The sequence below is a fragment of the Lutra lutra genome, chromosome 5 (genome assembly GCF_902655055.1).
Source record: "Lutra lutra chromosome 5, mLutLut1.2, whole genome shotgun sequence".
In the NCBI taxonomy this organism is placed as follows: Eukaryota; Metazoa; Chordata; class Mammalia; order Carnivora; family Mustelidae; genus Lutra; species Lutra lutra.
Genome location: NC_062282.1, coordinates 147,834,010 through 147,894,933, shown reverse-complemented (window position 1 = coordinate 147,894,933; position 60,924 = coordinate 147,834,010). Strand labels below are relative to the sequence as shown.

Genomic DNA, 60,924 nt, shown 5'->3' with positions numbered 1-60,924 from the left:
TTCACTGGCCTCAGCTCCAGTCCCGAGGACGAGTCTAGCAATTATCCGCCCTGAACATTTATCCATCTCACCTCTTTTTTCTTTTCCAGATGTCAGCCTTTTAATTCCTTTTGAATATCTGAATACGTCCCTTTTTGCAAGCTAGGAAGCAGAATTAAACTAAGGCATTCTGGTCCTCTAGGGATTCCGACAGAGTCTTGCGATCTTCAGCAAAATGACATCATAATACAAGGTGCTAACAACGGGCTTCTAAACTCTAAATAATAACCACCTTCCTACATTGTTTTCCTTAGGAAGCAGCCCAAAGTCCAGTCCTTAAAGGCAGGATATACAGAACATCTTGATTTACAAAGTACGGGATGACCAAATGATAGGCTGGCTAATTTACGGGTAGACCAGATGCACGCTGACCAAGGACTGGTGAACAGGGAAAGTGTTTACCTTTCGGAAACGTGCTCTGAGGATGAGTCTTGGCTCCTGTGAATAAGGGAGCAGGTAGAAAAATATTACAGATGCACCCACACGGACTTTTGATTTTGCTGAGGTCTTCCACTAGAACGCAGAGTCAAGGATGAGGGTAGAGGGACGATGCTTAGATTGTTTTCAAAATAAATGACGAGTAATAGGAAATTTGACCCACTGGATTCTTCCATTTGCCACAAGACATACTGCCCAGGTGGATGATGTTAAAAAAAAAAAAAAAATTGGTGAACTCTGAGGGACGTCTGCGGGGGAACAGTTGGTTGCGCCCCTGACTCTTGATTTTGGCTCAAGTCTGAAGACCACCTCTCTCTCAGACACCTTACAACAGCATCAAGGCCATCGTGACTGAGCCAAACGGGGTGGGGGGGGTGGGAGGGGGATTTCATACAGTCCTCATAAGATGAAAATCCATCTCTACTTCCTGCAGCAAAATGGGCCTCCACATCATTGTTTCCTAGAGAATGGGACAAAGATCTTAAGAATATGGACCACCTAGGAAAGTTATTTAAGGGCCAGAGTCCTGGAATCCATTCTTGGAAATTCAGATTCACTAGCTTCAATGTGAAACACAAGAGGCTGCGTTTTTAACAAATCCAGGAGATGATTCTTCTATCCTCTAAGGTGGAGAACATGGTCTTATGGCTTCTTGTCCTCCAACTTTGTGAAGAGAATATGACATCACCAGTGTGCATCCCAGCCCTGTTTCTTTCCAATTACCTTAGCATCTACTCAGTAGGACTCACTGGACAGAAAACCCAAGATAGCCATTAGCCAAGAGGAAATTCAGCCCAGGCCCAAGGATGTTGGCTACATGACTGACAGATGACCCCACCGATGCCAATAAGAATTGCTTATGGGGCAATTTACCAACCTGGTTTACACCCCGGTTTACACAATTTAAGTGAGAAGTCCTGGCACTGAATTCTGTAGCTGCCCAGACTGATGTCACATAGGCTGGGTTCTTGTCAGTTTCGAACACATGAGATTCCACCCAATGTCTTAGGAGCCACACTTTTACGGAGAGGGAGGAGTCAGAACACTTCTAATCCGGTAGCATGCCCCACCCCGCCCTGGGTCCTGGGCAGTCCTCCCTGCTCCCCCAGCCCTGGGAACAGAGCTACCACACCTGTCCCTCGGCCCCCGAATGATCTTCTGGTGCCTCAGTTCGTGCAGAACCCTGGAAATGAATTTGGCTCTCACAACCCTCACCCCTTTGGTGTTTTCACATCCTGTCTCAGTTCCAGAATCTACTTCAAAGCTGCCTTCTCTCACACCCGCTGATGCACCCTGATACAGAAGCTCCCAGTTGCCTCCTTGGACACTCAGCTGGAAGGTCCCCTTCCCCCCATGCATTAGGTTGAATCATTAGTGATGATTCTCTCTCTGCCAAGGGGACAACCCGATTTCTAGAGTGGCTGCAACATCTTCCAGATGCTCACGGCTCTAGAAACCACAGGCCACCCTATGTCCTGCTGGTGGAATCTGCTATGCCCTAGTGTAGAATTCTGTAAGACGATTCTCCCTGAAGCTCTGCCCCACCTCATTTCTCATCCCTGTGACTTCCTGAGCATCTAGGGACCCTGTCCACGGATTCTGGGTCAGCCACCCCATCTTTTGGTCCTTCCTGTGAGCGCTTGCATTGGTTCAACGCTGACCTCTCTCTGAAGAGGCCTGTGCTACAACAGAGTCACTTTCTCTGACACCTCCCACTTACTTCCTACTTCTTTCTCCTGCCACCAACTGGTAGATCCACCATGACCTTGTGCCAACCCCAAATCTGAACTCAACCCTGACACTGAGGATTCTGTTCCTTTGACACTTGCTGAAGCCACTCATGGACACGCCTTCGAACTCCCCATTCTTCTGATTAGAAACCCTCTGGCCACAGGCTGCCTGAGTCCTTAACCAAAGCTGCTGTGTTGCCTTGTAAGAGTGGGTCCCGTCTGGCTCTTTGAACCACCATCATTCTCTGCAGTGAAGTTGTTAGATCTTCAAAGCCTGGCCCATGCTGGTCGGTAGGCGCCATGCGAAGTCTCAGCCTCTCTTCCTGCCCGCGCATGGCCAGGATAGCCCACTATAGTTATAGTCCAATTTTGGGTGATGCTCCTGGTCAGAAGGGGAGAAGGCCCTAAGTGTCAGTTTTGTGAGCTCAGCGCTCTACCAGAGCTCCCTTGGAGAACTGTCTGAAGACGACATTGGTGGTAGATCTGTGTTCTAGATGGAACTTCCCCTTGAGAAGTATGGACCGAATCCTCGGGAGCAGGCTAGCAGAAGCGTCCTTGAAGCTGAGGGCCACTCATGACAATCAGTCACTTTCCTAGGATTTATTGTATTTTGGCTAAATCAGTCTGCTATTTTATTTTACTTTATTATTTGACCTAAGAGTTCTCCCAGGCCTTTTGGACAATTTTCAGTTCCTTAGTCTAGAGTACCCAGCCCAACAACACCCACACACACTGACCTTCTAGGTCCCACCCCCACTGAAAGCAACCCGCAGATTAGTCATTCATGGAGCATAGGTATATTTCGCCCATCCATTCATTCATGGCTTCCCTCAGTCTCTTCGTCTCTCCACATGCATCTCTTTGCTGATATGCGCTATGCCCAGCAATGAGACCTGGGACACAGTGCGCATGAGTGAGTTCACCTCCCACGTGTCCACCTCCCACGTGTCCTCCTGGAGCATCGGAAGCAGCTCACATGGGTTCGGGGGAGAGCTCTCTGGAGGCAGGGTTGGTTGAAGTTGTCACAGAGGAAGAGGTGAAAAAAGTTCCAGGAAGAGTAAATGACCGAGAGGCAAGAGGGGGGCTGGGTGCTGAGGAACAGACAGAAGTTCCGTGTGGCTGGGAAACGACCCAGACAGAGGAGTGGTGAGGTGTGAAGGTGGAGTTCGGAAGGAGTGAGGGTGTGAAGCAGCTTAGGAAACCACGCAAGAGAAGCTGAACTTGAATGGTACGGCCATGCAGCTTTCCTGCGCAAGCTGGGCAGGGCCGCGGTTAGCCTCTGCTGGCTGAGGGCTGCCCAGTAACCGTGGACTTCTGTTTCTACTGAGAGCCAGCAGCAGGGGATGCTAAGAATGACCGGCTAAGTCCCTGGCCCCACAGCCCGGGGGCTATCCCGAATACAAGTCTTTCATCCAGGTCTCGAGCTCTGCCTTGTGGATCAGAGAGTCAAAAGCCTGATTTGTCCATATTCCACTTTCCTCTCTAACGACAACATGCCGCTAAGCAAACCCACACCCTACCTCTAATCCAAGGCATCGATCTCTTCAGTAGGTTCTGGGGCTAGAGTCCCATATTATTCCTTCCCACAAGAGCCCTTCCCCATCAAAATTCTGCCTCTTCTGCCCTTAGAATAAACAACAATATCCAGGGTGTGGGTTTTTTGGGGGGTAAAACCACCAGACTGGGTCCCCTAGTTAGGATCATGTAACTCACCGCTGAGTCTGAGTCTGTTTCTACATCAGGCCCCACGCGGAACCATGGGCAGGAAGACTCAGCCTCTGCCCTAGTTCCCAGACCAAACCCGATGTGGGGGCTGGCAGATCCCCACCTCTTCACCTACTCCTCAGAAGGGAAACCCCAACCTCGAGGAAGGGGAGTGAGAGCCAAGACCCGAAAGGAGGCTGGGAGGTTGTAGCCTCTGAAGAGATGGGAGAAGATGTTCCAGAAATATGGAACCAGGTATTCGTTCCTCAGTTTCCTTCCTCATTAATGAGTACTAGGACATGCTGTCACTGATGAAAACAGTGAGCATTTTTTTTAAGAATTTTTTTTAAGATTTTATTTATTTATTTGACAGACAGAGATCACAAGTAGGCAGAGAGGCAGGCAGAGAGAAAGAGGGGAAGCAGGCTCCCCGCTGAGCAGAGAGCCTGACGCGGGGCTCGATCCCAGGACCCTGGGATCATGACCTGAGCCGAAGGCAGAGGCTTAACCCACTGAGCCACCCAGGAGCCCCGACAGTGAGCATTTATCTCTTGTTTCTCTGTGTAAGGGGCTGTGCAGAAAAGCTCGAGGCTGGTTGCTTTATTGATTTTCCTAACACTGGACGCCCTGGGACACGGAGGGGGAAACTGAGGGATGGAGAGGTGGAGTAACTTGGACGAGACCACACGGGCAGTCGGCCAGTGGCAGGTGGAGTCGGTATCCAGACAGTCTCAGCGCAGAACCCAAGCTCTGGGCCATGGACCATGATGCTCCCAGTCATGCTGTCCCTGTCCCAGCCTCCCCGTGCTGTGAACCAGTGCCTCCCTCCTGCTACCTCTTTTATGTTGGCCTTCAGCCCATTTGAGTAAGATTTCATTCATTCACTACTCAAAGATTTTTGAACAGCAGGAACAATTAAACATAATGTATATGAACAGCGATATGCACCTAGGAAGGAGAAACACGGGATGTCTGTGAGCGAGCATGACAGGGACCGGACGTGTTCTTGGGCATCAGGGTGGGTTGACCTGAGGAAAAGACATCTGAGGAGAAAGCTGGAGGAACGAGGGTTAACTGGTGGGAAGGAGCAGAGCAGAGAGAAAGAGTGGGGGTGGGGGTAAGCAAACATCATTGATCAAGGGCCTATTGCAAAATTAAAAACAAAAAGAAAAGCTGAGAAGAGCCCTGGGTGTTGTACGCAACTGATGAATTACTGAACACTACGTCTGAGACTAAGTATGTGCTGTACATTGGCTAATTGAATTTAAATTTAAAAAAAAAAAAAAAAGAAAAAGAGCTCAAGGCACTCAGGAAAGTCAAAGAATGCCAACGTGAGTGGAACATAGTGGAGGAGAGAGTCTGGACGGGACAAGCGCAGGAGTAGGCAAAGCCAGCCCGCCACCCACCTCACTCTAACCTCAGGAAGTGTCCAGACAGACTCATGATGGATGCAAAGTAGGTCTTGCCAGGCAGAGAATCAACCGGGTGATGAATGCAGTCCTAGGGCTTCCCAGGGCAGTCCTATTAATCTTCACAGAGGGAGGCTTTCCTCCCCTAACTCCCTACATGCTCTCTTGTGTCCTTCAGCTCATGCTTCCCTCCGCTGCCCAGAGAGGAAGGCACGTAGATCAGGCTGTTCCTCGGGGGCTTCTCGCTGATCTTAGGGAGAAAGCTACAAGGAGTAATGTGGTTGACAAGGCACTCCAGAATCTGGCCTCCATCTGCCCCCGTCCTTGGTTCTTAACCGTATTCCTCCTCCAAGCCTTCGGACCTGCCATCTTGGTATCCTGACCCTGCCTCCCTGGCACACTCTTGCTCTGAACTTGGCTTCAGGCCTCACACACCACCCTTTCCGAGGGAATGCCTACTTCACCGTGCTGCCTGGAGGCCTCTGAATTTTCCTCTGTACTTTATCTACCTTGAAAGACTAATTTGGAGCGCTCCTGGCTGCTGTCAGGCCTTCATTACTGTCTGCTCATCTGCGCGTTCCCTGGGCCTGCATCCCATCCCCTTCTGCTACCTGATGACAAGCAGGAATGCCAGAACACAGGACACATGAAACAACTATTTGCCCAATTTCTCTTGTGATTCTGTGTGCTCTTGGGAGGTAGAGGGAAGAGGATGTTAGAAGAACAAAGAACCTCTGTAACAGTATCTCTATAATAATAGTGTTGTTCATGGAGTCCAGTTTCTCCTCATTATCAAGAATTCGCATGAACGGGGACACCTGGGTGTCTCAGTAGGTTAAGAGTCTGCCTTTGGCTCAGGTCATGATCCCAGGGTCCTGGGATCGAGTCCTGCACTGAGCTTCTTGCTCAGCAGGGAGCCTGCTTCTCCCTCTGCTTGCCACTCCCCCTGCTTGTGCTCTCTGACAGATAAATAACATCTTTAAAAAAATAAAAAGAGGGGCGCCTGGGTGGCTCAGTGGGTTAAGCCGCTGCCTTCGGCTCGGGTCATGATCCCAGCGTCCTGAGATTGAGCCCCGCATCGGGCTCTCTGCTCAGCAGGGAGCCTGCTCCCTCCTCTCTCTCTGCCTGCCTCTCTGCCTACTTGTGATCGATCTCTGTCAAATAAATAAATAAAATCTTTTTTAAAAAATTTAAAAAATAAAAAATAAATAAAAAGAATTTTCGTGAATGAAGGATTTCAAGAATGACTTCCTCTGAAGAGCACATAGGTCATTTCTAGCTGGCGTTCTAAAACTATGCACTCTCCTTGCCTCCAGTCCTGAAAATTGTGTCCCTGCCACACTTTTACAACATTCCTAAGGCTACTAAGTTTGGGGAGTTAGCACACCTGCCGGATGACAAGAACACAGGCCTCAAAGGCAGAGAGTTCAGGTCAACACCCGCGTATGGCGGGTACTAGGTGCAAAATAAGACAGAGTCCCTCTCCTCGGGCCCGACAGTCTGGTGTGAGTGACAGACATGTAACAGATCATTTGGATTTAATGGACAAGCTATGAAGAAAAGTATACAGAGAGCTACAGAGCCAACCACGCTCAACTAATCCTGTGTCCTCGGGCCAAACAGCGGTAGCTCTTGGAGCTTCAGTTTCCTGAACTGTTCAATGGGCTGAAAGTTCCTACTGCCAAGGGATTGCTTTGAGAACTGAATGAGCTAACATTTGCAAAACACTCAATGTAGTGTTTTGTACCCAGGAGGGATTCAATAAAGAGTATCCATTTGATTATCTAAGAAGGACAAACCCAGAGTTCTTGTCCTGTCCGTGCTGGCTAAATGTGTGTGTGTCTCCAACCACAAGCTGAATCCTCACAGAGCCTGACACACGGTCGTAGCTGCAACAATGACCCACTGTCATGCTTGCCCCCCTTTCACAGGAGAGACTGGACCAGAAAATATGGTTATATTAGCACCAGTCCACGACTGCTACTGGAGAAGTGCCCCAGAGAATATTCTGTGCTGACAGGGGACCCAGACCATTGTTTTATGAAGAACGAAATGTCCACATTATCACTGTCACATCCCCTCTCTGTCCTCTCCTCCTTCTGTCCACTAGTCTGTTTTCTGCTCTGTTGCGAACGTGATCTCTGGCCTGCTGTTCCAACACCATTATCCCCTCTACTCTATTCAGAAATCTCAAAGATTCCCTCTGAATCAGAATCGTGATTATGCTCTAGGTTTCACTTGCTGGGTGGTCCTTCCCTTTACTCTGTCTTCTTTAGATACTTAAAGATCTCTCTTTTTGGCCTGTATCAGTCTTCTCACGACTTTGTCCAAGGGTCCCACCCAAGATGCTCTGCATGGAAGTGCTCTCCAACGTTCTAGGATTAAACTAATGCCACTGCCCAAATTCCCCTCTAAAGAGCCTTCCACGTGGGGACACTGTGCCTAGTGTAGGTCTTGGTGATTTCTTATTTTATATTAGGAAGTTAACGACCCAGACGCAAATGAGATTCAGTTGGCTTTTTCTTATTGATGAGATTTGACTATTCTAGAGAATCCCTGGCTGAAGGAAATGGGAGTGGACTTTGTTTAAGGCATTGATTGTAAACTTCTCTTTAAGTGCTTTGATTTCCTCATGTTTCGTCGTTCTTGAGATAATCACCTATAAGATGACCGTTCCTGGTGGAAGTTCCTTACTTCAAGAAGTTATCGTCTTATGAGTATGAGCTCACTGCTGGTCGGGGAGTGACTCATAATCTGACATGTGGTGGTTAATATCACTGTGCTTGAAAACTGGGGGACCATTTTATCAGCTTTACAAACATTTGGGTTGTGTTATGCTTATCACTGTATCACGTGTTCCTATGTATCTGCCATAAATTCCTTAAGGTAGCTGAAGTGTGGGCTACACAGAAAATCATATCATTGCTATGGGAGGCTGCATTCTAAGAATGACCTTCAGTGACCTGCCCCCAGAGGGCAGAACCAAGGGCTAAGAGGAAAAAACCAAGAACCTGGAGAGTGAAACAAAGAATCGGGGATGATTACTTCCAACCCTTGAAACCCAATGAAATTGGCCCATTTGGATATCAAAACTGCCTTAGACTGGGGCACTTGGGTGGCTCAGTCAGTTAACTGTCTGCCTTCAGCTCAGGTCACGATGTCAGGGTCCTGGGACCGAGTCCTGCTGTAGGGATCCCTGCTCAGTGGGGATCCTGCTTCTCCCTCTACTTTGCCTGTCTCTCTGCCTACTTGTGCTTGGTATCTGTCAAATACATAAATAAAATCTTGAAAAAAAAAACTCACAAAACTGCTTTAGACAGATAGTTCGTACATGCCTTCATTTACCCCCTTGTTGAACAGAAATGCCCATAACTGTCATCTCTGGGGCATGTGGGGGTCAGAAAACTTATCTCTTTAATTTCACAGATCCACAGATAAAAGGAATTACACTCAGAATTGTTTATATCCAGGAGGTTCATCAGCATCTGACTCAGATGGTGATATTTTGGACTTCTGAGCTGACCATTTTTGGACGAGATTTGGGACTCGACTCTGAACTAACACTGTAAAGGAATAAAACCCCTGGAAATCTTTGGAGGAGGTGTGTGTATTTTGCACGTGGGACAGACATGAATGATTTGGGCTTGGAGGGTAGACAGAATCCCTCCACCCCAATCCCTGGCCAGTGTCCCTCAACCTTGCAAAATCATCTCACTTCTGAGTGTGTATGAGACATGTAAGCGCTACAAGATGTTGCTCCCATGATTAAGGGACATTAAATATCCACCGGGAGATGATGTGACCAGGCTTTATCTCATTACATGAGCCCTTTCCAAGCAGAGAGTTTCCTCTGGCTAGTGGAAATCAGAGAGGGTTGAAGTCGGAGAGTCAGACCAAGAGAGGGTGTGACTCGAGGGAGCATCTCACTGGCCTCGAAGGATCCCTTTGCTGCCGTGTTCCCAGATTGCCTGTGAGAGGGAAGGCCTGTGGTCTCTGGGAGTGGACAGTGGCACCCAGCTGCTAGCAAGAAAATGAGGACCACAGTCCTCTGGCCAAAGGGAACTGACTTCTGCTGACACTCTGAGTGAGCTTGGAAGCAGATTCCTCCTCCAGGGGAGGGAGCCACAGCCAGCGAAAACTCTGAGTTCAGCCCTCTGGGGTTGAGCAGGGGACCCTGCTCTGCTCTCTGGACCTCGGACCCACAGACCTGGAAGCTGACAGGTGGGTGTTACTTTACAACAGTCATTGTGACAATTCAGTATGCAGCAAGAAAAAACTAACACCATTTTTTAAAAAAGATTTTATTAGAGAGAGAGCGAGCAAATGAGCAGCAGGGGAGTGGTAGAGGGAGAGGGAGAAGGAGACTTCCCACTGAGCAGGGTGCCCAACGCAGGACTCAATCCCAGGACTCCGGTATCATGACCTGAGCCAAAGGCAGACGCTTGAGGCACCCAGACGCCACAAAACTAACACAATTCTTAAATCCACATTGATTCTGCTCTATCTAAGCTTGCCTTTGTAGAACTCAAGCCATTTATTACTCAAATCATCCACTGCTCATTGTCCTGAAGTTATGATGACTCAACAGCTAATCATCACTTATCCCCACTTCCAAACTCAATCAAAGCACACAGTCCCATGTGCCTGAAATCCCTCGGGGAAATTCTAATTTGTTATAATCATCCCAGCCATGGAACTGAATGAAGTCAGCATTCTATAGGTGAGAAGTTTTCTGAAGGACTTGAGTGACAGCAGAACATGGCGGGCCACCAATTGTTCATGCCAACAGAAGGGGGGGCGGTGGACAGGCACCACAAATCATGTAGGTGCAGGAGGCAGGTTGGAGGGAGGGCCAAGAGAAGACGTTTCAAGGATCCAGAGCCCCAGGTGAGATATTGGAGAAAGAAAGGCCCAGGGACATGAGCAAAGAGCCTGCGAAACTGGTCAGGAACCAGCCTAGGAAGACTGGGCTTCAAGACTCAGGTTCTAGCCAGGAGGTCCAAGAAGCCCACCTGGGGACTAGCCACAGGAGGAGACCTCACACTGGGTGCCCCCCGAAGTCATCTCATCATGGTGAAAGGCTAGACCTGAAAGGAGGAACATACAGCCCACGGAGGTGGGGGTTTCAAGAGATAGAAAGTTATCAAGAGAGTGAAGGTTTTTGAAGCGTGGCCCCTGGATCCGCAGTGCCAGCAGGCCTTGGGAGCTTGCTGCGACCTAAGGAATCAGAAACTCTTGGGTGCCGGGCTCAGCAACTGGCATTTTAACACACCCACTGGGGCACTCCGGGGTGCAGTAAAGTGTGAGAACCACACAACGGTGTGTTCACCCTTATTGTCCACTGACAAGCAACTTGAGGTCCGCAGAGCCAAGCCATGGGCCTTGCTTCCTCTGTTTTCCCACGAAAGCCTTTCTATCGGGACACACGGAAGGGCAAGGCAGCAGTCAGATGCTGTTCATTTTTCTTTTCATCTTGAGCATATCCTAAAGCAGACCATCACTGAGGTGAATATGAATGCGTATGAATTCCAGACAGGTTTATAGGGGAACATAAACGATTACTGCAGGAACATGTCTAAGCGGAATTATGATCCAGAAGGCAAAGGGGCGGGGGGGGGGGGGGGGGGGGAGGAACAATTAGCAACTTGCTATGGCCAGGCACAAAACAAAAAAGCAAAGCCATGAGAAAGCTCGAAGGTAATCCTCACCCTTGAGATCTCCCGCATGAAAAACAAAAAGATATTATAATGCGCTGTTTAGTTTCTCTGAATGAAGAAAATGGTCTTTGCCACAAAAATGAAGTAAGAAATAAAATCCTGCCGGGGCGCCTGGGTGGCTCAGTCGTTAGGCGTCTGCCTTTGGCTCGGATGATCCTGGAGTCCTGGGATCAACCCCAGCATCGGGCTCCCTGCTAGGCAGGAAGCCTGCTTCTCCCTCTCCCATTCCTCCTGCTTGTGTTTCCTCTCTCTCTGTGTCTCTCTCTGTCAAATAAATAAATAAATAATAAAATCTTAAAAAAAAAAAAAGAAAGAAAGGAAATCACGCCTAAGTTAAAATCACATAGATTAGTGTTGCTGTATGCGTGTGAGAGACAGTTTGATGCCCATTTCGTACACATTTATTCAGCAATCCTCTATTCCCTTTATTATCCAAGTACTATCTTAAAAAAATGTTTTTTTCAGAAATGACATTTGCCAACATACTTTTATTAAGGGTCTCCTTGAATAGTTCCTACACGATGTATTTCCCAACTTGCAAACCAGGATCGAACTGCTGCTTTTATTGTAATGATTACTGCTATGTCTTCAGAGTTTACCATTCGTTTGCAAGTAGACATGTGGCTCTAGAATATTTCTAGAACCTGGCACCTGGGTGGCTAAGTCGGTTAAGCATCTGCGTTCAGCTCAGGTCATGATCCTGGGATCCTGGGATCCGGGGATCAGTTCGCATAGGGCTCCCTGCTCAGCAGGGAGTCTGCTCCCCCCTCTCCCTCTGCTGCTCCCCCTGCTTGTGCGCTCTCTCTCTCTGACAAATAAATAAATAAAATCTTCAAAAAATAAAATATTTCTAGGACTGAGAAGTGAATTGACAACGACTGAGGCTCATCCTTGATATAGAATACCAGTCCCCATGTGTTAATTAACAAGTTAGTACCATGGTTTTTTTGTCATCTCTTGTCAAATATATAAACAAGAATAAATACCAAGAGAAACCAGACAGTCAAAGCATTTTCCAAAAGGTAACCCTGGATTTTTTTTTTTTTTTAACCAGGAATGACAAAGGAGATTTGACTGCCAAAAACTAAGCGTAGATGAATAGCATACGTAGTGGGAATTCCTTTTTAATCTTTGGTACCAGGAAGAAGGAGATGGCCAGTCTATACTCTTCCAAGGAAAAAGTTTCATGCTCTTGGTGGGGTATCCCCAGGCTACCTCCTTAAACCAGCCAAAGACAATTCCAGAATTTCCCCAGCATGGACCATTAATAGAAATCACAGCATTCCCCTCTCCTTATATATTTTTTAAGATTTTATTTATTTATTTGACAGACAGAGATCACAAGTAGGCAGAGAGGCAGGCAGAGAGAGAGGGGGAAGCAGGCTCCCTGCTGAGCAGAGAGCCCGATTCGGGGCCTCGATCCCAGGACCCTGGGATCATGACCTGAGCCAAAGGCAGAGGCTTTAACCCACTGAGCCACCCAGGCGCCCCTCCCTCTCGCGGGGCCTCGATCCCAGGACCCTGGGATTATGACCTGAGCCAAAGGCAGAGGCTTTAACCCACTGAGCCACCCAGGCGCCCCTCCCTCTCTTTATATTAAAGCACCATCCCCTTACTGCCTTTCATTCTGAATTTTCAAAGCCAGCATTACACAGAGAATGGCATGTCTTCTATTGTTGCACTTGGCACTGAGAAGGAACAGAAATGACAGCCCCTGACAGTCAGAAGCTTGCCTTACACTCATAATGGGTCTGGGCTACTCCCCTACGAGACATAAATCACCTCACAGAACATCTACCTCAGCCAGTGTCACTCTAGGACCATGATAGAGTGGAAACAAAATAAGGCCCCTCCGTAATTTTGTTTTCTCTCCGTAATTTTGTCTAAGTAGAAATAAAAATAAAGTCACTGTGTCATCTGAAAATACCAAACATTGGTTAAGATGGACTGACTGCCGGTTATTAGCCAAGGGCAACTTTATCCTTGTTTTAAGCTCCCCTCACTACAGGTAAGATTTATTGATTCCCAATTATGGAATAGGCCCTGCTTTCTTAGAGCATCTGACCCAGAGCAAAGCCCTGCCTTCTTTTAGAGTCCCCCTGAAAATTGCCCATTCCAAATCCCAATCCTATAACATATTCTTTTCTTTTAAAAGATTTTTATTTATTTATTTGAGAGAGAGTGAGCCAGCGAGAAAGAGCATGAGCGGCGGGCAGTGGGTGGGGATGGGGGGCGGGGGGCGCGGAGGGAGAAGCAGGCTCTACTGAGCAGGGAGCCCCATGCGGGGCTTGATCCCAGGTCCCTGAGATCGTGAATGACCTCAACCAAAAGCAGACGTTTGACTGACTGAGCCACCCAGGTGCCCCTAACAGGTTCTTTCAAATACGCTTTTACAGAATGAAATGTTCCATCACTCCCTAAAATGTATGTTCTCCCTGTCTGCAGCAGGCAATAAGTCCAACCTGTCTAATTAACTATAGGAGCGTTTGCTTCCCTCATAAACAACAGATACATATTTCTTACAGTTCTGGGGGCTAGAAGTGTGAGCTGGGGTATCAGCACAGTGGAACTTGGGGGACAGCCCTCTTCTGAGTTGTAGACTGCTGACCTCTCACTATATCCTAACATGGCAGAGAGTGGAGCTACAGGTGCATTCCTGATGATCAGTTAGGATGTCCATAATCCTTTAATGCCAACCATAGAATGAGTCTGGAAAGCAATGAATGATAGATTTGGGTCCTCATCTAATTCACCTAGTTGTTATTTTGCACTGTTTAATCCCTTAAGAAGTCAGATGGATTGATTATTTGCTTTATACATTATACACATGCTTAGATTTGGTCAATTTAGTTACGAAAAAATAAAGAATAGGGGTGCTGGGGGCTCAGTCAGTTAAGTGTCCGCCTTCAGCTCAGGTCATGATCTCAGCGTCCTGGGATCGAGTCCCACATCGGGCTCCCTGCTCAGCGGGGAGACTTCTTCTCCTCCTGCCTCCCATTCCCCCTGCTTGAGCTCTCTCCCTCCCCGACAAACAAATAAATCTTAAAAAAAAAAAAAAGAAAAGAAAGAGAATTCCATATTATACTAATAATCAAATGCTACAAAATAAAAGTCATGAGAAGATAATTTTGACCAAAAAAGGCTACTGCTGAGCACTTACTACATGCAAATATTATACTAAGTGCCTTGTACAATTTAGCTCATCTAAAACTCAATAAATAGGCTGTATCTAGGAGTAACAAGTAAAAGTGGTTTAAAAAATGTAGGAAATGTATCATTCACGGTGTCCTCAGTGCTCAGTGACATTATTGGCTCAAGGATGTCAACAAGGATGGATGGCTTTGCTTCCTGTGCTTTCTGAAGCTTTCCTCAGTGTGTCGATGGCATCCTTCTTTTTGCCCACAAGCCGGCTAGAATAGTACTGGGCTTCATGCCACATGAAAGGGGAGAGACAGAAGAAGAGGGAGAGAGAGAATCCCAAGCAGGCTCCAAAACCAACATGGATCCCATTGTGGGGCTCGATCCCATGACCCTGAGATCATGACCTGAGCTTAAATCAAGAGTCAGATGCTTGACCGACTGAGCCACCCAGGTGGTCCTCTAGCTTTAATTTGTATCAGAGAAGAACTGTTGCTCTCATTAAGTGGCACTGCTCAGGACTTGGTCATGTGTCCAGACACCAGCGGCAAGGGGGCAACCAAGAACAGGAGTATGTAGAGTTTTCCGCCTCAGTAATCGGAGGTGGGCTCCATCAGCGAGGGAGGGAGAGGCAGCAGCTGTCAGAAAGGGGCAGCATTGTTCCCAGGTGTTACAATTATCTCCATTTTATAGGGGAGTCACGTTCAAGCTCAAAGAGGTGAAGTAATGGACCCACAGCTACCTGGGTAGATGGTACGTTGCTAAAATTCGAATCGAGCTCTGTAGCATCCCAAAGCCCTCCCTCTTTACGGGCTGGGACGCCATGTCAGATGGACCCAGGTTTGTAGCTCAACTTTGCTTCTTTTCATCGGTGGCTTCAATCATTAATTATTTGATTAATTAATAAATTAATTAAAATTAATTAATTAAAAATAAGTTATTAATTATTTGATTATTAATAAATTATTATTATTGTCCTAACCTACTCCATTGGCTGTGGTGAAGAGTAAGTAGATGATATACAAAGTACTGAGCACAGTGCCTGGCCCTGTCATCATCACCGTCTTCATCATCAGTCATCAGCATTATTACCACAGTACACTAAGGATGCCACTCTCTAGCTGAAACTTCCAGGTGGTTGTTCAGTCCAAGAGCTCCTCTTCCATCCTCCCCAGTACCTGGTACATGGCATTTCCTCTGTTACTGTGGCCATACTTCTCCTTGACTTATGTCTTCCACTCATAGGAATGGTCCTTGAGAACAGAGACCACATCTTCCTTATCTTTCTATTTTCAGCCTCTTGCACAATGTTTGGCATGTGGTATGTGCTCAGTAAAAGATTCTGAATGGCGGTAAGGGTAGGAATAGCCCTCTATGACAGTTCGGAAGGAGGAGTCCTATTTCTCAATCTGAGAAAAATCAGCACTTCCCAGAAAAATATGTGATCACAAATATCCGGGGACATCTAAATGAGAGGCTCAGCACTGAATGGAACTGCATATGTTCAGAGAAAAAAATTTTTTTGAAGATTTTATTCATTTATTTGAGAGAGAGAGATAGCAAGAGAAAGCAGGAGCAAGGAGAAGAAGAAGAAGCAGGCTTACCTGGAGCAGGGAGCTGACACGGGGCTCGATCCCAGGACCTGGGATCATGACCTGAGCTGAAGGCAGACACTTAACCAACTGAGCCACCCAGGCGCCCCTTTTTTTGTTCAGAGAAAATTTGTATCCTCCCAAATCCACAAACGGAAAGGCTGCTAGTATATAAGTCTTCTTTCAATTCAAACCTTGATGTATGTTCGTTGATTAAAATTTATAGTGGTGTGTCTACAAAATTTCAGCTCAAAGAAGTCATTCAAGTGTCCAGAAAAAAAACATATATATCATAAATTTGAAATTCTTAGAAAAATTAGGAAGAACATTTAGAAACTCGGCAGTAAAATACTTTGAGACTAAGAGGAAAATGCATTCTAGAACTATTTCAAATAAAACCAAACTTAAGAGAAATGTTCATTTCTGAACGTTGCATTCCAGTTCTCGTGTTTCCCTGTCATCTGAGGACAGTAACTGTAATTCCTCAGCACAAGACGTGGAACCCACAGTGTACAGCACTCACCCCGAGAGTAGAGAGATGCACTGTGGGACACGGATGCTGCTCTGCGTGTGAGAGATTTCAGAGGTAGTGAAAATCAGGCAGCCATCCTGCCATCCTCCCCTGCTCAAAATCCCCCTCAAAAGCACAGCTTTAGCTTCTTTTTCCTCTTGTTGACTTGTGGATGGTTAAAATTTTTCTTTGGACAATAAAACACTAACTATAATTGATTTCTCGGGGCGCCTGGGTGGCTCAGTGCATTAAGCGTCTGCCTTCGGCTCAGATCATGATCCCAGGGTCCTGGGATCAAGTCCTGCATTGGGCTCCCTGCTCAGCGGGGAGTCTCTTTGTCCCTCTCTCTCCCTCTGCTGCTCCCCCTACTTGTGCTCTCTCTGTCAAATAGATAAATAAAATCCTTTTAAAAAGTAACTGATTTCTCTTTCTTTGTTGTTTTGGTTTGTAACAAACACATGGTCAAGCTACTGGCAAATAAAATTGTTGAATGGCTATTCTTCATTTTAATTATGCACATTTACTTTTACTAGAGTGTTTCCTGGGAAAAAACTTTTTCCTGCCAGCCACCCTATTTAAAGCTATGATTTATACATATCAGTCATTAATTAATGGCACCATGATTTCAATAAGATTTCCTTCAGGCAGGGCAGGTCTATCATAAATAATACGGAGGGACATTAGCATTTGTAGGCTGCTCCGACTTCAGAAAATATTTCAATCACCAATACACCTCCTATGACCGTTATCCACTGCAACCTTGTGACGCATGCAGATTGTAAGATCTCCACGTACAATTACATCATGTATAAAAGTCTATTGCTTCCTAGAAAAAAGTTGGAAAATACAACAACAAAACACCAAGAAAAAATTAAAATTGCCCACCATCCAACCTTGTAGGTGGCTCATGCTAACATTTTGGTTTACTAAACTCTTGTCTTTTTTCAAAGTATATATAATACATACTCAGTCAACTTTTTTCCCCCTACAGTCAACTTTTAAAGCAAATTAGGGCCATACTAAATATACGTTGGTTTCTTGCTTTTTCACTTAAGCTTATAACTGGGATTTTTATGTTAATAAATATTTATGAGAAGAAAAAATTTTGAGTCGTGGAATGGTACTTCAAGACAAGAATTACCATAATTTAATCAAATCTCTACTGCTGTACATTTACATAATTTGCAATTTTTGTTATTACAAAAATACTATAATAAATCTTTTTATACCCAGTATACACAATGTTTTCTATAGATCTCTAATAATTTGCTTGCTTTGGAACATAATTACTAGAAAGGGCATTTTTGAGTTTTTTAATACATATATTTATTGCTTTTTATTAATTTTCTTTTTTAGAGAGAGAACGAGTGAGCTAGGGGAGAGGGGGAAGGGAGAAAATCTTAAGCAGGCTCTGAGCTCAATACAGGCTTTGATCTCAACACAGAGTTTGATCTCATGACCCTGAGATCATAACCTGAACCAAAAATCAAGTTGGACACTTAACCGACTGAGCCACCCAGGCACCTCTTAATTCATATTTTTAAATTTAAAGCGATTACTATTAATTTTAGAGACATAATCACAAAACACGGATTTAAAAAGTTTTTCCCAAGTCCTAAAGGCAAAATTTTTGGTGCACCAGTCCAAGACCTGTTTTAAACTCTGACATATACAATGTACACAAAACCTTGGTTGGCGTTTTTGTTAAAAGTTCCCAGGATGGCACATCCATGTTGCTTCTTTTTGTTGTTGTTTTTAAGGGCTTTTTAAATTATTATTCATCTATTTGACAGAGAGAGAATAAGTGAGGGAGAGAACACAAGCAGGGGCTTGGGCAGAGGGCAAGGGAGAAGCAGACTTCCTGATGAGCAGGGAGCCCAGTGTGGGACTCGATCCCAGGACCCTGGAATCATGACCTGAGCTGAAGGCAGCCGCTCCATGACTGACCCACCCAGGCACCCATCATGTTACTCTTTGGCATAAAATGTTCTTTAAGGGGAAGACACCCATCTTCGAGATATCAAATATCCTTAAACTAAGCTATAAATATAATGTGGTCCTCATAAAAGTAACAAAAGGACTTTTGCAGGATTATAAGCATATTTTAACATTAATCTATTAAAACTAATGTTTTAAGAGTAAACATGCAAGTAGAGGAGAAGAAAATTCTGAAAATGAGCATTTCTCAGATGCTAAAGCATATTATAAACTGACAATGATTGGAACAGTGAGACGAGTAGGTGTGAATAAATGGACAGATTAACGGAAAACACTATGGAGTCTAGGAAGAGGCCCAAAATACATCCATGAACACTTACAAGGTGAAGGGATGGCATTTAAAACTATCCGAGAGGGTGGGGGCACTTGGCTGGCTCAGTTGGTGGAGTGCGTGACTCTTGACCTCAGGGCTGTAGGTTCAAGCCCCAAGTTGGGTGTAGAGGTGACTTAAAAATAAAAATCTTAAAAATATAAATGAAAAATCAAAATAAATAAAACTATTGGGGAGAGACAGAGGATCACAAAAGGATGTTTAGAGCAACTAGAATAAAAGTTATTACACCAACTTCACGCCTGACACCAAAATAAATTCCACATGGGTCAAAGACTTCAATGTGGATGATAAACCCATAAAGAGGCTAGACAAAACCAGATGATAATGTTATTTTATTTATTCATTTCTTAAAGATCTTATTTTTACGTCATCTCTGCACCCAACATGGGGCTCGAACTTACAACCCCGAAATCAAGAATCACATGCTTTTCTGGCCAGATGCCAAAGGAAGATAATTTTAATTTTAATATCTTCACATGGGGGAGAGCTTCCTAAAAATGAAAACAAACAAACAAACAAACAAACCCTAGGGAAAGAAAACTCAGGAAAAAAATAAAGGAATAAATAAGGGAAAAAATTGATGAATTCTATCACTTACAAATAAAAAATGTTTACATGGGGAAAAAAACTACCCAAAGCAAAGTCAAAACTACACTGAGAAAAATATTTTCAACTTCAATCACAGACAAGGGCTAACTTATCCAACACATAAAGAGCTTATACAAAGCCATATGAAAGACCAATAATCCAAGAGAAATGTGGGCAAAGAGTGTACACAGTTCACAAAAAATGGAACACCCAGACTCTTACCCATGTTTTCTTTCTTAAAAAACACAATTAAGGGGCACCTGGGTGGCTCAGTGGGTTAAAGCCTCTGCCTTTGGCTCAGGTCATGATCCCAAGGTCCTGGAATTGAGTCCCACATCGGGCTCTCTGCTCAGCAGGGAGCCTGCTTCCTCCTCTCTCTCTGCCTGCCTCTCTGCCAACTTGTGATCTCTGTCTGTCAAATGAATAAATAAAAATCTTAAAAAACAAACAAACAAACAAACACAATTAACACTTCAGGATAAGATAGTACTTTTGAGATCTACTTTTTTTTTAAACTGATTAGATGGGCAAAGATCACAAAGTTTCCTGACCCTCTCAGAAGGACCTGGGGAACAGACCCTCTCATATAACGTTGGTGGGAATGTAAGTTGATGCAGCTTTCATGAAGAGAACTTTGGCAGCATCTATTAAAATTTCACACACACATGCTCATTAACTCATTAACTCAGCAAGCCTACTACTATGCTTTTATCTTACTGATATACCCATTCGTACATGTGCAAAATTTCACAGGTATAAGGTTATCATAGGAGCATGAGAAGAGCAAGAGACTGGAAACAATCTAAAAGCTCATAAATAGGGGGCGCCTGGGTGGCTCAGTGGTTAAAGCCTCTGCCTTCGGCTCGGGTCATGATCCCAGGGTCCTGGGATCGAGCCCCGCATCGGGCTCTCTGCTCAGCGGGGAGCCTGCTTCCTCCTCTCTCTCTCTGCCTGCCTCTCCACCTACTTGTGATTTCTGTCAAATAAATAAATAAAATCTTAAACAAAAAATAAAAGCTCATAAATAGGAACTGGCTTAAATAAACTCTGATCCATTGAAACAATGAAATATTAGATAGTCGACAAAAAGAATGAAACGCGGAAGCTCTTCCTGTATCGATAAAGGGATAGCTTCTGAGATGGACTGATTGACAGCTATGGATAGGTACATGTGTAATATATCCAGTGATGTACACGTGTTAATGGTGTATGCATAGCATACCTTTGGGAGAACTCACACGGGGCTGGAGTTGGTTAATATTAGTTGGCTTCAAGAATAGAAACGAGGGGCACCTGGGTGGCTCAGTGGGTTAAAGCCTCTGCCTTCGGCTCAGGTCATGATCTCAGGGTCCTGGGTTCGAGCCCCGCATCGGGCTTTCTGCTCAGCAGAGAGCCTGCTTCCTCCTCTCTCTCTTCCTGCCTCTCTGCCTACTTGTGATCTCTGTCAAATAAATAAATAAAATCTTTAAAAAAAAAAGAATGGAAATGAGATTGCTTCACTCTACTCTTTGAATTTTGAAACATCTGAACGTATTATCTGTTTATAAAATTAAATGGAACGAAACTAAACTTTTTAAGTAAAGTAGGTCTCCGTGACCACAGAAAATAGCTTGGGTCCTAATAAGGCAGACCGAAGAATGATCTTGGCAAAAGGAAAATGATGTTCCCCTAAGTCCCCGACTGTCGGGCAGTCTGACTTATCCATTGACCATCTTTATGAGCAATGCTTGAATATCCCTGGCAGCTGGGGCAGGTGCAGAGTTACTCCCACATTCTTCTCCTGGTCACTAGCACTGCAGACCCTACTATAACACGTTCGCCTGACCCATGGATGAAGGGCTGGGAGCCTTCCAGGCCTTCAGCAAATATAAAATCCAGTGAAACAAAGTAGGTATTAGAGTCCCTGGGGCCAGCGACTACCGATCCTCCTTGTCACCTCCCACTTTAGGGCACAGCCCCTAGGTTCTTTCCCTTGGCTTCGATCCAATGAATGGATATTGGGACAGCATCAGCCACCAGACATGGCAGCCGGCATGAGGCCCCCAATGAGGGGAAGGCATCTTTTTTTTGCACTTGACATTTTTTTTTTTTTTAAGTTAAAAGCAATAAATCTGTTCTTGTTTAAGTGGCAGATGGATTGTTCCTTGGTTTTTTGGCAAAGTTTTCAGAGAAAAGTGAACCCATATGGTCTGGAAGGGGGTGGGGATAGGGCAACAACAAAGATCTGGAGCTAACTGCTTAATCACTTAGCAGTCGGCCAGAAGTCATGGGCCGGATCGGGACGAAAGTGACTTCCTGGAATGCCTCACCCTGTGTCCAGCGTTTTACCCGGGTTGACTCATTTACTTTCCACAGCAGCTCTAAAACATGAACTTAGATGATGTGGCCTCACGGGCTGACCTGTCATCAAAATACATGGCATTCTAGGTCGTAGGAATTTTATCTGTAGTACCATTTACTCATGAAAAATAATTGGCGTTACAACGAGACCCTCTTGAAACTCACAGATCAGAGTGTACGTGAACGTCTGTGTTTGCTCCCCGAGTTGATGTTTTGTGACACGGCAGAACCACCCTGTCTTCCTAAAGGGACACAGAAACAACCCACAGTTAGACGTTCCCTGAAATAAGCATGAGGCCCACTTATCCTGGTCCTCTCCTCCTTCTTCTTTCCTCTCAATCAGTGTTCCATTTACCATCGGTTACCTCTAGCGCGCGCAAAGAAAACCAACGAGGCAAAGCGACACGAAACAGGGTCCTAAGCAGAACTGAGGACTAAAGTTCAGCCTCGTGAAGACAGAAGACTGAGAAACATTAGGAGAGACGGCTCCGTGGAGTCAGGACACGTATTTTCCTGACTCCCAGGCGTGAGTTATTCACAGTAGGCAAAGACGACTAAAAATAGGGCAACCTCACGGCACACAGACACCAGGGTTTAACTTAGAAATTGCTATTTTTTTTCCTTTTTTCTTTGCAGCACTGACCTCTCTCCTAAGATTCTCCCACCGTGAAAAAGCAGGCAGAGCCGCTGAGAAACAGCATTCCAGAGCCTAACCACCACCAGGCTTTGGAGCCAGACCATGGGACAGTCTAAGGACTCCATCGTCTTCCAGCCTGTGAGCCTGGGACTTAGGACTTAGTCCAGCCTCAGTTTCCTGGGACTCACATTGCACACGATCTGACCAGGCATTTAGAAACTACAGAATATCGCACATAATGTCAGTTCAGTGCCTGAGACCGTAGGTGATAAAAAATGAAACCTATTATTAGCAGATCTTTTTCTAAACTGTCAAGTCTTTCTCTCTCTGTTTTTCATTCCTCAAATCATTGTTGCTTAAGGAAGTTCCTATAGCATTGAACACGACTGCAGGTGTTTGCTAACTGAAAAACAAAACGATTCTTAGCTATTTCCAACACACAGGAGAACACAGAAAATAACATACCGGCACCTGTGTATGTATCCGTTAAGAAAGAGTGCCACCTTGTGTGTTTTAAGACTTTATATACACGGTTATCAGATGGTCTATATTATTTTATAGTTTGCTGCACCCTCCGCAGCACTGTGTTTTGGGGACTTAACCCAAGTTGGTATATACAGCTTTGCTATTTTAAATGCTCTAAAGTCATCAGTTGTAGGTACCCACCATGATAGATCTCTGAATGCTTCCACCGTTGGGAGACTTTGATTGCTTCCAGTCTTTCATTAGTAAAAGAACATTGCAACAGACATCCTTCTTATACGTCTTTCTTTCAATACTTGTGGGAGACTTTCTCTAGGGTACAACTCTACAGCTCCAGGAGAAAAATCGCCTGATTCACGAGATCGCCCCATTTTCAACCTCACTCAGTACTGCCAAGCTGTGTTCCAAACGGCTACAGCATTTTATTGTTGCAGTTTGTGGGGAGGTGGTGGGTGCGTGGGTGGGTTTGTTTGCTCTTCATTCTTTACTGAGCTGTATCTTATACACCATAAAACCTACCCATGTAAAGTGTACAATTCAGCAGCCTTCGTGTATTTGCACAATTGTGCAACCAACATCACAAGATAATTTCGCATTCATGTTTTTATTTATAATAGAGGGAAGAAATCTGGCCAACGTGGCCACAAAATCCCCTAGGAGGAGCTAGTTGGTGGAGATTTCCTTGTTTTAAACCTGCTGTTTGAGGAGGTAGCTGGCAAAAACTTTCCTAATTAGATTATGCAAAAGGAAAAAAAAAAAAGAAGAAACCACCTCGTTAAATGCAGGTTCCTGTTACTTGCTAAAAAAAGCATTCCTATTTATTCACCTCGAGTAAAGTGACTCAGAGCGAACTCTATTTGAAGACAAGGAGAGGAGTGAGACTCCAAATGAAGGCGTTATTCACCACCCCCCACCCGCCCCCCCAACGAATCTTGCTCATGCCAGAAAGGGAAGGAGGTGTGAACGGAGTACGGATGTTGGAGTAAACAGTTGTGAAAGCCAGTTCACTGGCAAAGGGAGCATCTCTTATTTCTCCCCACAGCTTCACTTGTTGGGCTTTGGATCAAGTAATTTTCAGGCCTCTGAGTTACTCATTAATGGCACGTTCAAGTAAGTACCCTTTACTCCAACTCTTTAACTTCATGTATTAATGTGGATCGCCAATTAGGACTTAGACTACACATTTCAGAATATTGTTCTTGGGGCGCCTGGGTGGCTCAGTGGGTTAAAGCCTCTGCCTTCGGCTCAGGTTGTGGTCCCAGGGTCCTGGGATCGAGCCCCATATCGGGTTCTCTGCTCAGCAGGGAGCCTGCTTCCTCTTCTCTCTCTGCCTGTCTCTCTGCCTACTTGTGATCTCCGTTTGTCAAATAAATAAATATTAAAAAAAAAAAAAGAATATTGTTCTTAGGCAGCTGTGGAAAGTTCAAAAATCGAAAGCATCTCTCCGCTCGGAGGCAACTCTCAAGAAACCTCGGGTTCAAGGACAACGTTTCCATTCTCTTCTGCTAGTTCATTCCTGTCTGTCCCTGGCTTAAGGAAGTCCATTTTCAGAGGCTCTGGTTTCACTCTGTCAAGGGTGTGGCAGCTTTCTGAAATTTCCTGCTTGCCCTTTGGACCTTCCCGCAAGTACAGCAGGAGAGTCACGTAACTGGGACGTTCTGGACAGCCCAGCAGCAGGTGGCAGGCCAGGCTACATGCAGGAGGAGACGCAGGGATACAGGGACCCGCTGCCAGGGGGCCGCTGTGACCGCGGCTTCTCCCACGCCCTACCTGGGCCAGCCCCACCCCAGTAGTGGCCCCACAGACTTTACCTGAAGTCGGAAGGAGCTGGACTCCACTGTGAATTGCAACTTGGGGTTTCTGGACCTGCACCAAGCCAATGTCCCCACAGTGGCCGTTTATGCTGAACCACCGTATGTCCTCGGCAGCTCCGGGTCCCAGCTCAGACTTGTCTCTGATGAGTCTGTGAAAATCACCGCAGTGTCCTGTGCGGAGGGAGGTGGTGTGGCGAAATCACCAATCGCATGAGAATTTAGTCTTTACTATTGGGGGATTAAGTGACTCGGTGTTTTCAGACTTTGTCACAGTGCCCACCGTCAGCAGCCAGCTTCAGTCCTCTCGGAAGTGGTCCTAAGTCCTGTTAACTAGTTGGATGGATCCCTTGCCAATGCACAGAGGCCGGGGGCCCTTGGGAGAGGTCAGGAAGGTGCCCACCCCAAGGCTCTGTACAAATGAAGGACTCAAGAGGGGAACAGTTCTGACCCGAACGGCAAGGCACTGAGGCCAGCCAGCAGCCTTGAGCTCAGGGTAGAAATCCCTGGGCAGGACAGGAAGGAGCAAAGCAGAGGACTGTGTCATTTGCTCACCACCCTATCCACCCACCCCGAGGGAGAAGAGTCTAAGCTTCACCCAGCCAGTACTCCCAAAGGAGGCAAAACTGGAGTTCCTGAGTCCCAGAAGGGAGCGGAGGTGAGTGGGTGACCCACCTCAAATTCAAATGTATAGAAACGGTGGGTATTCATCCTTTCTGATGGCTGAGTCAGATCCCATTGTTTGCATCAACATGGATGGAACTGGAGGGGATTATGCTCAGTGGAGTCAAGCAGAGAAACACAATTATCATATGGTTTCACTTATCTGTGGAACATAAGGAACAGCATGGAGGACAAAAGGAAGGAAGGAAAAAATGAAGGAGGGGGGAATCAGAAGGGGAGATGAACTGTGAGAGACTGTGGACTCCAGGAAACAGACTGAGGGTTTCAGAGGGGAGGGTTGTGGGGGAAAGGGTTAGCCCAGTGATGGGCATTAGGGAAGGCACAGATTGCATGGAGCACTGGGTGTTATATGCAAACAATGACTCATGGAACACTGCATTAAACATTGATGACAGACTGTATGGTGACTAACATAATAATAATAATAATAAAGTGTATAGGAAACATATCGGCCTCTTCTGAGTGTTAGAAGCAACAGAACACAGGGTAGGAGGTGTGCCCTGGGTCCTTGCCCTGAACTGGCTTCCAGGCTGGCATTCCCAGACCCCGCTTTGCTGCTCTTGGAGCAGATGGCCCTACTCCTCCCACCTGCTATGGTCATGGGGCCCCCAACTCTGGCCTCCTGCCGGGCACCAGCCTGTCCACAGGCTCGACCACCATCGATAGCTCACACACTCCTGCCTTCTGGGGCTCCTCAGGGTTTGGGATGGGATCTGTAGTGCATGTTGTGGAGACAAGGCTGGTTTTCTTTCTTTACAATCTGCTCCCTAAGAGTTCCCAGGGTTCCAGAAGTAGGGTTGCAGGCAATCCTATTTGCCCTCTCCCTGCCCCCCCATCTTACTGTAGTAGCATGGCTGAGCAGGAGGTCCCTCCCCTGCACCCCATGTGCTTTATTTCATTCAATCCTCAAAATAATCCCACCAGCCAGGGATTCTTAGCTCTGTTTTTGGATGAGGACACAGAGACCCAGGAAGGTGAGGGGTCTCGCTTAAGATCACAATCTATCGAGGGCAAGGGTGGGGGTCTGAGTCCACAGCAGTGGTGTTTCAGGGGGTGGGTGAGGGGTCCACCAGGTGCAGGTACAGAAATAAGTGTTAAAAAATAAAAAACTTTTAAAAAATTAATTAATTAAATTAATTAAAACACCAGGGCGCCAGGAAGGTGTAGTCCATTAAGCATCTGACTCTTCGTTTCGGCTCAGGTTGTGATCTTTGGGTTGCTCCGAGCTGGGCATGGAGCCCACCTGAGATTCTCTCTCTCCCTCTGCCTCTGTCCCTCCCCGCTACCCTCTCACTCTCTCCTTCTGTAAAACCAATCAATAAATTTTTAAAAAAATAGTAAAACCAGCTAGAAGTCAGATGGCTTTTTATCATCACCCCATGCAATTTTCAATAATGCAGTGAGGACACATGGGTCCTTGCTTGGGTGAACCGGTCCTTTCCTCTCATGAGACTGAGGCTCCCCCAGCTTTATCAATGGGGCCTAATGCCAGAACAGCCAGGGTTCAACTCTGAGGAGGCTCAGCCGGGTCACTGAGAATGGCAGGACCAAAGGATAAGAAGAACCTGGGTTATTTTTATTTATTACTGTGGTAAAATACACCATTTTAAGCATACAGTTCAGTGGCAGTAAGTACATTCCAAATGTCGTACAACTCATTTCCAGAACCTTTTCATCACCCCAAATAAAAGCTCTGTACCCATTAGGCATGACTCCCTATTCTTCCTTCCCTCCAAGCCCCGGTCACCTCTGTTCTTCCTATCACTATGAATTTGCCTGCTCTAAGCACCTCATAGGGCAGAATCATATAAATAGTATTTGTGTTTCGTGTTTGTGCCTGTTTTTTCTTTTTCCTCACTTCACATGTTTTTAAGTTCATCTAACGTTGGAGCATGTATCAGAATTTTATTTCTTTTTAAGGTAGAATACTATTCAGTTGTTTATAAACTTAGGGTTTTTAATTTTTCTGAAGATTTTATTTATTTACCTGACAGAGAGAGAGAGACAGTGCGCACAAGCAGGGAGCAGCAGGCAGAGGGAGAAGCAGGCTCCTGGGCTGAGCAGGGAGCCTGGTGCAGGCCTCAATCCCAGGACCCTGAGATCGTGACCTGAGCCGAAATCAAGAGTTGGATGCTTAACCAACCTAGCCACCGAGGCACCCAAGAACCTGGGTTTTTAAGGACACCTCGGAGACACCATACCTTAGGGGACCTCTTGTTAAGTTAGAGACCCTTACCTTAATGGTGTAGGTCATGTGGCATTGGGTTTTCTGTTTCCTACAGCTGGCAGAATCCCAACTGACCCATTAGGCACAACTCAGGTTCTTCTGTGAGGTTCCAGGGTGGGCAGTGAGGCCCAGAGGGTCCTCCCCATGGACACCCTTCTATGTGTGGCAGAATGTTAGAGAACTTCCTTGTGTGTGCGTGTGTGTGTATGAATCTCATCTACACGGATGTGTACACACACACAAACACACAACTAAGGCCACACCTTGCCTTCTTGTCATCCTCGGTTTAGTTATTTGGTAATTCTTTCTAAGGCAGTTAATTTCAACATGCATCGTTATTCAGGACTTCACATTTTTCCTCATCACAAAAAATATATTTCACTACGGATTGAAGGAGGCGCTGTGCCTGGTACTCTAGGGACGAGTACAGACGAATGCCATTTTTTCAAAATACTTTCCCACGATCTTCCCTGGAGTTGGAAATAATCAAGGGTAGTCAAGGGCAATGAATAAAAACATTTATTTAAAAAACACCATCGAGGGCCCATTTCAGCAGCACATATATTAAAAAAACCACCCAGCGCCCATAGCTCCCGCTTTGGTAATAAGCAGAAAGGGTGGGTTAATGCTGTTTTACTGTATGAAATTGGAGACAGACCACCGCGGGGGGAAAAAGCACACCATTAAAACTGAGAAAGAAAAGTAAGTAGTAAGCGACTATGACAGAAAGGGACTTTAAGAAAATGTCCCTGCACGACGAAATCGATCTCTTCTTCAAGGAGTACTAGTGAAGGAGGAGGTTTAACTTACTTGCAGGATTACGGGAAAAGTTCCTCAGGGAACATTTGGTGATGGCTATGGAGAGGTGGATGGAGAAAGATGGGAACAGACCCCAGTGCCAGGAGGAGACACGCAGAAGTGAGGATAAGGAGAAAGAAAAATCAGGCAGACCGTCTTCGCTCAACTGTAAAGAATCTGAGGAGGCAAGTATTGTAATTCTCTTGGTACTATTAAAGTGTAACAGATAGCATCAGAAATCAATTATGCTGTAAACACATTAGCGTTTCCTTTCATTGGGAGCTGATCTCATGCCTCCTGAAACTTATTACACATCACACTACAAAATTATTATTATTATTATTATTTGCTTGTTCCCTTTTCTGGTTCCTACTTGTTCACATTCTGAGAGAGGACAAAGGCCCTTTAGAGCTCCATCAATTCAAGCCTTTCATTTCACAGATAAAGGAGGGGAAGGTCACATTCAGCCTTGGAGGCAGAGAGTAGACTGGAACCAGGTCTCCTGGTCCCCCAGTGGGCGCTTTCCTAGTTACCCGGTGTGACTCCCGCCCCATCCCATCTCCCATCCATACCTGATGGCTCTCCTTCAGCCACAGGTGGCGCAGGAGGGCAGGAGGGGAAGCAACAGGGCTTCGTGGGCCTGTGTGGTGTGCTGGGAGTGTGGGACACAGAAGAGGAGGCCACAGAATGCGTCTCCTGCTTCCATCCTGAGTCTAGGAATAACCTACAGCGTACATGCACGCGGTCAGGCTACTCTGATCACCGAGCTGAGGAACACTTCCTGGTGGGGCACTGGGAGTGAGAGGAATTTCTCAAGGCTGTCCTAAGAGAGACGAAGGAGAACTCAGTCAGGGACACAGAACTGTTCAGAAGCCCCACACATAAAGCCCTAGTTACGGATAACGTCACAAGAGCTTGAGGCTCCAGGGGACCTCACAACATGGCTCCCCGGCGTCCCTAACAACAACGCCAGCAAATGGGTGGCTAGTCAGGGCTAGGCACTGTCTCCAAATCCCCCAAGTCCAGCAGAAAGAACACAGTTGGCTGGATTCTTGTAAAACGCCCCACCGTTCTCACATCAGCTTTTTGTTTTGGCAAGTATCACTACTGAACGTTCTGAATGTTCTCAACGGGCTCTCTGTATTTCTGGGCGATGATACCAGTCACCCTGGCTGCGACGTTTCTGTCTGGGGCCTCCTCAGGAAGGGTGGTCAGATCTCCCGGGGACCTTCTCTCCTGCACATCCTTTGTGAACAAAATGAAAGCATCATTGTATCTGTACAACGTCTCCCACAGAAGTCTGTGTTCAAGGACAGATACCAGGGCTATGAACTAAGGCTATCCTTTGTGATATGCGTGGACCAGGAAAACCGTGAGAGGAATGTTCTCGAAGCTTGGACAGTCTCAAGTTTATCCAAGGCATCAAAGAGCACCTCCAAAGTCTATACAATGTCCTGCAGAAACGTCTCGTGCTTGAGCTCCTGTGTTTCTGTAAAATTCTGCCAACCTCTCACCAGAAATGTGCTTTCTCATGTAGAGATGAGGGGTCGGCTTTCCCAGACGAGAGCCAGCCGCGTGCTGGAGGCTCTGTCTCAGGCGAGGACCTGCCTGCGGAGGCTACTTCGGGTGTCCTTCCACAGAGACTGCTGGATCTGATACACGGACTCCTGAAAGATTCTCTCAACTTGGGTGGGGAAGCCACGGCTGTCCTCTTCCAGGGCGTTGATGGTCCGCAGAGCGAAGGGGGTCCTCTCGCGGGGCAGGGGGTTGTGGAGGGGCCGCATGGGGATGACCGAGTTGTACTTGTGCTGCCTGTTCACGGAGTTCATGAGCGACGTGTAGAACTGGAACTTGCACCAGGTGTCTCTTAGGAAGTTCTCGGTCAGCAGCAGGATGGTCCACGCGGACCCATTCACGGCGTCGTCCAAGTTCTGCAGCTGCTGCCGGCCGGAGGGCATCTCGGCAAAGATGATTCCGGGCTTGATGCCGAAGTCATTCTGCAGCAGGTTCTGGACCCTGAGGGCTTCATCTGTGTCGTCCTCCGCGTGCAGGATCACGAACTTGAGGAACACATCCTCCTCCTCCTCCTCCTCCACCTCCTCCTCCTCCTCTTCCCCCTCCAACATGTCTCCCTGGCCCTCAGCCCCCTCATGTTCCCCAGCAGGCACCGGGGCCGGGGTCATGGGGCTTGGCTCAGCCAGATCGTGCATGGGGTGGTCGTCCGGTTTCCTGGAAGCTGACTCCTGGAGTCCCTGACTCTTTTCCACCCCGGGGCTTTTCCCCAAGGAGAGAGAGAGAGGGCAGGGGTCTATTTTAGACTTCCCGACACCCATCATCAATATCCAAGGGAGAGGAGGACAGCTTCACTTCTTTCTCAACATTTCTTTTCATTCTACGAGGAGAAGAAATAACACAGCAGACGAATGTTGTAAATGTCATCCAAACGTTACAAACAGAAAAAAAATTTTTTTCTCACTCAACCTGAAAGCCTCCAAGAGACTGTAACATAGAGGTCCTAAGAAAAAAATGCGGATCGGATCTTGGGGAAAGATCACCCTCCATGAGTTTCACGAGGATGACTGCGGATGGTCAAGGGGGAGTGGAACAGGGAGTCAGTGTAATGCTAATAGGAGACATCTGGAAGTCTGACATGGAATTAGAAACCTCCAGAACAAAGTCAACTGCCTTGATATTTGAGGGAGACGAGTCGGTCCCATGCCAGTCTGTCCATATGGAGTTTAAATCCAACTTCTTCATTATCGAGTTATTGTGTAAACTAGAAACAGAAAAGTTGAGAGCAACAGAACACTCAAATAGTAAATAGACAACTCATTTTCATATCAAACACAATTACAAAACAGGACACAAATAAGATGACCAGCTGGCATCGTGACTAAGTCGGCACAAAGAGAAGATCTGAAACGTCAAACGAAATGACGTGCGGGGTTCACAGCCTTGGAGCTCTTCTCCCTGGCTGGGGTCAGGCACTGGTGTCGGGGCTGGTGAAGCAAAACCTTTTTCTAGCTAATCCTGGGAATGGTTCAGAAGACTGAGTATTTACCTCGGGAAAAATTCACTTCTGGGTTCGGGAGTGACTCTGGAAACAAAGGCTAGGGATCTCCTCCAGTGAAATCAACAAAGAATCATTAATGTCTATCCTCATTGCATTATTTTATTTCATTTATTTATTTATTTTTGTAACAGAGAAAGAGAGAGACAGAGCGCACACGTGAGGGAGAGGGAGAGACTACCAGGCAGGCTCCACACTGACCAGGGCTCGATCTCACAAACCCCCAATTATGACCTGAACTGGAATCAAGATTCTGATGCTTAACTGACTGAGTCACCCAGACGCCCCTCTTCCTATTACTTTTTAAAAATTTGGAAGTCAGAGTGGAAGAATTAGATCAGCTGCGAGAGAAAAGTGCTTCATGTGAACTAGTTTAAACAAATCTTCAGATAATGTTGGCAACGTTGTTAACAGAACCCCCAAACAGGCAGTTTCAAAAAGGATTCTTTTTTATCCAAAGATAGAAAATTCAGAACAGATAAATACGGGTTTCCTACTTCCAAAAAAGGGGGGGGGGCTTTATTCCAGAGCTTTTAAATTTATTGTTCCTGAACAAAGACTAGAGTTCAAGTCAAGAATTTAATTAGGCTTGGGATCATAATGGCATCGATAACACAAGCTTACGAGTACCAAAATAATTCAAGGTTAAAGAAAACCGCTCAGCAAAAATGGCGAAGAACTGTTACGGGAAGAAAAGATGAGGAAAAACAGAACATTTCCTTCTAACGTACCTAGGGAGAGAAAGGGTTTGCTGCTGCTCTGAACGGTGAGGCGACTGCTGGCTACCCCGATGAAAAGTATTATGTCTGTACTTGAGGTTCTACTCCACAGCCAAAGCTGTTACAGAAGCTGTTGTGACAGCTTCTGAGAGATACCTGAAGGCATAATTCTAAAATGCTAATACATACATCCCAAATGACAAAACTGACTGAATTTGGAGACTCTTCACTGGTTAGGATTCACTGCTGACTCTGTTGTGTGACGAAAAAAAGGTGTCACTCTACAAAGCTGCAGAGAGAAGCTTCTCCTGTATTAAAAAAGTAAAAAATTGTTGAGCGATATAAAGAATCATTGAATCGCTATATTGTACTAACACAACACTGTGTGTTAACTACGTCACAATTTCAAAAGAATTGTTAAAGCGTTCAGAAGCATTTACGGTGTGAGTTTAAATGATCTTCACTTATGCCCTGAGATTAGTTTGTTAAACCAACTTAACACCATGACCTTCCCCGCTAGCCACTGCAGGTAAGTACACTTGAAGTAAGACAACAGCTCTTCATAAAAAGTGTCCCAAACTACTGGGGTAAAATGATGTGTCAAGCCAGGCTCAACGAAATCTCTTGACATGAACAAAAATAAATAACAAAAGCAAAGAACTGCAACTTTAGGTCTCATTTTTCTTTCTTTTTTTCCTTAAAGATTTTACTTATTTATTTGACAGACAGAGATCACAAGCAGGCAGAGAGAGAGGGGCAAGCAGGCTCCCTGAGGAGCAGAGAGCCCGATTCGGGGCTCGATCCCACGACCCTGGGATCATGACCTGAGCCGAAGGCAGAGGCTTTAACCCACTGAGCCACCCAGGCGCCCCTAGGTCTCATTTTTCTTAAACACTGATCAAAAACAAAGCAAAAGCCTCCAGAAATCTTTGACAGTGCTGTTCCAGCCCCCTCCTGAGCCCTCCTACCCAGCCCAGAGAGAAGAGAGTGCGTGACAACATCTGGAAACTTCACTACCACCTTCCATGTGGAGGGGAAGAGCAAGGAGCCGGCCTAGGGGAAGACATGTGGAAAGCTGTGAGGTGGAGGGCAGCCTCTGCTGGCACCATGGTGGTTCCTAGATGGGCAAATGGTCCCCATCCTGGACTGTGGTGCTCAATGCTGGAAGGATGGGAGAGAACAGGATTGTGCTCCCACCAAGCCACTGACTCTCTCTACCAGAGGGCTTTCCCACAGTGTAAGGCAGGCATGGAGGGCTGATGGAAGGAGCCTGGGAAGCCTCTGGAAGGTCCCCTCCCCATCAGGGACAGGCAAATGTGGGTGAAAACATTTCTGTGAAATGGAAGGAGTGTGAAGGTGGCCGCTGAGGAGCGGCACACAAAATCACTAGTCACGGAATGAAGACATCTGTGTATATATGTATTTTCATTTACTTTTTAAGAAAAGGTAGTGGCTAAAATACCTAATGACTTTGAAAATGTTCACAGGGAAAAATCTCCTTTCCCCATCCCACCTGTTATCCTCACAGCCTCCTACCGGCGACCACTTCAATTAGTTCCTTCAATATCCTTCCACTGTTTCTTTATGAATATATATATTTTTCTTTTCTTTTCATAAAAAATATCACTGATATATATGTATGTATAAAAAACACACACACTGCAAAACAGGAGACAGAGATACACTGCTTTTCCCTTTAAGACTCACCTCAGGAGGACCTGGGTGGCTCAGTGGGTTAAGCCTCTACCTTTGGCTCAGGTCATGTCTCAGGGTCTTGGGATCAAGCCCTGCATCCGGCTCTCTGCTCAGCGGGGAGCCTGCCCCATCCCCACCTGCCTCTCTGCCTACTTGTGATCTCTCTCTGTCAAATAAATAAATAAAACCTTTAAAAAAAAAAAAAAAAAGACTAGAACCTCAGAGCTTTCCATGGCAGCAATGACTTTTTTTTTTTACAACACAATCTTGCAGCACGTGGTTGTACCATAATTGTCCCCTGTTCTCGGATATGTGAGCTGTTCCCAGTAAGCTACTAGGACGAACAACGCTGCAGAGAACAGCTTTGTATAAAAGTCATTCCATCGATGTGCAGCTTCATCTACAGAATAATTTCCCCAGATGGGATTTCCACATCAAAGGACAAATGCATTTGCAATAATGAGATATTAGGCCAAATTACTCTCTGAAAGACTGAAACTTGTGTGTGTGTGCGCGCTTTTAACTTGATAGAATGACATCCTTACCTCTACCCCTCGTCCCAGAAAAGATCTAAGACCGAAGCTACTGATCACCACTACAGACAACAGCCCCACTGAGCCAATGACATCCTCTCAGGGCAACGATCCCGTGGAAAAACTCAACCCAAGAGAGTGGAGCTCTTGAGCTGAAGTTCTCAAGGGAAGATCAGCAGGTCTTAGATAAGGAAGGAAGCAGAGTCCAGAATGTACCCACCTCATATCTAGCCCAAGAGGGTCCCAGTAGGATCCCCCACATTAAATAGGAGTAAGGTGAAAAGAAGACTGACAACTGTGCATTCTTGGCAGGTAGCCACACAGACTACAGGAAATGAAAACGAATAGTAAGAATAGCTTGCAAATGCCAAAAATACTCTATTTTCACGAAGACTGTGGAGGGCGCCAGGGGGGCTCAATTGGTTAAGCAGCCAGCTCAAGTCATGATCTCAAGGTGGTAGGATGGAGCCCCACCTTGGGCTCTGCACTCAGCAGAGATCCTCTCTCTCTGGGTGCCTGGGTGGCTCAGTTGGTTAAGCATCTGCCTTCAGCTCAGGTCATGGTCCCAGGTTCCTGGGATCGAGTCCTGCATCTGGCTCCCTGCTCAGTGGGGAACCTGCTCTCCCCTCTCCCACTCCCCCGCTTGTGTTCCCGCTCTCACCTTTTCTCTCTGTCAAATAAAAAAAAAAGAAGAAGAAGAAGAAGAAGATTCTCTTTCTCTCCTTGGGCTCATGTATGCACCTGCTCTCTCTCTCAATAACCTTCAAAAAAAAAAAAAAAAGGACTATGTGCTCTGGAATTTTTGTGCCTTAGTTTCACCACGTATAAAGCAGTGACAATTCCGGTGCCTTGAAGGTTTTTATGAAGATCAAAATGGCCGAGAACCATTCTCATACATGTTGGCAGCCGTTACGGTTATTAGAGACATAACAAGGGAGATAAGGAAAAATTTACACCAACAGTGTGTAGGCTCTAGGACGGGATGGCTCCAAGTGCTGTCTGGGGACAACGGCCAGTCTCTGGATGGTCTGGCGCCAGCCCGGGACAAAAAGCAGGAGACTGTGCCAGGGTATAAATCAACCAGGTAAGTGCTTTTCAGTTCAGCTGACATTCTTCTCAGAGCAAGACATTCTTTCTTTTCTTCCCCTCCCTCTTTCCCTTCTTTCCTTCCTTTTTTCTAAGATTTTATTTTTAAGTAATCTCCACACCCAACATGGGGTTTGAACTCATGACCCCGAGGTCAAGGGTTGCACGCTCATTCGACCAAGTCGGCCAGGCATCCCTGCAGGACATTTTTGTTGAAGGAAGTCACACAGTTTCCCTTTGGTGCATCCTTCTTGTATTATCACAGACAATCACTCTAAGGGATGCAGTCCTCAGACACCCTAAAGAGACTGTAACCAAAGAAACAGAAATAAAAGCGGGGAGAACAGAATCACATGGAGAGAGACTATAGATGAATCGAGGGTCCAACACCCTTAGGAAAGAACAGAGAAGGCAATGAACGGAATAAACATGATAAAGCCGTAACAGCAGAATATGGTGGAAAGGCTTGGAAAAAATCAGAGAATATAAAATGACAGTAAAGTCATTTAAAAAAAAAAAAAACAAAGCTATGGAGATTGGGAGGAAAAAAAAAAAGCAGAGTAAAAACCAATGCTTCGGGGCACCTGGGTGGCTCAGTGGGTTAAGCCTCTGCCTTCAGCTCAGCTCATGATCTCAGGGTCCTGGGATGGAGCCCCGCATTGGGCTCTCTGTTCACTGGGAAGCCTGCTTCCCCCTCTCTCTCTGCCTGCCTCTCTGCCTACTTGTGATCTCTGTCAAATAAAAAAAACCAATGCATCTGAAATAGAAAATCCGATGAACGTAACACAAAATTCCAAGATAGAACAGATTCGCCGCCCTCCATCAAATGCTCAGCCTCACTGATCACAACCAGACAGTGTGTGCCTTTTCTGATGCCATTCGCCAAGCAGCCAGCAAAACGTATGACGCAGTCTTGCCAAAAATGTTTAGCCTGACTCTGACCAAGTCTTTATACACAATTACCAGTTTACAAAAATGAGGAGGACATGAGAAACGTCCACCAAGAGGGGAAGGGAGAAACAAACTGTGTGATGTCCAGACCGTGGAAGGCCTTGCTTGGCGACACGAAGGAGAGATAAACGATAAACGCCCTGACGTGGGTAAGTCCCAAACTCATTATGGTGTATGAAGGAGGCCAGACCGGAAAAAAAAAAAAAAAAAAGATTTTGATTCCATTTATATCCAGATCCAGAAAATGCAAATCGATCTACAGGGACTGAGAGCATTCCTTCAGACCTGTCAGAAGGGAGCTTGATCACCCCTCTTCTGTGTAGTGTTTCCTCCTTGTCTACATGGCATCCTTTTTTTTTTTTTTTTAAAGATTTTGTTTATTTGACAAACAGGGACCACAAGCAGGGGGAGTGGGAGAGGGAGAAGCAGGCTTCCCGCTGAGAAGGGAGCCTGATGCTCAATCCCAGGACCCCGGGCCGAAGGCAGACGCTTAATGACTGAGCCACCCAGGTGCCCCTAAATAAAATTTTTTTGGTTTGTTTTTAAAGATGGCTGTTTGCTATAGAGAAAGAGCTAGTGGAGAGGGGCAGTTCAGCGATGCTGGAAAGACAAGGACTGCTGGAGGGATGGCTTGTATAGGGAAGCAGGGGGATCCGGTGGGCCAACAGAGGGGTCTGCCTTTGTTGAGGAGAAAAGTGACCATTTTCCCCAGTGAAAATGAGAGAGGGCGGAAGAAACAGACAGGTACAGGTACAGATGGGTACGGCGGGGGACACCAGTGTTCGTTCCCTTCTGACTGCTTCAACAGTCTCAGTAAAATAGGAAGCCAAACCACTTCCTAAGGACTGTCCCAAACCTCTACCTCGTTTTGGTTTTTTTTTTTTTTTTTTAATTAGCATGATGAAGCTATATAGCCCTTTAACCGCACAATTTATTTCTTTTTTTAAAAGATTTTATTTATTTATTTGACAGATAGAAATCACAAGTAGGCAGAGAGGCAGGCAGAGAGAGGGGAAGGGAAGCAGGCTCCCCGCTGAGCAGAGAGCCCCATGCGGGGCTCCATCCCAGACTATGAGATCATGACCTGAGGTGAAGGCAGAGGCTTTAACCCACTGAGCCACCCAGGCGCCCCATCATTTTGAAACATGAACAGTACAGGATGGAACCAGTTAAGGGGAAATGGCTGTGTCCCCAAGGCTATCATCCTTTCTGGGCCCCAGGGCCAGTAGGAACCCCAGCAGAGGACTTCCAGGCAGGAGGAGAGCTCCGGGCATCAGCCAGGGACGCCCCTCCCAGGACAGCCTCTCTTCCTCAGAAACCGCCCAAGGGTTCCTCGAGGGCACCTACTGCCATCAGATCTCTCGACCCTATCCCTGGCTAAACACAAACAGCATGGCGAACTTTCCTTTCATGCTCAGCTGACTTCTCTCACCTGGCCTTTGGTGAGGGTTAATTTTCTGCGCTGGGGCCCGGCTGTAGTTCAAACAGCAGTCCGGATGCCCCGGTGAAGGTATTTTTAGATGGGCTTACCAGGTAAAGAGGTGTCCTGGGAGTCAAGCCGATTACCCCCCGGACTGCGGGTGGTGACAACCTTCAGAGCAATACAGCTGGTCCCCAATTTATGATGGTTTCACTGACAATGTTTCGAATTCACCGCGCGCAGAAGTGATACACACTCAGTAGAAAGCATACTCGGATCTGAGAACCCTCCTCAAGAGTGCGCTGCCCCAGAGTGAGGAGTTCACATGTGCCTTTTTGAAACACTGTGACCACGTGGGAAGAGAGGCTCCCAACAGCAGTGAGTGAAAGAAGGAACCATAGTCATCTGACGATAAAATGCATGCACTCATACAATTCTGTCTGTCCGCGTATCTACCCCAGAAAAAGCTTACTGCGGAACTCACTGCCTCTGACACAAGGTATTTCAGACGAAGGCAGCCAGAGCTTGAACCCTCCAGCCAGCGAGAGCCGCCTTCTTTCCCATTTGAACAGCACCATCTGGTGGCGAAAGCACGTAACATCAGTGGCTCCTTGTTCAATTAGGAAGTCGTTAGCAGGAAGTGTGGTGGGAAACTTACTCTGCATCAAGACCTCTGGGTTTCAGGGATGTGAAGCCAGGCTAAGGCGACAGTCACCGCGCTGGTGCTCCATCCAGGACAGGGGGCACTGCAGAAGCGCTCAGGAGGGATCCCTGCAGCAGAGGAAACTTGCGTAAGGCCGAGAGAGGTGGCCGCTTTCGGGGCGGGAGGGGCAGCAACTGCAAAACCACTGGGGTGCCACAGAGTGAAGTGCTCTTGGGATTGGTCCCTGCTGGGTGCTTCTAAGGCTCAGGTATGTGGGGTTGGGAAGAGGGAAGGTACCAGTGAGATGTAAGGATGGAGCTAAACAGGATTAGTGAGTGAGGGGCCTGACATATTCTGTTGAGGACTCTTGTGGGTTGTTTTTTTTTTTTTTTTAAAGATTTTATTTATTTGAGAGAGAGAACATGAGCAGAGCAGAGGGGCAGGGGAAGATGGAGAAGCAGGCTCACGGCTAGTGCAGAGCCTGATGTGGGGCTCGATCCTAGGACACTGGGATCATTACCTGAGCGGAAGACAGACACTTAACCGACTGAGCCATCCAGGCACCCAAAGACTTTGAATGTGATCACACTGGCAGACAGAGTCCCTGGCAGGTGGTGAGCAAGAGAGACATGGTCTGACTTGTCCAGGATGGCCTCACATCACGCAGGGCAGGAGACCAGGCTGCGCTGTATGGAGCTCTGCTCTGGGAGAGCCTCCTGCTGAGAGGCTGTGGCAGGAACCCAGGGGAGGATGCAGAGCCCTGCACTGAGGAAGGGAGGGGGACACACAAAGGTTCACAGGGAGGCATTGGGGGCTCATAGTGCAAGAAGCCGATATGCCTCCCAAGCCAGTGCCCTGTGTAGCCTGGTGAATGGTGCTGCCATCCACTGATGGGAGCAGGGTGGGGATGCGTGCGTGACCCACTCCTCTAGTCTGGGACACAGGGAGCTTGCCCTATGACCTAGAGGGGGAGCTGTCCAGGAGGTGTTCACACTTGTAGGTCCAGGGCTCCGGAGATGAAATCCTGAGCACCTGGGAATATGCAGAAGGAGAAGAGCAGAGAGCTGAAGACAGAGCTGATGCCAAAGGGGCGTCTGGACCAGGAGGAGCCAGGTGGGAGGGGGAGGAGTGGCAACAGTGTGGCAGGGAAATCAGACCTACGGTGGGACTGGGAGCCAAAGGAAGAGAAGGCTTCCAACAAGGGTCAGCACCCACAGTACTTAGCACCTGGAGGCCCCCGCGAGCAGTAACAGGGGAATGGCAAACTCACAGAAGGAGCCGCGTTGTGCTCGGGAGTCTACAGTGGGTGGGGCATGGGGAAGGGGAAAAAGCCTTGCTAAGACAGCGAGAAAGGCCAGCAGCTACAAGGCAATGCAGGGTCAGGAGACGTCGTTAGGAGAAGAGTAACTGGGAATGCTCAGAAATGGAGAGGATTTGCTCGTAGAGAGAGGATGACAGATATGGGTGTGCCCTGGTCACTGGGCAGCTCGGTCTCTCCTACTCTCCCTCGGGCCACCCCACTCCTGAGTGTTTTGGGTCCCGGGATAACACCTGTGATGATGTTATGACCTATGGGACTTCCAGGGAGAAAGCGAGTGCCCCTTGTTTCTAGGAGGGGTAGCTGAGTTATACTGCGAGACAGCATCCTGTTGCTGCTGGTGCTTTCTGGAAGCACGAGTATGCGAAGATGGGGGAGAGTCTGGAGGTGAAGCCGCCAGTGGGGTGTTCTGCAGCAGAGCCTGCAGATTGGCTCATCCAAAACGGACTCTGACTTCCTGGCTGCAGATCGCCGGTACCTCCTGTGCCACCAGCGCTAAAAGCTGAATTTCCCAGGCTTCCCCCAAAAGGAAGATCCCAGGTATAACATCAGTTCTGCCAATCAGAGGCACTTACATGTCTGAGTTAACCACGGGCAGAGAGAGGCAGAGCCCAAGGCAGCGGCGCTGCTGGTTAAGGCTCCCAAGCCAGCAGCTTGCTGATCTGGCAGGAGCGCCCGTGGCAGAAGCCCAGCTCTGCTAGACCGAGTCTGCTAAGTGCTGCTCTGAGGTCTTCCTAGAAACCCAACCTGGAGTCTAGTTCTTCAACTCCCCCCATGATATTCTAAGTCCCATAATATCCTCAAATGCATACCCTTCTCCTTCAACTACCTGCAGTAGATTCTGTTCTATACAACCCAGCCGTGATGGACAGAGCATCCAAATTCACGACAAGGCATGACGGCAGAGGTCAGCAGCCAAACGCGGCCCGCCACCCGTTGTTGCAAATAAAGTTTTATTGAGAGAAAGCCATGCACATTCACTGATGTATTGTCTATGGCTTTTTTTTTTTTTTTAAGATTTTATTTATTTGTCAGAGAGCAAGCGAGCGAGCACACGAGCAGGGGGAGCAGCAGGCAGAGGGAGAACCAGACTCTCTGCTGAGCAGAGAGCCCGATGTGGGACTGGATCCCAGGTTCCTGGCATCATGACCTGAAATAAAGGCAGATGCTTAACCGACTGAGCCACCCATGTGTCCTTCTATGGCTGTTTTTGTAAATAAAGTTTTATTGGAAGAAAACAATGCACATTCACTCATGTGCTGTCTATGGCTAATTTCACACTAGAAAGGCAGAGCCAAGTAGTTCCAGGGGAAACCATATGGCCCATAAGAGCCCACGATATTTACTCTTTGGCTCTTTCCAGAAAGTTTGCTGAACTACAGCAATTCCCAGAACTACATACAGGATGGGACAGCTGAGCTCCATGAGGCTGCCAGGATGCCAAAGAAAAGACCTATGCCAGCCAGAGGAGGAACACGTGGACTTTTCTTTGACTTCTCTACACTGGAAATCTTTTTAAGTCCCACTCGGGTATTCAATAACTTCAAGAATACAATAAGTAGAATCAGAAGCCACTCGATCTTATACTGTAATAACATTATTGATGACTGGCCGTCATGTATTCATTTTCTTCTTTTGGGGGTTGCGCAGAATCTGTAAGGATGGCAAAAGCCGACGTCGGTAAAAGGGTTAACTGTCATGTATTCCCCATTGATATTTATTTATGGTCAAAGGGAACCAGTGCCTGCATTTTTCATTTTAGGTACCAGGCTTGTAAGAGAAAGGTGTTATAGGAGCCTAGCCCCCTAGTACTGTGGTGTCATGCACTGATCACAACTACAGTTAATGACGTGTACGTGTATCTGCTTAGTTTCTCATTTTTTCCCCCTAGAATGTAAACCCTACACAACGCCCAGATCTGTCCTGTTCTCCGCTGTAACTCCAGGGTCTAGGGCACAGCCAGCATTCAAGAACACCCTCCGAAAGGAGACAGCATTCCAGATATAAGATTAATGCAGCCTTCTAGGTTTCAAGGGAGAGCTAAACACAGACCGCTTTACCATCATCTTCACTATCACATAAATTACTAACTCAAGCAGAAGAGGAACTAGCTAGCCCATCCAAACGTACCTTGTTTTAAATGAGCCATGATGTTGCATTTAAAAAAAAATGATGTGAATATAAATAAGGTACATTCAAGATACTTCCGCTTCCACTCGTATGGAATTTGGATGCTCTCCCATGCATTCACCTCTGAGCTGTTCCCAAAGTCCCATCCATCTATTCCACCTCCAAAATACATCTCAAGTCTTCCCACGGTCCTTCTGCACCCCGCTTTGGCTCTGGATCAACACATTTCCACGATCCTGCTTCCCTCTTGGTCTGGTACACGCTCTTCCAGCGAGCCTGCTCCTTTGCCTGCCTGGCTGCCACAATGATCTTCACGAAAAACACCCGTCAATGACATTACTCCCCTTTACAATTCTGCAAGGGCTTCCTACTGCTCTTAGACTTAAAAACAATTTTTTAAAATTATGCAAGTGTCAGATGTACAGAATTATAATTCAATATCTATATGCACTACAAAGTGACCAGCACCTGAAAGCCTAGTTATCTCCCACAGAATTTCTTAAGAAGGCAAACGGCAAGACACTGCTTGATCAGGCTCCTTCCTCCAGCCTCCTCTCATGTCTCTCTCCCCATGTTCCCCCAGTTCCCTACACATGGTCTCTTTTTTCAATTCCTCAGGTTAGCTCAGCTTTGTCCTCTCACAGGATCTCTGGGAACGTGTCATTGCAATTCTGAGGTCTGAGGCAGAGGACTATATTTTCTTATTATTAGAATATGTGGACACAGTATCAGAGGCTAGTGGAAGTTCTACTGGAGGTAAACAATCAAAATGTCCAAATACTGGTGAAAGACAAGCATAATTAGAAAAAAGTCAGGGCTCTCCCTCCCACAGCCCCTCCCCTTGCTTGTGCGCGCTCTCTCTAAATAAATAAAATCTTTTAAAAACAAAGTTTGCTGGAAATAATTTTAAGGACCTGAGAAAATGTTTCTATAAGTGAACAAAAGTAGCCTATACAGTCTGATCTCATCTATAGTATGATATCAGCTTTGTGAGACATGCTGTAGAGAAAACAGATGGGAAAAAAGTACACCAAAAAGATATCATTGGTTATCTGTGTGCGGTAGATGTGTGAATATACATATATCTATATGCATCTCTCTATATAGCTTCTTTTTCTACAATGATAATGCAAACAGTGGGGGGGGAGGTTTTTTAGTAAGTTAAAAAAAAATGGGGGCACCTGGGTGGCTCAGTGGGTTAAGCCTCTGCCTTCGGCTCAAGTCATAATCTCAGGGTCCTGGGATTGAGCATCCACATCAGGCTCTCTGCTCAGCAGGGAGCCTGCTTCCCCCTCTCTCTCTGCCTGCCTCTCTGCCTACCTATGATCTGTGTGTCAAATAAATAAATAAAATCTTCAAAAAAAAATGGTTTTCAAGGTTTTTGTACTTTTAAATAGAAGTCATATGAACTTGATGTCCAGATATATTGCTTATGGGCCATATCTGCACATTCCAGATGGCTTTAGCCCATCTCCATGATTAACTGTCTGCTCTCCTGTTCTGTTTTTTTAAAGATTTTATGAGCAGAAAGCCTAATGCGGGGTACGATCCCAGGACCCTGAGATCATGACCTGAGCCGAAGGCAGAGGCTTAACCCACTGAGCCACCCAGGCACCCCTGCTCTCCGTTTTTTGAATGTGTATACAAACTTCCCCAGAGTCCAGGATTGCTAATTCTAAATCAAAACAGGGCCCCTCCAATTTCTACTTTATGGTAAAGCACGAGAAGGCAGAATATGTACCTCCCTCGTTCTGAAAACAGGTCCTTAGAGCAAGTCAATGTGTCATCACTTATAAAACAACAGAAACTGACGCAGAAACTTTTGTTTCTGCAAAAGGTATAAAAACAAAAATACATGCATGGATCTTCGAGGGCACCTGCTTTTTAGCTGTGTGGCCTCCTTTCTCCGCTGCTGGGAAGCTCCAGGTTAAGGAGTGCTCAACACAGCAGCTTATGACAGATGTTCTGATTTTAACGTCACTCCTGGCTTCGCCTTAACTGACCTGTTCTTATCTTCAGTTTGTTCCGTACTCCGAATGCCCTCATTGGAAATGTTTATTTAATCCTCCATTTTACATATTTATTCAAGCACCTGAAATCCCAATTCTGAAATGAGAGCTTTTGTGTCTTCTCTTTTAAAAGGGAAAAGGGACAGCTGGGTGGCTCAGGTCAAAAGCCTGCCCTGGGCTGAGGTCATGATCCCAGGGTCCTGGAATCGGATTGAGCCCCACCCACACCGGGCTCCCTGCTCAGTGGGGAATCTGTTTCCCACTCTCCCTCTGCTGCTCCCCACTGCTTGTGTTCCCTCTCTCGCTGTGTCTCTGTCAAATAAATAAAATCTTTTTTAAAATATTTTAAAATAAATAAATAAATGAAGGGAAAGTAGGTACACATGCTACTGATGTCACCACAGAACTAGCTCCTCGGGAGGAAAGTGATAAAGAAGCATTAAACATTAAACAGTCTTTTATCCCCCAAAAGCCTTTCCTAATAATAAAAATATTGTTTTTCACTTCTATCCCCACATACCTTAAAAAGAGACCTGAATTTCACTACAAATTCTTGATATTCTGATACTGACTTAGTCACCACACAACTCAGAAACATGTATAATATTCCCCGAACAAGTGCCTTCGTTTTCTTCTTCCCATTGAATCTACCTATTCCTGGGACACCTGGGTGGTTCAGTCTGCTAAGCGTCTGCCTTTGGCTCAGGTCATGATCCTGGGGTCCTGGGATCAAGTCCCGCATCAGGCTCTCTGCTCAGCAGGGAGCCTGCTTCCCCCTCCCCCTGCCTCTCTGCCTACTTGTATCTCTCTCTGTCAAAGAAATAAATAAAATCTTAAACAAACAAACAAAAAAACTACTTATTCCTGGTGCCATTCAAAAACTCCAAATGAGCAACTATCATTTCTTAATGAGATGAAGGAATTGAAAAAAAAAATTACTGCACATTCCTTTCAGCAAAGTGAACATTTTTCTTTCATTTTCTATATTTAAAGGAAAATCTTCTCCAAATCAGGAAGCACATTTTACAAAAATGCTGACTATAACAACAAACTGTACATCTTATCAAAATGAGGCTCAAGACAAACATAGTTGTGCATTTTTAATATTAGAGAACCCTAGACGCCAACAAGGGCTTAAAGGGGCCCACGCTTCGTGGAACACTAGAGAATAAAAATCAGTATCTAAGAACAACCGGCACCAAAGGTCAGGAGCAAAGGGCTGTTAAAATAGCCAAAAAGGCAGTAATCCCAGATAGCATTTCAACAGGGAAGCGAGGTGAGTGAAGGTCGGCAGCCTGTAAGGGTGCAGCCCAAGCCCACTGCAGGCAAAAAGAACAGCAGTGAGGTCAAGGTCACTAGCAGAGTAAGCAAGGACCAAGGGGAGAGCCGAGATCAGAAAAGTTTTTGGAAGTTCGATCACACAGGGCTTTGAAGCCATCGCAAGAGTCCAGTTTTCATTATTTTGATCAGAAGGTACCAGAAAGTTTCGAAGGGAAGTGAAAGTTCTGATGATATTTTTTAAAAAAATCACTGCTGTCTGGGGCTTCTGGGTGGCTCAGTGGGTTAGGCCTCTGCCTTCGGCTCAGGTCATGATCTCAGAGTCCTGGGATCGAGCCCCGCATTGGGCTCTCTGCTCAGCAGGGAGCCTGCTTCCCCCTCTCTCTCTGCCTGCCTCTCTGCCGACTTGTGATCTCTCTCTCTCTCTGTCAAATAATAAATAAAATCTTAAAAAAAATAATTACTGCTGTTTGGACAGAGACCATAGAGGAAGGAGAGCAGAAGCAGGAAGACCAAATCAGAGACTTAACAGTCATCTAGGTAAGAGGTTACTGTGGTTTTTGTTGGAGAGGGACTGAGATGTGGTCAGATTGGAGATATTTCTTCAAGGCAGAGCTAGCAGAATTGGCTGGCTGCTTGGATGTTGGATCTGAGCTAAGAAGACCGCAGGAACCTGGAGTGTGGTAAGGAAGGTCAATGAGGGAGAAACAAAAGGGCGGACTGGGTGGGTGTGGTACCCCCCAGATTCTGTCTGGACATCCTAAACTCGAATGCCCATCAGACTTCTAAGCAGAGCTGTTAAGGAAACAGCTAGAAATATGCATCTGGAACTCGGGACAGAAGGAAAGCGAAACACTGGGAGGCACCAGCTTATTATGGATGTTATTTACAGTCCTGAGAGAGGACTGGGGATGGAAACTGCTTTGGGACAAAGTATGGCTAGAAAGAGACTATGTCCAAGCACCGGGCGCTGCGGCTCGCCCGCTAACATTCAGCCGCTGGGAAAAGAAACAGAAACCTAGAGACGCAGGAGGAGGCGCCGGGGAGAAGGAAGGAAATGCGGGACAATGTGGCGACCTGGAAGCCAACTGAAGAAAAAACATGGAAGACGAGGGAGCAACCAACCGCGTGGTGTAGGAAGGTGAACACCTGCACAGACCCCAGACTTCACAAGGGCGCCCGGGGTGGTGGAGGCAGCCTGCGAAGAGAGGGCGCAGGAGGAAACGGGAGTGGAACCTGACGCTGGGGAGCAAGGCTTCCATTCAGAGTGCTGCTTTTTGTTTTGTTCTTAAATAAAGGGACAGCTGGGACCTCGCAGAGGACGTCTGGGCGAGGGGGTGTTAAAGGACGAAGAGGTTTAGGAGCAGGTCCTTGTTAAATAAATAAAAGCATCAAGAGGAGCAAATGATCACAGACCAGGTGCCCGTGACTCCGCCACCTAAGCGTGACTTCAGGTTCTGCACAGCGGACGCGCGAGCGAGGCGGTCCGGTATCAGTGAGACAGAAAGGCAGTCACTCGGCTCCGTGTCCGGCCAACACGCTCTTCCGAGCGTTCAAGGGCCTCCTCTCCTGCCCTGACAGAGTCCTTTCCCCTCTTCCGTTCACGGCCTGACAACGGGCTCACAGCTGCCGGTCCGAAGTGCTCTTATCCAAACCCGCTTCTGGCCAAGATGCCGGCCAAACACGAAAACCCAAACCGAAAGTGTCGCATGGGTTCCGCGGGTCCGGCTGGGGCTGGCGCAGGACGTCTTGGCCGCCTGCTTCTGTTCTGAGGTTTTTTTCCCCAGAAATAGCTGGTCAGAAGGAAACTGTGAAGCAAAGCAGAGGGCTGCGCGGACTCTCACAGCAGAAGGAGGAAAGCGCCCGCCGGCCCCAAGCCCCGCTGCCCCGCCGCCGCTCCCGCCCCGGCGCCCGCTACTCGCCTGCACCGTGGCGGCCACCACCGCGCCCCGCGACTCCCTAGTCTTCCTCTCCCCACGCGCCGCCGGGACTGAGGGCGCGCGGCCCCGCGCGCAGGCCCCGCCCCTCGCGTGCCCACGCCCACCCCTTCCGCGCGCCGCCTGGAGGGAGGGGTTCCCCGATCCAGCGCGCAGGCCCTGCCCCTCGCGTGTCCATGCCCACCGCCCGCGCGTCGCCGGTTGGGCGGGGTGCCCGTGTCAGCCTGGCGCGTCCTTGCGGGTCGGCGCCAGGACGCGAGCCCGCAGAGCGTGGCCCAGCGGCAACCTGGCCCAAGAACCCTCCTGGGTCTCTGCGTGGAGGGACGAGAGGGCCGGAAGTGGTGGAGCAACGGCAGCTGCGTGGGGGGCACTGTCCGCGAGGCCAAGGGCACGCTCCATGCGCTGTTGCTGTTGCTTTTTAATGTCCCGGGGCGTCCTGGCTCGGAGGCAGTGTGTGCGGTCGATGCCAGTGTGTCTGCTCCATACAGATCTGGTGTTGGGATGAGGGCTGCAGCCGCTGCCTTCGCGCAACCCGGACAGGACTCCCTAAACTCTGAAGGAAAGAATCCCCAGGCTTACCCAAACCCTGTACCCTTCCCGAGGTCCTGCCGCTCTCCCGGTCCTCAAGGCTGCCCCCCTGGCTTCTCCTTTCCCTTTGGGGCCCTTTCACTGACTAGTGCTGTCATCTTCCACATCCCTGGGCAGGGATGCGCGGCGCATCAACCTTTGGGGAAAAGCCAGTTTCCTCTCTAGGGTTTCTTCCGCCCAAACGAAACAGAATGGAATTCCGCTGAATATGAACGGAGATCAAAAATGCAATCAAAAATCATAAAAAGCTTTATAAAGCCAAGTATCTAATTCTACCCTATCTCAAGACCCCAATCCTACTCGTACCCTATCAACCCAGTTCACCAATCCTCTCTACCTCCATTTTTTAATACTGAGGAAATCCCCACTTCCTGCCAAAATTTCCTCTGCTTGTACTTCACCTGACAACCCTTCAAATCAGTGCTTTTCAGTTTTTTCACTGAAATATCACTAATGACAAGTTTGAGAAACATTTATTTTCCCATTCACCACCACGTGGCATGCATAAATCAACCCTGAGTCACCAGTGTCAAGGGCAAATTTACTTGAAGTGTTCCATTTTATATTTTAAATTGACCCAAATTTGCATTGTTCTTCGTAAATATTCATGTGATTATACTAAGAAAATGTGTTAAATTGGCTATGATTTTAATTGGTTTTCTCCTCAAATTATCAAGTATACATTTCAAGAAAATGCACCAGTCATTTATGCCACAAATATCCAGTATCATCTCTGTAACCGGCAGGAGGGATATAGCATCAAGAAGACACACGTGATGCCAGTCCTCATGGAGATTTTGAATTCTAGTCCAAAAGAAAGACAAAAGATGTAAGAACAAGTAAGGCAACTCAAGATCCAGTCATTGGTCATGGTGAATGAATGACTGATATGAGCAAAGTGGGGAAGAGTGCTAATTGAATCAGGGAAGAGATACCTCCTCCCCACATGTAAAATGTTTCTCTTGTGGCTTCACACCCCTGAAATGTTTGGCATTAAATGCTATGTTTTCAAGATCTTGAACCTCTGACCTCTTTAGCTTACTCCACCATTTTCCTGGATATCTAACGTATGCCCAGCATACCCACACATAACTAGGTAAGGATGGAAATGACTTGAATATGATTAAGGAACTTGACCTGATTGACATTCATAGATTATGGCACCCAATACAATTTTAGGATACATATTCAAATACACAGGGAACATTAACAAAATCAGACAGTAAAAAAACTAGACCATATTTTTGGCCACAGAGCACATCTCAACAAAGAAAAATCAAAACAAATTAAAAAACTGAAATACAGATTTTGGTCTAGGTATTACTAAAAATACCATATATTAAACCTTGTGGGATACAACTAAAAATATAACTAGAGGGGAATTTTTTTTTTAAGATTTTGTTTATTTATTTGACAGAGAGAAAGTGCACGCACAAGTAGAGAGAGAGGGGGAAGCAGGCTCCCTGCTGAGCAGAGAGCCCCACACGGAGCTCGATCCCAGGACCCCGGGATCATGACCCAAGCCGAAGGCAAAGGCCCCAACCCACTGAGCCACCCAGGTGCCCCTAGAGGGGAATTTCTAATCTTAAAAGTATGTATGGGGGCGCCTGGTGGCTCAGTGGGTTAAAGCCTCTGCCTTCGGCTCAGGTCATGATCCCAGGGTCCTGGGATCGAGCCCCGCATCGGGCTCTCTGCTCTGCAGGGAGCCTGCTTCTCCCTCTCTCTCTGCCTGCCTCTCTGCCTACTTATGATCTCTGTCTGTCAAATAAATAAATAAAATCTTAAAAAAAAAAAAGTATGTATGTATTAGAAAACAAAGCCAAAAAAAAAAGAAAGAAAGAAAGAAAGAAAGAAAGAAAGAAAGAAAGAAAGAAAGAAAGAAAAGAAAAAGAAAAACAAAGCCAGAGAATCAACTTTCTAAACATCCATAACAAGAAATTGGGGGGGGGGACAGGAAATTAAATTCAAAGAGAGAAAAAAAATGTAAATAATGAAAATAAAACCAGAAGGCAAAGAAATAGAAAAAAGTAACTGAGGATCAACAAGAGTAAAAGATGGTTCTTGGAAAAGACTAATAGAATTAGTAAGTACTGGTAAAACTACTCAGGAAAAAAAAGGGACAGAAAGACACAAATCACACTAGAAGTAAAAAGGAAGCACTGCTACACTACAAATTGTAAGAAATTTAAAAGATGAAAGATATTATTAACAACTTCATTCCAATAAACTAGGTAAAATGAGCTGGGAGAGACAGTTATCATGTACCTCTGCCTTTCATGTTCCTGCGTGTCTTGCTGGGTTCATCGAGAATGCAAGACCCTGACTACTCCTTAACTGAGCCATTTCCCAGGCTGGTGTTTATAGTGAGCAACCTTGAGACATGAGGGGATGTCTCACTCCAGGACAAAGAACAGGCTTGTTTACTGCTTGCTTTAAAAGTGGTGGGTTCAAGTTCCACGTTCTTCAGACATGACCCAAACCCACTGCGTGTGTAGCACCCACCTAAGCCTCTTCGTGTCACCCTCATGGGACGTGTGACCAAGAAGAACCACTGCAAATATGCTGATGGTTACACTTGTTGCTGTGCCATGGGTAACCAAGTCCTTTGTTTCTGTGCCGGGAGTCTTGTGTTTTCTGACAGCACCCATTAAACAGCACCTAATTACTAATTTATTAGACAGATGGTAGGTGGGCTAAAATCAAATTCCAGATCTGAAAAAATGGACAGCTGGGATTCTAGCGATGATAGAGTGAAGATGTCAAATCTCACTGTCCCCACTGCCCAGCGCGCCAAAAAAAACGTAAACTGGAAAAAACTGCCAAGCAATCATTTGAGGACTCTGGAAATTGACCAAAGGCAAACAACTGAGAATCACTTATTCATTTTTCAAAACTCTGCAAATTGTGGGCAGGAGTAGTGGGAGTCTGTTGCATTCTTTCCAGAAGCTTTTCTGATCTCCCAAACTCCACAGACTCCCCACCTGGGTTGGGGCCACACTGGGCCAGGAGCTCCACTGCTGGAGAGAGCTAACTTGATTTGCAATGGATGGCAAAAAGTTTATTCTTAATGGCGCTGGCAATAAAAATTGCAAACTTGGGAGGAAATGAATGGGGAAAGCCCACCGCTCTGCCAACCTGAAGCTGTGGTCTCACCTGAGGTGAGCAGTAGACCAGCGGACTAACCATAAATTTAACAGGGAGACCCTGGAAACGAGAGCCACTGAGGGTCAGGATAAGCTCTTCCCATATCTCTGCATGGCTGGGAGGCTACCTACATACACACAGGGGAGACACCAGCCTGCCCCCGTAGCTTTCTGCCCTTGAACCCTGGTTCTAGCACTAACCGTGTGACTGCGGGCAAGTCGACACAACTGTTCTGTATTTCGGTTTCTTAGCTGATACCATGGGGGAAAAAGCACTGTTCAGAGGAGAAAATAAATTAGATCGCCTGAATGTAGAATACAGAGGAGCAGTCACGTAGTATTACAAAAGAGTTTACCATGCTTCTCAGAATGTGGTATAACAACACTTCATCAGAATCCTTGCGGGGCGGGGGGGATTCCAAGACTCATTCCAGAACTAATGAATCAAAGTCTCAGGGTCAGGGGAAGGAACCTGAGAAAGGTCAGTATTTTACAAGTAGACTAGTTGATTCATCATCTCCATGTTTGAGAACTACTACTTTCAGGTAAGATATTCTAATTTTCTGTTTAGGGTCTGTGTCCAGAGAAACTATCATATTTATGCCAGGACCCCCATTGCCTATCCCACAGTAGATATTTTGTCAAGCATCTACTGAATGGTAGGGAGTTTTATCCTTAAGCTAATTGACACCCAACCCTCCAATTCTTGCAATGCAGAATAAATAACAAATTGGGCTTAGACTCTAAACCTTTTTATTATTTATTTATTTTTTAAAGATTTATTTACTTATTTGACAGAGATCACAAGTAGGCAGAGAGGCAGGCAGAGAGAGAGGAGGAAGCAGCCTCCCCACTGAGCAGAGAGCCTGATGTGGGACTCAATCCCAGGACCCTGGGACCATGACCTGAGCCGAAGGCAGAGGCTTTGACCCACTGAGCCACCCAGGCGCCCCTAAACCTTTTTATTAATACAAAAAAAGCTAAAATTACTCTAATATTGCACAAAGCAGTGATCCTTTAAAACTACTTGAGTCATAGATTCCTTCAAAAATGTGATGAAAACCACAAACTCTCCAGAAGACTAAAGATGTACGTAAAATCTTGTAAATCATTTCAAGGGGTTTACCCCATGTTAAACTAACCTTTCACGTGAAAACTGACCTGTCCATCTCCTGGAACAAGACAGTAAGTTCTTGTCTATCCCCAAATCCCTATTTCTAGGGGTAAAGCACAGAACATACTTGGCACTGAAGAGATAGTTGTTGAATGAATGAAATGAGTCACTCACTGAAAAATGGGAACATAGCATCTGGGGTGGAGGTTACCTGGAACTCCTTCCTTGAGTCACCCAAGGGTGTGGTGGAGAATCAACGAACAGAGGTTACACGTCTTATTTAAGAGCAGGTGTAATCTTGGATTTCTGGAGGTGGTAATGAGAAAAGAGGTCATTTGGACCAGTGTTCTCACTGAAGATGAAACATGAGGAAACAGTAAGCATCTGCTTGAAGACATAAAAGATAGAATTTACCAGGTCAAATTAAGGAAGAGGATTAGAGTTCAGCAAACAGTGCCAGAGCTCTTTTGCCCCTGTCTAAAGGAATTAGTGGAGAGGCAGAGGTGTATTTTCATCAACAATTAAGAGTGGAAAGGGAATGGTTGGGTTTGGTCTCTACCCAAAGACTGGAGCCCAAGGGTTGTAACCTGGAGTGGGGGTACAGAGTGGAGTGTAGTGGATCATCTGGAGGGGGACAGAGACTCTAAAGCCTGAGGTTCCAGACTGCTAATGACCTTAGGCACTTGGCAGAGAGAAACAAAAACCTCTCAAGGAAAATGAAATCACCCCAGGTCTCAAATTATTTTTCTTTTTTCTTCCCCCCCTCCCCCAGGGTTTCCAAGCAAACAATTAAAGACAATGCCAAGACAGCACTGAAGACCAGTGGCATGAACTAGAGACAGCAGAAACAGAACCACAGCGGGCTGTAGATACTGGAATTATCAGACACAAATGAGAATGTATGGAAATAAAATCCTCGCTTTAAAATGCAGCAAGGAACTGGAGACCATAAAATGTCACAGAGCAGATAAGAAAAAGAACTTAACCAAAACACAGACACAGAATTGAAAAATATAAAAACAAATTACAAAACTTAATGAGACTAATGGTCAATTAAATATAGCTGAGAAGTGAATTCATGATTTATAGTCACAGCAAAAGAAACCATGTAGGATACAGAGAAAATAAATGTAGAACATCTAGAAAAACGAGGATATAGGAAACACACCAAAGAACGTCTAACATGTGTTTACTTGGAGCCCCAAAAGTCAAAGAGAGAAAACAGTGGGCAGAAGCGATATTTAAAAGATTGTAGTTGAGAACTTCCCAGAACTGATGTATCAATCCACATAGCAAGATGCCAAACAAAATCCAAGAGGAAAAATACAATGAAATCTTCACAGTTTCTAAAACTGTAGAAAAGTAAACACAAAGAAAAAACCTTGAAAGCAGCCAGAGGAAAAAGATTCCGTTAGTTTCAATGGAGCAAGAGACTAATAGTTAACTTCTTCATAGCTATGATACTGAAGCCAGAGGCAATGGGAAGATAGCTTCAAGATCTTCACCCCCAAGAGAATTCCCTTTAAGAGCGAAGGAAAAAGGGGTGCCTGAGTGGCTCAGTCGGTTCAGTGTCTGCCTGCCTTCAGCTCAGGTCATGATCCCAGAGTCCTGGGATCGAGCCCCACATTGGGTTCCCTGCTCAGCGGGGAGTCTGCTTCTCTCTCTGCTCCTCACCCTCGTGCTTTCTCTCTCTCACTCTCTCTCTCAAATAGATAAAATCTTTAAAAAAAGGCGGGGGGGGGAGGGGAAGAAAAACAAAGACATTAAAAAAAAAAAATTCAAGTGAATCTGCCACGAGCCAAACTACACTAAATTGTTCCAGATGGTAGCTCAAAGACACAGCAAGAAAGAGAGAGCAAAAAAGATGGCAAATATATGGGTAAACCTAAATGAATACTGACTATACAAAACAACAGTAATGACTTATAAAGAGATACAAAATATATGACAACATATAAACTGAGAGGGAGGTAAATGGAGTCACAAGGCAATTGTCAACAAATGTCAAAGAATTCTGATCATGCAGAGAATATATATCATTATTAAACAATGTTAATGTTATTGTTATTAAATGTTATTGTTATTAACGCATTTATCACTTAGCTTGCTATGTCTGGAAATTGAGACCTTTAGTTCCAAATAGTTATCTGTGGGTCAAATACAAATAAAAATGAAATCAGAAAATTCTTTGAAATTAATGAGTAATTAAAAAACAGATAACCAGACGTGCAGAATGGAGTCTGTGATAGGCAGAATTCCAAGACAGCCTCTACACTCCCTCCCCATCCCCATAGTCATACCCTTGTGAGGGCAGAACCTACCAACTTTCTTCTTACCAACAGATTGGGCAAAGGTGAAAAGATTTTGGAGATGTCGTTAATGTCCCTATTTTGTTGGCTCTGAGTCAAAAGGGAGCGCCTTCTGGGTGGTTGCGACCTCATCAGGTGAATCCTGGCTGGCCTTTTCTGAAAGAGGCTCAAAGCAGTGTCTCTCTAGCCGGCCAGGGAGCAGCATGCTGTCAAGTCCTGATCCACTTGTATGGAGAGGCAACCTCTAGTGGCGGAGGGCTGCAGGGAACTGAATTTTGTTAGCAACCTGATGCGTGTGGAAGAGGACCCCAAGCTCCAGCTGAGAATGCAGGCCAGGTGACTCCCTGTGGCATTCTTGTGAACCCCTGAACACAGAACCCAGCTAAGCTGTGTGCAGGCTCTTGACCCAGAGACACTAGGAGATAAGAAAGTATGCTACTGGGGACGGGCAAGTTTGTGGTCACTGGTCACAGAGCACAGAAAATGAACATACAGCTAAAATCGCATTTATTTATTTTTTAAAGATTTTTTATTTATTTGACAGAGAGATCACAAGTAGACAGAGAGGCAGGCAGAGAGAGAGGGAAGGAAGCAGGCTCCCTGCTGAGCAGAGAGCCCGATATGGGACTCGATCCCAGGACCCTGAGATCATGACCTGAGCTGAAGGCAGCGGCTTAACCCACTGAGCCACCCAGGCGCCCCTAAAATCGCATTTAAAAGGAATCCTAGTTTTGTTTTTAAGATTTTATTTATTTATTTGACAGACAGAGATCATAAGCAGGCTCCCTGCTGAGCAGAGAGCCCGATGTAGGGCTCGATCCCAGGACCCTGGGATCATGACCTGAGCCGAAGGCAGAGGCTTTAACACACTGAGCCACCCAGGCGCCCCTGGAATTCTATTTTAAAATATGTATTAGACTAGGAAGTTGAAAATCTGAGCTAAATATTGGTGACAAGTAATGCAGAAAAGTGACAGATTATTTTGTTTAGTTGAAACTGGGGCTAATTCCAAACTTTGTACAAATATTCCAAGGAGAGGTGACAGCCAAAATCTCGAAGAAAAAAGGTATAAAGACTTGTTTTACCAGACATCAAGAATTTTAAAGTCTTTAGTAATTAAGGCAATATGTTACTGATGTACAGACAGACTGACCGATGGAACAGAACGAAGAGCCCAGAAATAGACTCCGGTAAATACAGGCATTTATTGATTACAAGAATTGGTATAGCAAATCAAAACAGAGAAAGATGAGCAAGGAATTAAGAAAAAAATGAGAATAAGGTTATATATCTTAGCCTGTATGTAAAACTTGATTCAAGTAAAAAACAAAATTATACTTAATTTAGAAAATGGTACAAAAGAAGATATTCGTGACTCCAGGATGGAGAAGTATGTCTTCAACAAGACACAAAACCAACAATAAGAAAAAGCTGATACATTCCATTAGGTGCAGAAAGATAAACAGACTGTTAGAAAATATTTGAAACAGTTATAACCAAAGGTTTAGCCTCCTGAATTTATAAGGGGATCCTGTGAACCAAAAAAAGTCAAAATAATCCCTTTCTTAAAAATGGGCAAATGATTTCAAATGGGACTTGAGAGCAGAGGAAATCCAAAGGGTAAGCAAAGCTGTGAGAAGAAAACAAATGAACCTCATGGAAATGCAAATTATGCAACACCAAGTAGAATACCAGTTTCTTTAAAAACATATACATGTATCTAAAAAGGTAACCAATATACATTAAAATGGTGGATTCTACAGGTGGATTGTAGTCTTTGCCCTATTATTTCTCAAATTCTTAGATGTTGCCTTTACAGTATCACATGCCCAGGAGATGTTTGAAAATCTTCAAGTCTAACAATGCCAAATGTAGAGCCTTCCCCTGCTGCTGGTCAAAGCACTGACTGCTACAATCGCTTTGGAAAAGTGAGACATGACCTAGTAGAGATGAAGATACACATACTCCATATGCAAACAGTTCTACTCTTGGATGAATTATTCTCAAGAGATCCTACACCGGGCACCCAGGCAGCTCAGTCGTTAGGTGTCTGCCTTCAGCTCAGGTCATAATCTCAGGGTCCTGGGGTTGAGCCCTGCATCGGGCTCTCTGCTCAGCGAGGAGTCTGCTTCTACCTCTCCTTCTGCCTGCCTCTCTGCCTACTTGTGCTCTCTCTGTCAAATAAATAAATAAAATCTTAAAAAAAGAAAAGTGGCTTGAAAGAACTACTACACAAAACTGGTAAGAATAAAAAGAAAAATAAGAAAACAATTTTCATTACCATCAGAACATTAGTTATGCCTAGTGGGGAAGGACAAGGATGTGGTCAGTTCAGGACACACAGAAGCCGACTACAGTGCTGGCAATGCCGCATTTAACCTGAGCACCGGTTATATGAATGTATGCTTTAAATTATTTCTCTTTAAATTATACATATTTAATGACTTCTATATTTTGTCAGATTTTACAATTTTAAGTTGAAAATCTTATTCAGGCAATATAATACCAACTCTTTAAAAAATATACATACACGTATTGATAAAAGTAATCGAAATACACCCAAGTGGATGGTGAATTGAGTGGATTTTACTCTTTGAACCACTGATTCTCAAATTCTTGTGTTGCCTTTTCTTTATTAAAGTAGTAATCACTAGTAGTTACCAGCGCTAAGAGGTTGTACCAGACCAGAGGTATTTTTCGTCTATCCTGATTCCAGCAAGTAATCTGATCACTTCTAATATATTGTGGATAAAATGGAGAGATATGGACTGAAAAGCAGCGCATTTGGTGGTTTAGGGATAACATCCTTATATTTCCTCCCCAAATTTGGAAGCAACCATGACAGAGAAGTTAGATCAAACATCACGTGTATTATTAACAAAGTTAACATGTGTTTTCAATACGTAGCAACGGAGACTGGCTAATAGTCCATATCCCTGAATTAGAGATTAATCCATGTAATCACTGGCCTAGTTAGACAACCATGGGCTTCCCCTGTGGGGAGACAGAGTTAAACTCCTTGGGCAGTATGTCTTTAGATCCATTATGTTCTCTTTCACTTTGAGCATCCTACAATGTCTTAAGACTCCAAGTCGGTTCACTACTTATGTAACATTAGTTGCCCATAGAGCTATCCTGTCTCCCTCAACTAAGTTAAGCTCCTGGCGGTCTGGCTGTCTTACTCATTTTTGAAACTTCTAGCAGACTATGAAGTACATGGTAGATAAACACTTTCACACTTGTGTTACATATCATTTAAGAGCCACAGAACAGAGGCTATAGTGAGAACCTTAGAAACTAAAGATCAAGAGACTAGAACTGGACCAATGAGAAAAATAGAGCTATTTATTATGTACTTCTATGTGATAGGCACTGATGCTAAGTGTTTCACAAACACCTCCCATTATAGTAGAAATTACCTTAGCAATAGATGAAGAAACAGAAATACATGGAGTTCATAAAATCCTTTGTGTGAGGTCACACAACCATGATTTGAACTTGGCTGTGACTCCAAAGCCAAAAAGCCCTGACCCGCTGTTGAGCTATACTGAAATCAAGCCAGCAAAATCTTTGGAGATCTACCCCTAGTTGGGGTGCGGAAGGCAGTGCCAGAGTGGCTGGAGAGGGTTCTGGAGCCGGACTGCCATGGGTCACACCACTGATGCTCATGACTGAGATACAGGAAGGCTCCTTAACCTATTGTTGCCTCCATCTCCTCATCTGTGAAATGGGAAGAATATCCTTAGTTCACGGGATTATCGCCAAGATGAAATGTGTCGCTACAAGTAAAATACTTAGCATAGCACCTGACACAGGGTATGTGTTCAATAAATATTAACCTAGGTTTACTGTTCCTTCTCTGCTACTTTTGTTGAATTCTGCCCAGGAACCAGAACGTCTCCTATGACTGCATTATGAAGGGGAAGAAAAATACTTGAGGAAACTTGGTATTGAACAACTGCAGTTAATTTACTTAAAACAAATGAAAAGCTTTTCAGGGAACAGAGGGCTTAACTCCTTTTCACCCAAACTTTCAGTAAGAAATACACAAAGGCTAAAAAGGAGGTAGTTTAGAGGTGGTATTCTTCTTTATCTTTCTTTCTTGGCCAGCCCCTGAGATGTTTAAATGAAATACCGAATAAAAATCACTCTCTTGGGTGCCTAGGTGGGTCAGTTGAGCATCTGTCTCTTGATTTCAGCCCAGGTTATGATCTCAAGGTTGTGAGGTCGAGCCCTGAGCTGGCCTCCACACTGGGTGTGGAGCCTAATTTAAAAAAAAAAAGAAAAAAAAAATCACTCTCGCTACAAACTATAGCCCAAGCTGCAAGTTTGTAAGGAGCTTTAGAAAGACAAATCCTGGGCGCCTGGGTGGCTCAGTGGGTTAAGCCGCTGCCTTCGGCTCAGGTCATGATCTCAGGGTCCTGGGATCGAGTCCCGCATCGGGCTCTCTGCTCAGCAGGAGGCCTGCTTCCCTCTCTCTCTCTCTCTGCCTGCTTCTCTGCCTACTTGTGATCTCTGTCTGTCAAATAAATAAATAAAATCTTTAAAAAAAAAAAAAAAAGAAAGACAAATCCTGAGAGAAACAAGTGAAGTCAGTTTGTTGAAAGATTTTTTTTTTTTTTTATTCTACAAGAATTGATTGGTGCAATCCCAGAGAACCAACATCTGTTTAGAGAAATTTTTCTTTTCAGAAGTAAATGAAAACCCCCTTTGAATTATTTATATATTAACTTGTTTAATTTTTTAAAACAATAGTCATAGGGTCTGCTTTGTCCTATTTAACTACAAATGTTACACATTTACAAACTGAAGCAAAAATGGATGTACAGAGATTTAAATGAAATCTTTCAAAGATAAAACTGCTTTTTCACTGTATTTTCAAAGTCGATTATCTTATCAGTCAGGATGAAAGCTGTGAACCACAAACCATTTGTTTCTTTAATAGAAAAAAGAATGTTTAGATTATTAGCAAAGTAATGTCTTAACACAGTTGGAATTTTAGTAATAAACTTATGTATCAAGTCCCTTTCCATTATTTATTTTACTTTAAAAATATATACAGCTAGTGATGTTAAATATATATTCTGAGCCGTCTGTCTAAACATAAATATTTGGGAAACTCAAACTGTTCCAACAAGTTATGAAAGGATTAAAGAAAAAGGATGAGCTACAAATTACATAGTAGGAGGAAGAAAGAAAAAAGGTCTTGACATTTAGGTCTGGATAGAGATGTATTTTCTAATTTATCTATACACACCCAGTTCAGTACCGACAGCCATCAAACTTGAACCAGTTATATACAGATGAGACTAAGCCTGTACTATCCTCTACAGCAGGTGACGGGGCGATTTCAGAAATTTTAACAGGTCTCAAGAGTGTCATCAGAAAGTTATTTACGGTAGTAGTCCAGTATGATGAGGTTTGGATAGGCACAGATCAAATGACTGCATTACTTTTGCTAATTCCGGGCACTGATGGTACCCAGCTCTGCTTCGTTACGGTGTTAAGTGTCTGAAGGCGACAGAGCAGACAGGCAATGGGAGAGAAGGACACTGGACATACGCCCTTGCTTATCAGTCACATTAAAGCTAGCGCTGAAAATGTGCCAATCTATGTAGAGGGACACCTACAAAGCTGCAGGACAAATCTATTGCAAGAACCCAAACAGAGAAATCTGCAAAATCTTAGACTTCCATTGCTGATACACAGTTTAAGGAGCTGCTATTTGGTCTTAGAAATTTTTAGAATTCAAGGGTTGAAAACGGGTTCGTCCCTTGCTACACAGTGGGTATCTGAAGATAGCAAGCATGACAACTGTGAATTCGTTTTGCTCTGACATGCAGAAGCATAGATGCTTTGCGAAGGCGGTTAAAGACAGCTTAGCATTAGGAATTAATTTCTAGTCTGCAGTGCTAAGTGGCTCGAACTGCTATTCAGTCAGTATGCTAGCTTTGTGCCACTTACCAGAGCCCCCACGACAGGACGGCCTCGTTTAGCACTCCACAGTCTTGGGTGGGGGACGGACGGAGGCAAAAAGCAGCTGCATTTTTTTTTTTTTTTTAACAGCAGAAAAGCTTTAAACACCTATAGTCTCGCATTTGTCTCGTATTCTCTTCTGGAACACCTGAACAAATCTTATTTCGATCAGCTCAGTCTACACAAATTATAAAATACAAACACAGTCTAAACCCTATAGTGTACAGAATATGCACTGTTTAATATTCATTAAATGCAGTACAATTGATGAAGATTATCAACTAAGAAACACACGGCATTCTAAAGTTTTAAATCACCTTGGGGTGGCTAACCAGAGATTGTACAAATTACATGTGCAAGACAAAAACCAAAAACCAAAAACCAAACCAAACCAAACCAAGAAAGAAAGAAAGAAAACCCAAAGAAACTGACTTCTCAGTGCATCACACCCATCAGGATAAAATATATGGCACTTTTACTATACAAATACTACAACTGTTAATTTAAGCCAGGAATGACTCAGACATTGAAACCACATTAGGGCCCGAACCAGCCAATCAAAATGTTAAAATGAAACAGACCACCTTTTGTCTCTGTAAAAGCACTGAAAATGTAATTATGTGCCCGTAACTTGCTAAAACTTTTCTCATTTCATTTGCCTCCCATTATAGAATCATATTTTCCTGTAATTACTCTACGTGTTTAACAGTCTAATTTTTAAGGCCTGTATAAACTGTTACGCTATTGAAACATACTATTTTCCCTGTGGTAAGAATGTCTTCATGAAAAAAAGAACATATCTGCTTATAAGTCATAGAATAAACACA

The 60,924-nt window shown here is 45.5% G+C and overlaps 2 protein-coding genes and 1 pseudogene across 3 annotated transcripts in view; 1 reads left to right on the top strand and 2 right to left on the bottom strand.

Moving 5' to 3' along the window:
• Positions 1 to 27,008: 27,008 nt before the first annotated feature.
• TICAM2 (TIR domain containing adaptor molecule 2) lies at positions 27,009 to 47,018 on the bottom strand. Of its 2 annotated transcripts, XM_047731325.1 has the most exons (3): positions 41,744 to 41,767; positions 38,311 to 38,423; positions 27,009 to 30,570 (listed from the first exon to the last, which is right to left on the bottom strand). In XM_047731325.1, exon 3 carries the CDS (start codon positions 30,512 to 30,514, stop codon positions 29,771 to 29,773), a length of 744 nt encoding a protein of 247 aa, XP_047587281.1. In that variant the 5' UTR covers positions 30,515 to 30,570; positions 38,311 to 38,423; positions 41,744 to 41,767; the 3' UTR covers positions 27,009 to 29,770. The 2 variants fall into 2 exon arrangements, with proteins under 2 accessions (XP_047587281.1, XP_047587282.1); XM_047731326.1 differs by lacking the exons at positions 38,311 to 38,423; positions 41,744 to 41,767 and adding an exon at positions 46,953 to 47,018.
• Positions 46,332 to 47,389, top strand: LOC125101223 (synapsin-1-like; annotated as a pseudogene).
• A 12,930-nt stretch (positions 47,390 to 60,319) lies between these two features.
• TMED7 (transmembrane p24 trafficking protein 7) overlaps positions 60,320 to 60,924 on the bottom strand; it is an 11,504-nt gene continuing 10,899 nt past the window's right edge. The window contains exon 3 of the mRNA XM_047731327.1: positions 60,320 to 60,924. This exon is cut by the window's right edge and continues 830 nt beyond it. The gene's annotated coding sequence lies outside the window, so the exon portion shown is untranslated.

What these genes read in the sequence shown, in the direction of transcription:
- TICAM2 (XM_047731326.1), bottom strand. Translation starts at nt 30,514, where the DNA reads ATGATGGGTGTCGGGAAGTCTAAAATAGACCCCTGCCCTCTCTCTCTC.